Source organism: Hippocampus zosterae, chromosome 1 (genome assembly GCF_025434085.1).
Source record: "Hippocampus zosterae strain Florida chromosome 1, ASM2543408v3, whole genome shotgun sequence".
Taxonomy (NCBI): domain Eukaryota; kingdom Metazoa; phylum Chordata; class Actinopteri; order Syngnathiformes; family Syngnathidae; genus Hippocampus; species Hippocampus zosterae.
The window spans coordinates 40119975-40192063 of record NC_067451.1 but is presented as its reverse complement, the minus strand read 5'-3'; the positions used below and the strand labels follow the sequence as shown (position 1 = coordinate 40192063).

Here is a 72089-nt window from a genome sequence, read left to right as displayed (position 1 = left end):
AGGTCATAACATTTCACCGTATTTAATTTGATAAATAGTGGATTCCGCATATTTTGATCTATTAATAATTCAAATTGCTTTTTTTGTAGTTTTAGAATAGGGAGTGTGTTTGTTTTGCAGGCATTTCCCCATATTTCCACAAAGTAGGTCATATATGGTAATAATAATGAAGTGTATAATGTGTACAAAGATCTCTTAGTTTTGAGTCTATTACTTATCCGAGAAACTTGGTTGCATACGCTCTTTCTATCTCAATTGAGTTTACCATAATTTTAGATTGGTGTATGATTGGTCTTGTGCCAAAAACAATTAACTTCGATTTTTTTCAGGTTAAGTGACAATTTATTTCTGTCAAACCAGTTTTTTAATTTGTTTAATTCATTTTCTACGGTTGTCAGGTGCTGTTTCAGATTTATTCCAGAAAAGTAGAACGTGTATCATCAGCAAATACGACACTTTTAAATTGTTTTGAGACCTTGCAGATATCATTTATATGTAAGATGAATAGTTTTGGACCAAGCACTGACCCCTGAGTAACTCCGTGAGTGATTTTCAGTTGATTTGTTTTTTTTATTGTTGAGCTGCACGTACTGATATCTGTTTTCTAAATAACTTTTTATCCATTTATAAGCTACACATCTAATGCCATATCTTTCTAGTTTTTTCAGTAATATACTGTGATCTATTGTGTCAAAAGCTTTTTTTAGATCGAGGAAAACCCCAACAGTAAATTCTTTGTTGTCTTAGTGGCTATTGCTTCCACAAACTCCATAACTGCCATTGAGGTGGTCCATTTTTCCCTGAAGCCATATTGATTCTCACTCAACAGTGCATGCTTTTGTATAAAGCTATCAAGTCTTCGAGACTTTTCTAATATTTTTGAATATTGTGGGAGTAGTGATATTGGTCTATAATTTGTAAACAGATCAGAATCAGAATCAGAATCATTTTTATTGGCCAAGTATGTAGAACACACAAGGAATTTGTCTCCGGTATAACACACTGCATTAGTATCATCGTAAACAACAAAATCATTGAACCATTTTAGAGTAACCAGTAGTTTTGTAGTACCATTTTGTAGTCAACATAGGTCTGCACTACATCCTCGAGCACCTCAACAGCACAGGGACCTACGCATGGATACTGTGTGTGGATTTCAGCTCTGCGTTCAACACCATCATCCCGGAACTCCTCACCCCCAAACTCCTCCACCTCGGTGTGTTCCCTACGATCTGCCAGTGGATCCTCAGCTTCCTGACGGGACGGACACAATAGGTGAGACTGAGAGCAACAACATCATCAACACGCACCACTAGCACTGGAGCCCCACAGGGATGTGTCCTCTCTCCACTGCTCTTCTCCCTCTACACAAACGATTGCACCTCAACAGATCCAGCTGTCAAACTCATAAAGTTCGCAGACGACACCACGGTCATCGGTCTCATCAACGACGGCGACGAGTCTGCGTACCGCCAACAAGTGGAGCAGCTGGAGCTCTGGTGCAGCCGACACAACCTCGGGCTGAACACACTCAAGACTGTAGAGATGATCGTGGACTTCAGGAAACATTCTTCTCCACAGTTGCCCCTCACACTATCCAACTGCCCTGTGTCAACCGTCGAGACCTTCAAGTTCCTGGGAATCACAGTCTCCCAGGACATGAAGTGGGAAGTCAACACCATCTCCATCCTGAAAAGGGCCCGGCAGCGGATGTACTTCCTGAGGCTGCTGAGGAAGCATGGCCTGCCACAGAAGGTGCTACGTCAGTTCTACACTGCAGTCATCGAATCAATCCTGTGTTCTTCCATCACGGTTTGGTTTGGGGCCGCCACAAAAAAGGACAAAATCCGACTTCGACGCACAGTTAGGACGGCAGAAAAAATCATCGGCACCACCCTACCCACTCTTGAGGACTTGCACACCGCAAGAATCAAGACAAGGGCACGGAAAATCCTCCTGGATCCCCCGCACCCTGCCCACCACCTTTTCCAGCCACTTCCCTCAGGCAGACGCTACAGATCCATGCGCACCAAATCCAGTAGACACTTAAAAAGCTTCTTCCCTCAAGCCATTAACTCCTTAAACAGTCACTGACGTCGTCACTCTTCTTGTACAACAAATACTGCTACTGGTCACTCTAAAATGGTTCAATGATTTTCTGAACCAACTGTACAAACTGTCATCGTATTGTATTCTACCACTGATTACTTTAGCTCTGCCTGATACTTTGCACATTGTCTCACAGTTGTCACTGGGTGGTACCACCGCACTACTGTTCACTTACATTAGGAAATGTCCTTCCATACCTATTTGTCATGTCCTTGTTTACGATGATACTAATGCAGCGTGTTATACCGGAGACAAATTCCTTGTGTGTTCTACATTGAGTAAGCATTTGGGTTAAGTCATGCACATCCCAGTTGTCATTGAACGCATCACATGCTAAAAAGTGTGAGTTATTATGCATTGCCAAGCGGAAAGAAGGAGCAGCAACAGCAAAGTCAACATTTCTCTCGTGTGAAGCTTTCCCACATTTGAAAGTAAAGAACAGAGCGAAACTTGGTGGCAGCGCGTGTGTAGAAATTGGCGACGTGAAGAGGGGTGTTGGACGAAACGCTAGCTCGTTAGCACGTAAGCTAACCGCTGACGTTAGCACAGAAGCTAACTGCGAAAAGTCGCTACGCAGCTGGAACCCACCACCAGAGACCAACCAGCCGAACGCCAGCGAGCGCGAGGGAGCCGGCAAACCCTCTTGCCATGTTAGAAACACCCAGCAGCAAGCCCACTGGACACGTCACAAACTAGCATACAACTTGCTAGCAACGAGACCCGACAAAATGCCACCCAAACAGAAGCAAGACACAAAGCAGGATGAGGATTTCCTGACCCTCACTCAAGTAAACGAATTACTCCAGCAACAAAAGGAGCTTTTTACGGCGCTCTTGCAACAACAACAGGAAAATTCCAAAGGATTTGTCAAGATGATAATAGACTCAACAAACTCACAACTTGACACTTCTACCAGGGAAGTCCAAGAAATAAAAACCAGCATCAACTTTACCCAAAGAGAGGTAGACGACATTACAAAATCTAATCTGTCAAACTGGCCATTCCAAAGACACGCATACAGAATTCTACAAAATATGTGACCGCATGCTTGTATTAACAGACAAAATGGACTATTTGGAAGGACAGTCAAGAAGAAACAACTTGGTAATTGATGGAATTGAGGAAAAAATGGGAGCAACGTGGACTGAAACAGAGGAAAAAGTTTAAAAAATCCTCAAGGAGAAGCTGCAGATACAGGGACAAATTGAGGTGGAGAGAGCTGACCGCACAGGAAGACAAGAACCTGGAAGACCTCGACCGAGGCCAGTTGTGGTGAAATTTCTAAAATACAAGGACAGATCAAGGATCCTACAAAAAGCAAAAGGCTCCAACATCTACATCAACGAAGACTTTACAGATGCCGTATGACAAAAAAGAAAAGAGCTCCTCCCAAAATTAAAAGCTGCATGTGACAGAGGGGAAACTGCCTACTTAAGACATGACAAACTTATCGTCCACCCCCGCACCAGTACTCCAACACAACAGGCTCGAGTTCAACACCATCAAGCAGCATACTGAGAATTCTTCACCACCCGATGATAAAAACTCTGACCCTACTGAAGCAGGAAATTCACATACCAAAAAACATGGCCTTCGAACCCTTTGATGACCCTTCCAACCCTACTGACCACAAGACATTTGACCCTGAGAACAACTTGGACCCGGACAATAACTTTTTCAAGACCGACCGACCGCGAGGGATCCAGCGACGACCGACTCTGAGGGAGCCAGTGATGACCGCGAGGAAGCCAGCGACGACTGCAGGGAAGCCAGCGACCGCGAGGAAGCCGGGAGACAACCAGCAAGCGACCACCGCGAGGGAGCCAGCGACGACCGCAAGGGAGCCAGAGATGACCGAGAGTAAACCAGCGATGACTGCAGGGGAGCCAGTGACCGCGAGGGAGCCGGGAGACAGCAAGCCTGAGGGAGCCGGGAGACAACCAGCCAGCGCGCGTGAGAGCGCCGGGAGGCCGCCAGCGAGCGTGAGGGAGTCGGCGACGACCGCAAGGGAGCCAGCGACCACGAGGGACCCAGGAGACGTCCAGCCAGCAACCGCGAGGGAGCCAGTGATGATGGCAAGAGAGCGAGTGACGACAGCGAGGGACCCAACGACGACTGCGAGGGAGTCAGCGACGACCACGTGGGAGCGGGAAATTCACATTCCAAAAACATGGATTCCAACCCTTTGAAGATATTGACGATACGCCATTCAATCCCGAGAACAATTTGGACCCAGACAATAACTTCTTCAAGAACAAACAGGGTAACAAACTCTGTTACCTGGATGAACAATTGAACACTAATATAAAATAGGAAAATGCACTTTTCCGTAATACACTCTATAAAGTCTCTATAAAAACTTCACAAAAATCTAAGAATACCTGACTAAATTCAATAAATTTAAAATAATTGCCATATCAGAAACTTGGCTTGATGAAGATAAAACAACTGAAATGGAAATAGAAGGTTATGAAATGTTTGCAACTAATAGAGAAAACAAAAAAGGAGGGGGGGGTTGCAATATATGTATACAAAGCACTAAAATGCAGTAAAATCGAGAGATTGACAAACACAATAGAAAACCTAATGGAATGTCTAACCATTGAAATACATAATTAAAAAGGCATCAAATATCATAACTTTCATCTATAATATAATCCTAAAATGGCCGCTTGTGCCCCAGTGTGTTCGGCGATGCTCCTGCCATTTCGGGTTTTTTTACTTTTCGCAATGTTTGTTACCTCCCTAACAGTGTCTCAGTTGGTTTATGATCGCCGATCGTTGTTATTGATTCAACAACACGTCGGAGATTCGGCCGCATTTTGGCAAGGCAGTGGTGAAAAGACCCTACCTTCGTTCTTGGCTAACCTGCCGGCTGATCTCTTCCGCGTTCGCTCGCTCCCTTCACGGAAGCGCCGCCGCCGCAGCCGCGGCAAACGTAGCGGTCAGCTCGTGAAGCTGAAACGGGATCTGAGACACACTTTGATCGCTCCGGTGTGGTGTGCGCTCGACCCTGTCGCCTCGTGCTTGCTAACAGTCGTTGGCTCTCCCAACACGCCACGGCATTTCTACCCTCCACGCCTTTCTCGGGGAGGAATCCAGCGAAACCTTTTGAGGGAATTCCCCCGGGCTCGGCGATCGACAGAGGCAATCCCTCCCGTTGCTACTTCCACAAGGATCGCATTATTAAAGGCCCGGTCGCTGACGAACAAGACCCATATTCTGAGGGAGTATTTCCTTTCCAATGACTTGGATTTTCTGTGTCTGATGGAGACTTGGGCAGGTACTGGTGAGTACAACGCTTTGATTGAATTGTTACCACCTGACTGTGGTTTCCTCGATACCCCAGGACATCAGGCCGTGGTGGAGGTATGGTAAGCATCTTTAAGAACAATTTCAAATGTAAACGGTGCGCATTCACCACATCGGCCACCAACTTTGAAGCAACCTTCTTTGAAGTTGGTCGTGTTTTCCCGGTGCTTTGTGTTGTCATTTACCATCCTCCTAAATACAACAAAGACTTTTTAAGCGACTTTTCAACCTTTCTTGCGGAAATCAGGCTGAGATATGATCATATCCTCCTAATGGGGGATTTGAATATCCATGTGTGCTGTCCGGAAAAACCACTAGCAAAAGACTTCTTAAGACGTATCGACTCTTTCAATTTTGTGCAGTATGTGACCAGCCCGACACATGAACAAGGACATATTTTAGACCTTGTCCTTGCTCATGGTCGACCAGTGTCAAATCTGGAAGTCCTTGAAAATCGGATTTCTGATCGGCAGTTTTATTTGAAGTAGTCTTATCGCATGCTGCTGTGAAATCTGGCACTCCTAGTTGTAAATGAAGAATTTTTAACCCTCGCACTGCTAGTCGTTTCTCTGATGCCTTTAATAACCTTTGCGTACCCTCGTCTAACACAGAGGAACTCACCTCCTGGCTCGACTCGTCATGCCGTGCCATCCTGGAAAGCCTAAACCCGAGCCATGGTTTAACGACATTACTAGGCAGGGGTGTCGCAAAGCTGAACGCAAGTGGAAAAAAGACAAATTGCATGTCTCTTATCAAATTTGGAAAGACTGCTGGGGTAACTACCAGCTCACAGTAAAAGAGGCCAAAAGAGAATATCTTTTGGACCTTATTCTTATTGGACCTTTTTTTTTTTTTTTTTTTTTTTTGATGATGGCGCCCCCTGAGTGGCTGCCTCTCCAGCAGCTCATATCCCTGTTTGAGTTTCTTTTCGTCTTTTTACTTTATTTATTACTTCTTCCCATTTTGTTTTGGGTGGTTTTGTACCCCAAACCCATGGGGGGGAGAGGGGCAGCTTCATTTATGCTCATCTCCTTTATTTGCTTTAATCTTTTTACGTATCCTGTGAACGGAGATCCAGATAGCACACGCAACTCCATTGTTTACAGTAAGGACCAGCTGTTAGCATGGTGGGCTAACAGCAGGCTACTGGCCGGTGACAAACCGGATATCCCACGAGAGTTGAAGAGGAGGACACGAGGGTGTCGAGCCGGGAAGGACTGCCGCACAAGGCGGAGAAAGTACAGACATGTCCTCCCGTCCGTCATCATGGGGAATGTAAGATCGCTCCCTAACAAGATGGATGAGCTGGCGGCGCTAACGCGACATCAAAGGGAGTACCGCGAGGCTAGCCTAATGCTACTCACCGAGTCGTGGCTAACAGCGATCACTCCGGACACACATGTCGAGTTGGAAGGCTTCCAACTCATACGTGCGGACAGGAATGAAGGGAGTGGAAAGAGAAAAGGTGGGGGGCTTGCTGTTTTTGTGAACAACAAATGGTGCAATCCGGGGCATATCACGATCAAAGACAAACTCTGCAACCGGGACATTGAGCTGCTAGCCATTAGCCTCAGGCCCCATTATCTCCCGAGGGAATTCTCACACGTCATAGCCGTGACAGTGTACATCCCCCCGTCGGCTAATAGTGATGCAGCGTGTGATGCCCTGATGACTGTCGTGAGCAGGCTGCAAACACAGTCCCCCAACGTCCTGCTGATCATCTCTGGGGACTTCAACCATGTCTCTCTGTCGTCCTCCCTTTCAACTTTCAAGCAGTATGTAACCTGTGCCACTAGAGACAATAATATTTTGGACTTGTTTTATGCCAATACCAAGGAGGCATATAAACCCCTCTCCCTCCCCCCTCTTGGAAGAGCAGACCACAACTTGGTATTTCTCGAGCCTGTGTACAAACCCCTGGTGCACAGGCAACCAACTGTGACCAGAATGGTCAAGAAATGGTCATCGGAAGCTGAAGATGCTCTGTGAGACTGCTTCGCGACAACCAGGTGGGAACTCTTCAGCGAGGTTCATGGGGAGGACATTGATGCACTCACTGACACAATCACGGATTATATAAACTTCTGTGAGGAGAACACTGTACCCACCAGAACTCTGCGGTGTTTTTCCAATAACAAACCATGGATTAATCCGGACATAAAGACCCTGCTGAAGGAGAAGAAGAGAGCTTTTCGGTCGAGAAACAGAGAGGAGCTGAAGGCCGTGCAGATTCGGCTGAGAAGAAAGATCAGGGAGGGGAAGAAGTTATACAGGATGAAATTGGAGGACCAGTTACAGGCCAGCAATGTCACTGGTGTCTGGAGGGGCCTGAAAACCATCTCAGGCCATGACAACCCAAAGACAGTGGGCGAGAAGGACAAGGACTGGGCAGATGGACTGAACCATTTTTTCAACCGTTTCGACCAGTCGGTCCCTTCCCCCAACCACAAACTGCAACCTCTCTCACTGAGGACTTCTTCTCCTCCCCCTCCTCTTTCGACCAGCTCTCATCAACCCAGTATGTCACCTGGTTCCTGCCTGTCCGTCACAACAGAGCAGGTAAGGAACCAACTGAGGAAGATGAATGTGAGGAAGGCAGCAGGTCCGGACAAGATCAGTTCCCGGCTCCTCAGGACCTGCTCTGACCAGCTGTGTAACATTGTCCAGCACATCTTCAACCTGAGCCTGAAGCTGGGCAGAGCTCCACAGCTGTGGAAAACTTCGTGCCTGGTCCCAGTGCCCAAGACCCCCCACCCTAAGGAGCTGAACAGCTACAGACCGGTGGCGCTGACGTCTCACCTGATGAAGACGCTGGAGAGACTCATCCTCGCCCACCTTCGACCGCTGGTGAGCCCGTCACTGGACCCGCTGCAGTTTGCCTATCAGCCTGGCATCGGCGTGGAAGACGCCATTATCTACCTCCTCCACTCAGTGCTGTCACACTTGGAGAAGGATGGGAGCACTGTGAGAATCATGTTCTTTGATTTCTCCAGTGCCTTCAACACCATCCAGCCCAATTTGCTGGGAGGCAAACTGCAGAACGCCGGAGTGGACCACCATCTCACAGCATGGATCATAGATTACCTCACAAATCGGCCGCAGTACGTGAGATTGCAGAGCTGTGAGTCGGACCGGCTTCTCTGCAGCACTGGAGCGCCGCAGGGGACTGTTCTGGCTCCATTCCTGTTCATCCTCTACACCTCGGACTTCAGACATGACACTCCAAACTGCCACCTTCAGAAGTTCTCCGATGACTCTGCGATTGTTGGCCTCATTACAGAAGGGGATGATCGGGAGTACAGGGGACTGACAAAGGACTTTGTGGACTGGTGCCAGCAGAATCTCCTCCAGATCAACCCTTTTTCTGCAGGAAAAAGTCCTCACCAGCACCGATGAACATCCAGGGTATGGACATAGAGAGGGTGACCTCCTACAAGTACCTTGGTGTTCTTCTCAACGACAAACTGGACTGGTCCACAAACACGGACACCCTGATTAGGAAAGGACAGAGCCGACTCTTCCTACTCAGGAAACTGAGGTCTTTTGGGGTTCAGGAGTCACTCCTTAAGACGTTCTATAACTCGGTGGTGGCCTCGGCCATCTATTATGGCATTGTCTGCTGGTCAGGCAGCATCTCGGCCCGGGACAGAAAGAGACTGGAGCGACTGGTCAGGAAGGCCAGTTCTGTCCTGGGTTGCTCCCTTGACACTCTGGAGGAGGTAGGCAACAGAAGGATGCTAACTAAGCTAAAAGCTATGATGGCCAGTCCCTCCCACCCCCTCCAGCCCGCCCTGACAGCACTTGGTAGCTCCTTCAGCCAGAGACTGTTACACCCGCGCTGCAAGAAGGAGAGATACCGACGCTCGTTCCAACCGACTGCTGTCAGGCTGATGAATAAAAAATAACAATCATAATAATAATAATAATTAAATGATGTGAAGGTAAATTGTAAATAGTTCTGTGATTTATCCATTTGTGTTCATATTGTATTTAATTGAAAGATGTTTGTTGTTGTTTCTTTTTCTCTTCTTCTTTCTACATACATTCTTGCTGCTGGAGGCTGTAAATTTCCCCATTGTGGGACAAATAAAGGATATCTTATCTTATCTTATCTTAACCCACGCGCACTATTTAAAACAATAAATTCTGTACTCAAACCCCCTCTGCCTACTTGCTCGGATTCTTCACCCGAGATGTGCAACAGATTCCTTCAGTTTTTCATTGATAAGGTCTCTACAGCTAGGACTCCGGTCTCAAATACCGCATCTGACCCCTCTGTCCATGTTCCATGTTCAGCTGTACTAAATTCTTTTGAAACTGTGTCCTTGTCGCTTTTGGAGGATGTAGTTCGCCAGACGAAGCAATCAGGCTCCCCTTGCGACTCTCTTCCCCCATGCTTCTTTCAGGAGGTTCTCCCGAGTGTTGGCGCAACGGTCTTGGATATCATCAACAGCAGCCTTTCTTCTGGTGTAGTTCCCCAATAGTTTAAACATGCTGTGGTCTAACCCTTGATCAAGAAAAATGGTCTTGATCCAGATGTGCTATCAAGTTACAGGCCCATTTCTAAACATCCTTTCATTTCCAAAATTCTTGAAAAAGTGGTGCACATGCAGTTGAAACTTTTCTTGGATGAACATAACATCTTGGAGGTCTTCCAGTCAGGTTTCAAGACGATGCATAGCACGGAGTCAGCCCTGTTACTCGTTTCTAATGACATCCTCCTGGCAAATGACTCTGGAGACCACGTGTGTCTGGTTTTATTGGACTTAACTGCAGCATTTGATTCAGTGGATCACAGTACTCTGCTGACTCGTTTGCAGCACTTGGTGGGCATTGGCAGCAGTGCTCTTGAGTGGTTTAGGTCCTATCTAGCTGACAGGACCTATTGTGTCAGCCTTGGCTGCTCTGAGTCACGCACTGCTCCCCTGTCTTGTGGTGTTCCACAGGGATCAATTCTGGAGCCTCTGCTGTTGTCGCTGTATCTGCTCCCATTGGGTTCCATCTTAAGGAAACATGATATTCCCTTCCACTGCTATGCAGATGACTGCCAGATCTATGTCCCACTGAGCAAGAAAGACGCCTTCTCATTAAGGCCACTCCTATTCTGTCTGGAAGAAATCAAAACCTGGATGGCACAAAATTTCTTGAAATTCAAAGAAAAGAAGACAGAGGTGATATTGTTTGGTCCCAGTGGCCCTTGTACATTCCATCCTGTAGATTTGGGCCCCCTGTGTCCTTATCTGAAATCAACGTTCTCAAACTTGGGCCTTAAACTGGACAGTGATTTCAAACTCGATCGGCAAATTGGTGCCGTTGTTAAATCCAGCTTCTTTCACCTTAGACAGCTGGCCAAAATAAAACCTCTCCTCTCACATGAACACTTTGAGACAGTAATTCATGCCTTTGTCAGATCCCGGCTCGATTACTGCACTGCCCTTTACTTTGGAGTCAGCCAGTCCTCCATTAAGCGCCTTCAGCTGGTCCAAAATGCCGCTGCTCCCCTCTTGACTGGTACTCATAAGAGGGAGAATATAACTCCTGCTCTGGCATCCCTTCACTGGCTCCCCATTCATTTTAGAGTTATTTTCAAGATCCTCCTCTTTGTTTTCAAATCTCTGAATAATCTCGCGCCACCTTACCTCTCTGAGCTCATCCGCCCCTACACATCTGCCCGGCGCCTCAGGTCTGTGGACAAGTCTTTGTTAGAAGTACCAAGAACTAAACTGAGGCTCAGAGGGGATCAAGCCTTTTCTCTTGCTGGTCCCTCTCTCTGGAATGACCTCCCACTGAACATTCGGCAAGCCTCCTCGCTGCCCATGTTCAAAGCCCTCCTCAAAACTCACTTGTATTCTTTGGCATTCGACTCAGCATGACTTAGATTTGTTCTTGGTTTTACTGTTTGGTGCTTTCTACCGCCTTTATTACCGATTTGTCTTACTGTTTATTGTGCATGTTAAATCGCTCCATGTACAGCACTTTGTATGCAGCGATGGCTGTTTGAACGTCCTCTATAAATACTGTTGACTTGACTTGACTTGACTTGACTATAGGACACCAGGATCATGTATTGACACATTCAATAAAAACAGATATGCTCAGTTACTACAACGATAAGAAAAACACGAATAATATGTGGTGACTTTAACATTGACTTATTAAACCCAAATGGACACAAAAAAACAACTGACTTCATAAATATTATGTATATAATTATAATAATAATTAGCATAATTGCCATATCAGAAACTTGGCTTGATGAAGATAAAACAACTGAAATGGAAATAGAAGGTTATGAAATGTTTGCAACTAATAGAGAAAACAAAAAAAGGAGGGGGGAGTTGCAATATATGTAGACAAAGCACTTCAATGCAGTAAAATCGAGAGATTGACAAACACAATAGAAAACCTAATGGAATATCTAACCATTGAAATACACAATATAAAGGCATCAAATAGCATAAGTTGCATCTATAGGACACCAGGAATATGTATTGACACATTCAATAAAAAACTAACAGATATGCTCAGTTACTACAACGATAAGAAAACACGAATAATATGTGGTGACTTTAACATTGACTTATTAAACCCAAATCGACACAAAAACACAACTGACTTCATAAATACTATGTACAGCAACAGCTTTTTCCCAGTAATCTTGAAACCTAGCAGAATAACAGTTGACACGGCCACATTAATAGATAACATATTTATAAATAAGATTGATGATAAAATGGGAAGTGGACTTCTCATTAATGACATAAGTGACCACCTACTTGTTTTTGCAGTTTTTCATAATTATTTCGATAGAAAAGCTAGGTCAACAACTCACATAACAGAAATAAGACTAAGAACCCAACGCTCCATCGATGCCTTTAAGCAAGACCTAGAAAAACAAAACTGGACCGAGGTCTACTCAAACGAAGACCCAAATACAAGGTTTGAAGTATTTCAGTCTACCATAATCCCCTTATATGATAAACATTTTCCATTAACTAAAGTCTCCAAAAAGTATACAGACCCAAGTAAGCCATGGATAACGAAAGGCATAGAAATCGCACGTAAAAAGAAAAACAATTTATATAAATTGTTTTTAAACTTGAGAACTGAAGAAGCAGAAAAAAATATAAGACCTATAAAAATAAACTAGTAAATATTATAAGAACCAGTAAAAGAGATCATTATCGTGCACTGTTAGAGCAGAATAAAAGTAACACACAAGAAATATGGAAAATACTTAACCAAGTAATCAGAAATAGTCCTAATAAAATGGATTATCCAGAGTGTTATCAAAAGCAAAAATACTATTTTGGAAAAAACTGCAGATTATAGCAACTGAATTTAATGAGTATTGTGTCAACATCAGCAGTAACCTAGCAAAACAAATTCCAAATTCCAACCATCTTGTTTGAAATGGATAGATACGAAGAAAAAACTCCTCCACGATGTTCCTTACTGCTGTAAAACAAGAAGAAGTATCAAATATTATCTCATCTCATCTTTCGTACCGCTTGATCCTCACTAGGGTCGCGGGGGATCAAATATAAAAACGTTTAAAAATAAAAAGTCAACTGATTGCTTTAATATTGAACTGGGACACAGAGTCGATCAGGTACCTAGGCGTGAATATTCCAAAAGATTTAGATACAATTAGGCTTGAAAATTATTCCCCTCTCCTTGCCCAAATTAAGGCTGACTTGAACAGATGGAACCTGGTTCCATTCCTTGGATTACTGCAAAGAGTGGAAGCGATCAAAATGAACGTGCTGCCCAGACTACTATATCTATTCCAAACTCTAGCAATAGACTTACCCAAGGATATGTTCCAAGAGTTGGACAAAATAATATCGCAATTTATTTGGCAAGGGAAGAGGCCAAGAATTAGATTCAAGACTCTACAATTGGCAAGGAGCAAGGGAGGCCTCTCTCTACCGAATATGTCAAACTATTATAGGGCAACCCAAGTAAAGATTTTGGCCAATATCTGTAATCCATCCTATTGTGCGAAGTGGAAAGACATTGAATGTCAGACATCTAGCGATATTCCACTACAAGCAATTATCGGGGACCCTGGTTTGATTGATTGTATTAAGAGCGTTAACCCTTGGATAAGAACCTCAATTAAGGTGTGGCACGGAATATTAAAGCAAGACAAAGAAAATAGCCCATATTTGCTTCTAAGATGGATTGGATATGACTCAGATTTCTTACCAAACAGAATGGATACGGGATTTAAAAAATGGATTGGAAACGGGTTAAAGATATATAGGGACCTCCTCGAGGCGGGCGGGATGCGACAATTCCAAGATCTTAGAAACAATTTCGGATTGAGTAATCAAGATTTCTATCGATTCTTGCAGCTAAGACATTACCTAGAGAGATATCTACGCACAGGATGGGTCCAACAAAGTGGTTTCGGCTTAATCAAGATATTCCTACTAGCTTATGGGTCAGATCCTGGAAGGGGTAATATATCGAAAATTTACAAAGAGTTACAGGTACTAGAAGGTGGGGATACAATATATATAAAGAATAAATGGGCTAAGGAGGCTGGCATTTCAATTCAACTGGAAGCATGGGAGAGAATAATAGCACAGCAATGTAAATGTACATCGGCTCTCTTTTGGAGGGAATTCGGGTGGAAGAATGTCGTCAGGTTTTTTAGAGTTCCGGCCCAAGGGACTTCACAAGGAATGAATACAGCCTGTTGGAGATCCTGCGGTAATAGCAAAGCCTCACATTTTCATGTGTTTTGGGAATGCCCGGTCATCTCCAAATACTGGGAAGAGACAAAGTTGACTATGGGTAGGATTATGGGAACAGTGGTCCCTCCAACCTTTGAAGCCCTGTTCTTGGGACTGGATCCTGGATCCATTACCTTTGCACAGAAATACACCTACAACATCTTACTGTTAGCGAGCAAAAAGGCAATCACAAGAAGATGGCTGATGACACATCCCCCAGCAGTCAAAGACTGGACTAAGGTGGTTGGGGAAATTTTTGAAATGGAGAAACTGACATTTACTCTTCGAGGCGAACAAGAAAAATTTAAGACATTATGGGATAATGCCCTCTTTATCATCCAACCATCCATTTTCTAATCCTCGTATCCTCAGAAGGGTCACGGGTGTGCTGGAGCCTATCCCAGCCGACTTCAGGCAGTATGCAGTGTCCACCCTGAGCTGGTTGTCAGACAATGGCAGGGTGCCCTTTTTACCATAATCAGTTTATTAAAACAGATTATTCTGGAGAAATAATTAGATTTGGTTAAAACGAGAGTTTCTTTGTATGTCAGCAAGATATCGCACCATGCCTGACGGAAGGCCTGAAGCTCAGTTGCATGCCATTTGCATTCAAGCTTCCTGCATGATTGTTTAAGTGTATGGCTTTTACCTGTAACCCTCTGGTTGGTTATGATGAGTGGACAGCGCAAAGCCTGGACAATGCTGGATCTGCCCGTAGCGGTGGCTTTGGCGGACAGCAATATTTATGTGTGACAATAATTACATGGCACCACGTGTGCTCACCTTGCATTCCAGTCTCTTTGTTTTTGTCACATTTTTATTTTCCACTCCATCAACCAAATGTCCCAAATAAACTTTTCGAATGATTTACATGGGGAGAATATGAAAATACAAAATGCAAATACAAATCAGGTTGAATTGTATGTTGTTGTTTTTTTTTATATTGTGCACATTTTCTATGGTCTGAGAGGGTGAAATTGAAAGCATGCCCTGAGGTAATGATTGAAATGGCCTGGATAAAGTTGTTGTTTTTTATTTTTCTTCAGCCTCATTTTACTCCTCACTGGGTGGTCCGGAGGTGCCTGGGGAATGGGGGAGTGTGCCAGTGCCGATTTTTAAGAACAAAGGAGATGTGCAGAGTTGTACAGAGGAACAAAGTTAATGAGCCATACAATGAAACTATGCGAAAGAGAAGTTGAAGCTAGACTAAGAGCAGAAGTGAGCATTTGTGAACAGCAGTATGGTTTCATGCCCAAAAAAAGAGTACGACAGATACAGTATTTGTTTTAAGGATGTTGATAGAGAAGTAAAGAGAAGGTCAGAGGGAACTGCATTGTGTCTTTGTAGATCTGGAGAAAGCATGTGGCAGGGTGCCCAGAGAAGAAATGTGGTATTGTATGAGGACGTCTGGCATGACAGAGAAGTATGTTAGAGAGGTGCAGGACATGTATGATGACACGTAACCCCTGTAAGACAGTCTTACAGGGGTTATGTGTCATCATACATGTGTGCTATAAGGTGTGATGGAGGAATTCATTGTGGAGGTTGGGTATTTTAAGTACTCGGGGTCAACTGTCCAGAGCAATGGAGAGTGTGAAAAAGACGTGAAGAAGCATATGCTGCCAGGCTGGAACAGCTGGAGAAAAGTGTCAGGTGTGATGTGCAATAGAAGAATTTCAGCTAAGATGAAAGGAAAGGTGTATAAAACTGTGGTGAGACCAGCCATGCTGTTTGGACATGATACAGTGCCACTGAAGAAACGACAGAAGGCAGAACTGGAGATAGCAGAGCTGAAGATGTTGAGGTTCTCTTTGGGAGTTTGGATAGGATCAGGAATGAATACATCAGAGGGTCAACTCATATTAGAGGATTTGGAGAGAAAGTCAGAGAGGCCAAACTGCGATGGTTTGGAGGAGAAAGCATGAATATATTGGTCAAAGGATGCTGAGTCTTGAACTGCCAGGCAGGAGGCTGAGAGGAAGACCAAAGAGGAGGTTTATGGATGGAGTGAAAGAGGACATGAAGGTAGCTGGTGTGAGAGAAGAGGATGCACAAAACAGAGTTAGATGGACGTAACTGATTCGCTGTGGCGACCCCTGAGGGGAAAAGAAGAAGACTTGCAAGATGAAATAAAACTTCCCTCAGGGAGGCGAAAGCTGCACATGATGTTATTTGATAAATAAAAATAAAAATTGTTTCATAACTTAGTCTACATTTTGAGTTTTCTATTTCATATTGTTTAGAACCAATGGCATTCCATCAACGCCTCCAAGGCCTTCTCTGCTGACCTAAACATTATCAAAAGCACAGGTCTGCATTTAAAACATTTTTATAAATTTGCAAAATATTGTATGAATTGATTTCCAATAGTTCCGCTTTGTTTAAGTGTACTTAGCTATAAAAATATTACATCACTTATGTTGGTTGTGACATTTTTAAAGGTCGGAATTCCAAGATAACTCGCACATTTCACAGAATGTGCGAGTTATTCTGTGAAATGGCCTTTTGTCTAAGATCAAGTGTAGTATTAGTAGTAGGTAAAACAACACACACACCATAGGTAGCTTTGAAGGGAACAGCAACTTAATAATTTTGCGAACACCGAAGACCATACATGACATGACCAAAATAAAACATTTGGACCGACACCCCCAATTGCTCTGATGGTCTTTTTTGACCATTAACATTCCAGAAAAAAAGGTTCCTAATTTCTGTAGTTTATCCCATCTCACAGATTTTGTCAAAACAAATGTAACCATGTTTGTTGTTGGACAAAATTTAAATGTTATCCTCTTGTCGGTGAGTGCAGATTGAATGCAATGGTACTTACTGTTCATTTGTTTACATCTCTGACACTGAATTGGATTTGACTGCAGTTGTTGCCAAAAATTGTAAAAGGTGAATATTGATGTCCAATGCCCATCCCATTCAGCAGTTGTGAGGTACAAACTCTCCTCTGTAGTATCTCCCATCACCATGTATTCAGCCTCACATGTTGACAAAGTTACTGTTGCCTGCTTCCATGTTTTCCAATAAAGAGCAGGTCAATTCAAACAAAATCTGAAATAGTATCCAGTTGGACTTCTCCTATCACTTGAATCTAAAGTCCTGTAAGTGTCACTTAATGCTAAAAGACAATGCACTCTTCAAGTACCAAAGCCCACGCATTTTACTCCGGCACCACAAATCCTGCAGCCACCATTTGACTCAGCTCCAGCGGCACAAAACCCGCAGCTGTCCTCTGACCCTGCTCTGGCAGCGGAAGCCCTGTGGTCGCCCTCCATTCCTGTTTTGGTGCTGCGCGTCCCTTTGGATTTTCTCTGCGGCTGCCCTCCGATTTTATTCCGGTGGCGCAAGCCCTGCAGTCACCTTCTGATTCTGTTCTGCTGGCTCACATGTTGTGGTCGCCCTTTGAACCTGGTCCAGCGACACACACATTCTGGCCATCCCCCGATCCTACTCCGACAGCGCAAGCCCTGCAGCCGCCTTCCAAACCTGCTCCAGCGATGCAAGAAAAGATACTTTCTCAGTGAAGCTACTCTTGTCCTCTCTGGAGGAAATTAAGGTATGGATGGGACTGAATGTCTTGAATTTCAGTGAAAAGAAAACAGAAAGGATGGTGTTTGGTCTCAGTGGCCCTTGTCAATCCTCTTCTTTCTCAACCGCACTTTAAAACATTACTTAATGCCTCCGTCACATCTCGGCTGGATTACCAAAATGCACTTTATTTTGGAGTCAGACAATCTTAAATCAAGCCTCTCCAATCGGTCCAAAATGATACTGCTCGCCTCTTGACTGGATCACATAAGAGGGAGCACATCACTCCTACTCTGGCACCCCTTCAGTGGCTCCCTGTATATTTTAGAATTGTTATTTGTACTCTATTATTTGTTTTCAAATCTTCAAATGGTCTTGCCTTACCTTATCTCTCTGAGCTCAGTAATCGAGTCGCGAGGTGACGCGGGTGTGTACAAGTATAGCAGTGGACTGAGGAGTGAGAGAAGAGCGTAGCCGGTGGATGTTTCGAAGATGATAATATGCAGAACGAGTGATGTGGTTGATATGTGAGGTGAGGGAGAGGGTGCTATCAAGGATGACACCCAGACTCTTGACCTGAGGGGAGGGGGAGATGGAAGAGCTTTCGAAGGAAATGCAGAAATTGTTTGTTTTGTTTAGAGTGGATTTAGTGCCAATGAGGAGGAATTCAGTTTTATTGCTATTCAGTTTGAGGAAATTTGAGGTGAACCAAGATTTTAATTCCTGCAGGCAGTTGGTTAGGGAGGATGGCGGAAGTATGGTATTAGGTTTGGTAGAGATGTAGAGCTGGGTGTCATCCGCGTAGCAATGAAAGTGAATGTGATGTTTCCTGAAGATATTACCAAGGGGAAGAAGATAGATTAGAAACGGCAATGGGCCAAGGGCAGAACCCTGAGGAACACCTGAAGTGAGGGGAAAGGGGTGAGATCTAAAACGTTTGAGCTGGATAAACTGGGTGCGGTCAGAAAGATAGGAGCGGAACCAGGAGAGGGGGATGCTGGTGATGCCAATGGAGGAGAGTCTGTTGAGGAGGATGGAGTGAGAGATGGTGTCAAAGGCTGCACTGAGGTCAAGCAGGAGGAGGATGGCGAGTGAACCTGAGTCAGCAGAGAGAAGAAGGTCATTGCATATTTTGAGGAGGGCAGTTTCGGTACTATGGAGGGGACGGAAGCCAGATTTAAATTGTTCATAGAGGTTATTGGAGGAAAGATGGGTGTGAAGTTGAGCAGCTACTGTTTTTTCTAGATGTTTGGAGATTAACGGAAGGTTTGATATGGGACGAAAGTTGTTCAAGTCGGAGGGATCAGAGCCAGGTGTCTTCAGTATGGGAGTGACAGCAGCAGTTTTGAGATGGGATGGTACAATGCCAGTAGAGAGGGAAGTTTGAATAATGTTAGTGATGAGAGGGGAGAGGGCCGGGATAGAAGCTTTGACTAAAACAGTAGGGAGAGGGTCAAGATGACAAGTAGAGGATTTGGACTTCTGGATTAAGATGGAGATTTGGTGGACAGATGGGGATGTGAATGCAGAGAATAGGTGGGTAGGAACCGGAGAGAATGGAGAAGGAGGGTTAGGAGCAGCTGAAGGGGTGAGTTGCTGATGGATAAGTTGGATTTTGGATGTGATAAATGAGGCCAGAGTATTACAAAAATCAGTGGAATAGAGATGTGAGGGAAGAGTGTCAGCAGGTTTAGTGAGTTTAGAAATGAGTGAAAAGAGTGATCTTCATTGGAACTGATTAATCCAGAGTAGAAGATTGATTTGGCTTTGGATATTGAGTCCTTGTAATGGAGAAAGTGGGTAGTGTACATTTCTTTATGTATGGCGAGTCCAGTTTTTCTATATAATCTTTCGAGTTGACGGCCTTTTGATTTAAGTTGTCTGAGGGTAGGGGTAAACCAGGGTGCTGTTTGGTTGAAGGAGACAGTTCGGGTTTTGAGTGGGGCCAGGATATCGAGAATGTTATGGAGATTTGTGTTGTAGTGTGTCAAAAACTCATCTGTTGTAGAAAGACAATCAGTACTGGGGAGGTTGTTGCATTTTTCACAACCCCGATTTGTTCAGTGGCTATGTCAGCGCTGTTGGACAGTTGGCGTCGGTGCGGCTGGATGGATGGCCGCTGAAGTTGAGGATGAGGAGAGAGGAGCGTTGGCGAAGAGCACCGATGCGTATTTGGAACCGTGAGTCGCCGCTTGGAATTGAAGTGGATTTCCATGGGACAGGAGAAGTGAACCAATCTCTTTTTTCGTCAATGGATGCTACAGCTTCTTGTTGACTTTGAAACTTAGCTTGTAGCCGACGTGTGCTCATTTTGAGCATGACGTCTCTGATCCACTGGTTAAAGGACACTTTGATTCTCTCCTCTTTCATCTCAAACCGCTTCAAACAACAAAGCGTGTGACGGAAAAGTGGTTAGGACTGCACGACTGTTTTGTGTTTTATGTTATGTGTTGTGTTTATTATTTTACTTTATGTTAACTGTTTTGTAAAGCGCTTTGTTACAGCTGCCGCTGTTGTGAAAGCGCTATATAAATCAGAATGTATTGTATTGTATTGTATTGTAAGTGATTCTAAATTGTCCGGGTTAATGTCCTTGATTTTACGGAAATGTATAATGCGTTGTGGGTTGGATTTGCCCCTCCGTGAGTCGTCACCTTACCGTGGTGGAGGGGTTTGTGTGTCCCAATGATCCTAGAAGCTAAGTTGTCTGGGGCTTTATGCCCCTGGCAGGGTCACCCATGGCAAACAGGTTCTAGGTGAGGGGCCAGACAAAGCACGGCTCAAAGACCCCAATGATGATTACGATAAATGGATCTCGGTTTCCCTTGCCCGGACGCGGGTCACCGGGGCCCCCCTCTGGAGCCAGGCCTGGAGGTGGGGCTCGTTGGCAAGCGCCTGGTGGCCGGGCCTACACCCATGGGGCCCGGCCGGGCACAGCCCGAAGAGGCAACGTGGGTCCCCCCTCCCATGGGCTCACCACCCATGAGAGGGGCCAAAGGGGTCGGGTGCAATGTGAGCTGGGCGGCAGCCAAAGGCGGGGACCCTGGGCGGTCCGATCCTCGGCTGCAGAAGCTAGCTCTTGGGACATGGAATGTCACCTCTCTGGCAGGGAAGGAGCCCGAGCTTGTGTGTGAGGCAGAGAATTTCCGACTCGATATAGTCGGACTTGCCTCCACACACAGCCTGGGTTCTGGTACCAGTTCTCTCGAGAGGGGTTGGACTCTCTTCCACTCTGGAGTTGCTCACGGTGAGAGGCGCAGAGCAGGTGTGGGCATACTCATTGCCCCCCAGCTCAGTGCCTGTACATTGGGGTTCACACCGGTAGACGAGAGGGTTGCCTCCCTCCGCCTTCGGGTGGGTGGACGGGTCCTGACTGTTGTTTGTGCATATGCACCAAACAGCAGCTCAGCATACCCACCCTTTTTGGAGTCCCTGGAGGGTGTGCTGGACTTGGACTTGTGGACTTGGAGAAGGCGTTTGACCGTGTCCCTCGGGGAGTTCTGTGGGGGGTGCTTCGTGGGTATGGAGTACCGAACCCCCTGATACGGGCTATTCGGTCACTATACCACCGATGTCAGAGTTTGGTTCGCATTGCCGGCAGTAAGTCTGAATCGTTTCCAGTGAGGGTAGGACTCCGCCAAGGCTGCCCTTTGTCGCCGATTCTGTTCATAACCTTTATGGACAGAATTTCTAGGCGCAGCCGAAGCGTTGAGGGGGTCCGTTTTGGGGGCCTCAGTATTGCATCCTTGCTTTTTGCAGATGATGTGGTGCTGTTGGCTCCTTCAAACGGGGCTCTCCAACTCTCACTGGAGCGTTTCGCAGCCGAGTGTGAAGTGGTTGGGATGAAAATCAGCACCTCCAAATCTGAAACCATGGTCCTCAGTCGGAAAAGGGTGGAGTGCCCCCTCCGGGTCGGGGAGGAGATCTTACCCCAAGTGGAGGAGTTCAAGTATCTTGGGGTCTTGTTCACGAGTGGGGGTAGGAGGGAGCGGGAGATCGACAGGCGGATCGGTGCAGCGTCTGCTGTGATGCGGACGATGTATCGGTCTGTCGTGGTGAAGAAGGAGCTGAGCCAAAAGGCAAAGCTCTCAATTTACCGGTCGATCTATGTCCCAACCCTCACCTATGGTCACGAGCTATGGGTCGTGACCGAAAGAACGAGATCCGGGATACAAGCGGCTGAAATGAGTTTTCTCCGCAGGGTGTCCGGGCTCTCCCTTAGAGATAAGGTGAGAAGCTCAGTCATCCGGGAGGGGCTCAGAGTCGAGCCGCTTCTCCTCCACATCGAGAGGAGCCAGATGAGGTGGCTTGGGCATCTGATTCGGATGCCTCCTGAGCGCCTCCCCGGTGAGGTGTTCCGGTCATGTCCCACCGGGAGGAGACCCCGAGGAAGACCCAGGACACGCTGGAGAGACTATGTCACCCAGCTTGCCTGGGAACGACTCGGGATCCCCCGGGGAGAGCTGGAAGAAGTAGCTAGGGAGAGGGAAGGCTTCCCTGCTAAAGCTGTTGCCCCCGCGACCCGGCCCCGGATAAGCGGTAGATGATGGATGGATGGATGGTTGGATTTGAAAAATGACAGGTTAACGTTGAATGAAAGCAATAGATGATCTGTGTATGGGAGATCGGTTTTGCAGTTTGTTGGTGATAATCCAATACAGCAGATCAAGTCCAGAATATGTCCTTTACTGTGTGTGGGAAAGTTGACATACTGTTGAAAACCAAAACTGTCCAGACAGGAGGTAAAGTCTGAACCACTCGGACTCTTGGCCATTCACACGTACACAACTTTCTACACCTTGGTATATTTGTTAAAGAGTGTGGTGATCTTGGTTGGGACTCCGAGGGATTTTAAGATGTTCCAGAGGGACCTGTGGTCCACTGTGTCAAAGGCAGCCTTGGGGTCAATAAAAACAATGAATAAGTGCCGGTCCTTTCTGAACTCCTGAGACTTTTCAATCAGGAGTCGGAGAGCAGAGATGTGTTCGATGGTGGATGAATCCGGCTTGTTGTTGGCAGCATCTGCTTCTGGTTACAGGTAGAGCTCGAGTGAGTAGGATGCGGGTGAAAAGTTTAACGGGAATGGAGAGGAATATAATGCCCCTATGGTTGCTACAGGTCAGTTGGTCTCCCTTGTGCTTCCAGAAGGGAAGTAGGATGCCCCGCCTCCAGTCATCAGGCAATGACTCTGTGACCCACACATGGTTGATGAACTGTGTGAGCCACAGGATGATATGGTCTCCACCAGCCTTCAGCATCTCTGCTGTGATTGCACATAGACCTGGTGCTTTACAATATTTGAGCTTTGTCATGGCTGCTTTGACTTCAGCTGGCAATACGGGGGTGATTGGTGTTGAAGTGTATGGTGAGGGTTGTGTCTTTGGGGACAGGAGGATGATTTAGGAGCTCACGGAAGTGCTCCTTTCAGCGACTGATGCATTCAGTTTTGGTTGATAGAATATTGTCAGCCCTGTCCTTGACTAAGTAACAGCGCTGGTGGGGGCTGGCTTTCCCTTTGCGGAGAAGGTTGAAGAGCTGCCGCAGATTGTTGTTTTGGAAAGCGGCCTCCATGGCTGATGCCTGATTGCTCGAAGAAGGTTTTTCTGTCATGTTAAAGGGAGATGTTCCGTTGCGTGTTAAGGAGCTGCTACAGAGCCATGTCCACGCACAGCCGAGCCTCTCGTCTTTTATTTACGATGTCCAGCGTATCCTGGGATATCCAGGGCTTCTTCGGAGCAGGTCTTGTTCGCCCGATGGTCTCTATGGAAGCTTCGATTACATAAGCTTTAAATTGTGGCCAGTCAAAGGTCTGCACACTGCTCATCAGTGTGCTGAATTGATTGGTGATGGAGCATCTGTATAATTGCACGATGGCCGGGTCTTGTAGGCAAGAGGAGTCTAGCCTGGGGGAGGTAGTCTTTCGTGCCCCAGCCTTAAGCTTGAGTTGCATGTCTGCTATCAGCAGGCGGTGATCTGTATTGCCAAGTTGTGCACCTTTGCTGTTGATGATTGAATTTTTCCATCGTCGGGAAACAAGGATGTGGTCGATTGCTTTCTTCGTTTTTCCATCAGGGCTGGACCAGGTCCAGTGATGGATCCGCTTATGGGGAAACGATGTATCGGCAATGCAGAGGTTGGTGGCTCTGCATCGATTGTATAGTCGCTGGCCGTTATCGATGAAAAATGGACCTGTTACAGCCGGGAGGGTGTAGTCTTGGGTGGAGATTGTGGCGTTGGCATTAGTGAGGACAATGGCAATATCATGGGCGTAGGCTGCCTGGATGGCGTCTTATAACTTGTCATAAAAGTTGTCCTTTGTCTCATCTGGGATGATGTCTGTTGGGCTATAGGTGACAATAACTGTCATCTTCCCATGTTGGTGAAGGAGACGGGCGGAGAGCAGTCTGTCACTGACTGGCTTCCAGCTGATGATGGACTTCCGTTGGTATAGCGCAGGGGTGACCATTAGGTAGATCCTGATCTACCGGTAGATCTAAGACAGCTCACAAGTAGATCCGAGGAGTGTCGAGAAGAAAAAAAAACAAACAACCATTTGTGTGTCTTTGTACATATTAGTAATATATTTTTGTGTTAATATACACTGCACCCTAATCATCTTATCAGTTTCATTTTCACTAATTTTTTTTAAAATAAAATAAAGCAGGTAAATCTTAAATTTACGGTGGCGTGTGATTACGACACCGGAAGTTGTTAGCGCTCAGCAGTTTGCAATTGCAGGTTGTGATCAGAGCTGTTGCGCTAAATCTTTTATCGTTATGATTCTCATTCAGAGTTTGCTTCTTGTACAATTCACTAGGAGGGCCCAGGGAAGCACTTTAAAACAGTACGTGTGAGCTACGATAGTTAACAGGCTGCTAAAGTGTGTGGCATGCCTCTGTTTCAGGCTGTTTCTCATCATGGCGTGTGTGTGTGTGTGTGTGTGTGTGCGTGTGTGTGTGTGTGTGTGTGTGTGTGTGTGTGTGTGTGTGTGTGTGTGTGTGTGTGTGTGTGTGTGTTTGTGCGCGTGCGCGTGCCGGTAAGGGTAGATCCCGGGAGGTTAGTTGGTCGAAAAGTAGATCTTCGATCCAAAAAGTTTGGGCACCCCTGGTGTAGCGGAATAGCTCGGGCTACAACGTGGAGGCCTCTCCCATCATTCGGGCCGCTCCACAGAAAAAAGCTGGTCGCCGGCAGTGGTTTCTCCGGTTCCGCTCCAGCGTGACTCACAAAGGCCAGCAAGCATGATGTTAGACCGGGAAAGTTCATGGGAGAGTAGTGTGATCTAAGACTCCCATTTTGTAATTCTAGTGAAAAAAAATACTAAATAATCATCTTGTGTGTCTGTGTGAATGACAATTTGAAGTTGCAGAAATGCTCTGTGGACAGGAATATAAATGCAAACTTTCAGAATCCCCCAAGACACTGAAATAAGTCAAATTTCCGTCACACACACACAATCCTGAGCTCAATGACATACTCCTTGTCATGTTTGTCTGAGCTAATCACACAGCCATTGCCTCATCTCGCATTAACTTTGTTACAACAGAGACACCTTGTTAATGATGCTGCTAATTGAATGAAATGACCATACTAACAAGCATAAAACCTCCCACTCACATTATGGTAATTTGCAACACATTGGCTTAATTACAACAGTAGAAGCGTGTAGGGCTTCCTCGTTACTGATAATTGCCTGGGCGAACAGGAATTTATGATAATTGCCTGTTGAAGCACTGTCTGAAATGGTGACACAGACTGGAGGTGACCTGAGCTGTGCCACGGCTAATTAATAGTAGACAGGCTCGAGACAGCATATTTGTTTATTTGTTGTTGACAATGGAAGGTCCAAAGCCCAATGTAATACCATCCCGCAATTAGAACGTTGTTTAAAGATGCATTAATGATCAGATGATGCTGGTATTTATGAGGATGATTTCATATACAACATGACCTGTATGATATATCATAAGATGGGAATAATGATGGTGGGCTAAAATAGTTGAATAAGTGAGCCTTTTTATTCTTTTTGTTGGATGGCAGCTCTTTTATTGATCCTCAAACCCAATATGGCGGGCCACATCCAGCCCGCCACATCATTTTATGTGGCCCGCTGAAAGAAAATCACTTGTCAAATTGCATGATCCTTGCTAAAAAGGGTACCAAAAATGTCAAATTGTCACGTATCATAAATGACATTGAGATTTTGCAATAATTTTGTTACACTTACAAGTAATAAACGTGATAATGTGATTAAATCTGTACCGCCACATAATTTAATGTGGCCCCCTGAAAGAAAATCACGTGTGTCAACTTGCATGATCCTTGCTAAAAAATGTACCAAAAATGTCAAATTGTCATGTGTCATAAATGAGGTTGAGATTTTGCAATAATGTTGTTACTCTTTTAGTAATAATGTGATAATGCGATTAAACATTTTGTTTGATTTTGTTGTCATAACGGCCCTGTGGGGGAAGACGTAACTCAAAAGTGGCCCGCAACAAAAAATGAGTTTGACACCCCTGCTCTATCATGATATCTGTGTAAGGAATGTAAAGTAAGGAATGATACATTTTGAAGTTGTGTCAGACGACTGAATGATGAACTAAAAGAAAACAAAAGGAAATTGTTGCTTGATCATTGAGTAAAATCCAGACAAGATTTTTTGTGGATGAATAAATCTCAAGTGTGGAATTGGAGCATATTTACAGTAACTTGAGAACCAACCCTAAACACATAACAGCTAACCATGGATTCATATTTAAAGCAATGCCTGACTAATTTACTACGACCAAATACTCCCTCCTACAGGTGATTGGTATACTGCTTGCTCTCACTGGGGACAGGGTCCAATGCTTTAATGTGATCGAAGACAACTTTGTAAACATGTCAAAATTACAAAAACCCTCCAGAGCACAGTAAAAGGGAGGAGGAGAAGACAAACAACAGGAAGGAAAATGGGCAGAAAGGGAGGGCGAATTGTTTGTCCTTTTGATTTCGCCCATTTAATGTTGAAATAGGAAGTAACTAGCATGATTTGTTGAGCAGGAATGATACGATCATGAATGAAAGAAAATGTTACCGTGTGAATTTTAACTTGTATAACATTATAAATTAGAGACAATAATAAATGAGATGCCATTCTGGGTTTTTTTTTATCTCTGAAAATCGTCAATCGTGGAGGGCGGCATATACAATCTTGCCTGGTCAGAATACACAAATTAAGATTCCATACATCAGTTTCCTAGCAAACAGAAACTTTTGTCACCTGAATGAACCATAATCTACATGTAAGAGATATAATGCACATTCTTAGTTTGAGTTTTATTTGGGAAAATAATTTTTAAAAAATACATACTGTTACTGAAGAAATGCTGAAGCTCCAGAATGACAGCTTTACCCCGAGTCCTTAACACCCCCACCACTCCCCTCCCACACATGCAAGGGGGAAAGTTATTAGGTTATTATCTTTCCACCCCATAAAATGGGAATAACTTGAAGCATTTCCGCAATTAATAATCCGCTCATAAATCTAAATATTCACTATTAATAGGATTCTATATGCACACACATACACAGTGATTGTCAGGGTGTATGGGAGCAGGGAAAATGATAAAGCCATCAGAGAATGTTCTGGATGAACTGAGCCAAATGTGAATGTGTCTTTCAGAACGTGTCTATACGTGTGTGTATGCCCCATCATAGTGTGTTCTGCATGGTAGTTTTATGCATCAGCAGGCTGATTCTTTCTGCATTTTAATGTTGACGGTCCATATCCAGTTATGTGCCAGCTAAATCAATGCTGTATGCACTAACCTCTAACAGTCCAACACACATGACTGTCATCTTTTATGCCCTTGCTGCCTGGCAGAGAACAATGCACAGTTAGGAAACTCACAGTAATCCCTCATCTTTCTTTCTGTAGCCAGCTCTCATTTGGCCACATTTACAAACAGCACATAGGCACAATTTTGTACTAAAATTGTGCGGATGCACGTTTGATGCACCAATCTGTGATTTATTTTCAGACTTGAAACAGCACATCTACAAACAAACCTTCTCAGCCCGTAGGCACACACAATGAATAAAGGATCAGCTTTTAAAAAAATATATCAAACTCCGTGAGCCGTCACCTTACCGTGGTGGAGGGGTTTGTTGCCCCAATGATCCTCGCAGCTAAGTTGTCTGGGGCTTTTTGCCCCTGGTAGGGTCACCCATGGCAAACAGGTCCTAGGTGAGGACCAGACAAAGCACGACTCAAAAGACCCCTTATGGTGAACAAAACAAATGGACTTCAGTTTCCCTTGCCCGGACGCGAGTCACCGGGGCCTCCCTCTGGAGCCAGGCCTGGAGGTGGGGCTCGTTGGCGAGCGCCTGGTGGCCGGGCCTGCACCGATGGGGCCCGGCTGGGCTCAGCCCGAAGAGGCAACGTGGGTCCCACTTCTCATTGGCTCACCACCCATGGAAGGGGCCAAAGGGGACGGGTGCAGCGTGAGCTGGGTGGCAGCCAAAGCCGGGGACCCCGGTGGTCCGATCCTTGGCTACAGAAGCTAGCTTTAGGAACGTGGAATATCACCTCTCTTGCAGAGAAGAAGCCCGAGCTGGTGTGCGAGGTAAAGGAGTTCCGACTGGATATAGATGGACTTGCCTCCATACACAGCCTGGGTTCTGGTACCAGTTCTCTCGAGAGGTGTTGGACTCTCCTCCACTCTGGAGTTGCTCACGGTGAGAGGCGTAGAGCAGGTGTGGGCATACTCATTGCCCTCCGGCTCAGTGCCTGTACATTGGGGTCCACACCGATAGACGAGAGGGTTGCCTCCCGCCGCCTTCGGGTCAGGGGACGGGTCCTGGCCGTCGTTTGTGCATATGCACCAAACATCAGCTCAGCATACCCACCCTTTTTGGAGTCCTTGGAGGGTGTGCTGGAGAGTATTCTGGCTGGGGACTCCCTTGTTCTGATGGGGGACTTCAATGCTCACGTGGGCAATGACAGTGAGACATGGAAGGGCGAGATTGGGAGGAACGGCCCCCCCGGTCAGAATTCGAGTGGTGTTTTGTTATTGGACTTCGATGCTCGTCACGGATTGTCCAAAACGAACACCTTGTTCAAGCATAAGGGTTTCCATATGTGCACTTGGCACCAGGATACCCTAGGCCGCAATTCGTTGATCGACTTTGTAGTTGTATCATCGGATTTGCGGCCGCATGTTCTGGACACTCGGGTTAAGAGAGGGGCGGAGCTGTCAACTGATCACCACCTGGTGGTGAGTAGGCTCCGATGGTGGGGGAAGATGCCGGTCCGTCTTGGCAGACCCAAACGTATTGTGAGGGTTTGTTGGGAGCGTCTGGCGGAATCCCCTGTCAGAAGGAGTTTCAACTCCCACCTCCGACAGAGCTTTTCCCATGTTCCGGGGGAGGCGGGGTCATTGAGCCCGAGTGGACCATGTTCCGTGCTTCTATTGTTGAGGCGGCCAATCTGAGTTGTGGCCGTAAAGTGGTTGGTGCCTGTCGTGGCGGCAACCCCCGTACTCGCTGGTGGACACCAGCAGTAAGGGATACAGTCAAGCTGAAGAAGGAGTCCTATCGAGCCTTTATGGCCTGTGGGACCCCAGAGGCAGCTGACAGGTATCGACTGGCCAAGCGGACCTCGGCTTCGGTGGTCGCCGAGGCAAAAACCCGAGCTTGGGAAGAGTTCGGAGAGGCCATGGAAGCCGACTTCCGGACGGCTTCGAGGAAATTCTGGTCCACCATCCGACGTCTCAGGAGGGGGAAGCAGTGCACCACTAACACTGTGTACAGTGGGGATGGGGCACTGCTGACTTCGACTCGGGACGTTGTGAACCGGTGGGCAGAGTACTTCGAAGACCTCCTCAACTCCAGCAACACGCTTTCCTTGGAGGAAGGAGAGTCTGAGGACCCTGAGGTGGGTTCTCCTATCTCTGTGGCTGAAGTCACTGATGTGGTTAAAAAGCTCCTCGGTGGGAAGGCCCCAGGGGTGGATGAGATCCGCCCGGAGTTCTTCAAGACTCTAGATGCTGTGGGGCTGTGCAGGTTGACACGCCTCTGCAGCATTGCGTGGTCATCGGGAAGAGTGCCTCTGGATTGGCAGACCGGGGTGGTGGTCCCTCTTTTTGAAAAGAGGGACCGGAGGGTGTGTTCCAACGATAGAGGGATCACACTCCTCAGCCTCCCTGGTAAGGTCTATTCAGGGGTGCTGGAGAGGAGGGTACGTCAGGAAGTCGAGCCTCAGATTGAGGAGGAGCAGTGTGGTTTTCGTCCCGGCCGTGGAACTGTGGACCAGCTCTACACCCTTGGCAGGGTCTTTGAGGGTCCGTGGGAACTTGCCCAACCAGTCTACATGTGTTTTGTGGACTTGGAGAAGGCGTTTGACCGTGTCCCTTGGGGAGTTCTGTGGGGGGTGCTTCGGGAGTATGGTGATGGGTACAGAGTCCCCTGATACGGGCTGTTCGGTTCCTATACTGCCGATGTCAGAGTTTGGTTCGCATTGCCGGCAATAAGTCAGAATCGTTTCCAGTGAGGGTAGGACTCCGCCAAGGCTGCTTCTTTGTCACCAATTTTATTCATCACCTGTATGGACAGAATTTCTAGGCGTAGTCGAAGTGTTGAGGGGATCAGTTATGGTGGCCTCAGTATTGTATCTCTGCTTTTTGCAGATGGTGTGGTACTGTTGGCTCCTTCAAGCAGGGCTGTCCAACTCTCACTGCAGCGTTTTGCAGCTGAGTGTGAAGCGGTTGGTATGAAAATTAACACCTCCAAATCTGAAACAATGGTCCTCAGTCGGAAAAGGGTGGAGTGCCCCCTACGGGTCGGGGAGAAGATCTTGCCCCAAGTCGAGGAGTTTCAGTATCTTGGGGTCTTGTTCACGAGTGAGGGCAGAAGGGAGCGAGAGATCGACAGGCGGATAATTGCAGCATCTGCTGTGATGTGGACTTTGTACCAGTCTGTCGTGGTAAAGAAGTGGCTGAGCCAAAGGGTGAAGCTCTCAATTTACCGGTCAATCTACAGTACGTTCAAACCCTGATCTATAGTCACGAGCTATGGGTCGTGACTGAAAGAACGAGATCCCAGATACAAGCGGCCGAAATGAGCTTTCTCCGCAGGGTGTCTGAGCTCTCACTTAGAGATAAGGTGAGAAGCTCGGTCACCCGCGAGGGGCCGCTTCTCCTCCACATCGAGAGGACTCAGATGAGGTGATTCAGATGCCTGCTGAACGCCTCCCTGGTGAGGTGTTCCGGGAATGTCCCACCGGCAGTAGACCCCGCGGACGACCCAGGACACACTGGAGAGACTATGTCACCCAGCTAGCCTGGGAATGACTCGGGATCCCCCGGAAGAGCTAGAAGAAGTGGCTGGGGAGAGGGAAGTCTGGGCTTCCCTCCTAAAGCTGCTGCCCCCACGACCCGATCCCGGATAAGCGGTGGAAAATGGATGGATGAATGAATGGATATATATCAAACTGAGGCTGTCACAAACAAATCTTTTCAGAATTGATTATCCTATCGATTATTCTTTCGATTTCTCAAGTAATAAACCTCTTCGCACCCCATGCATGCACACACACACAAACACACACACACACACACACATATTAGCTGTCCATCATGTTTGATGATGACGCTTGCTACAAGGGAGGGGAGGAGGGGTCAGGTGGGGGGTTGGCGACTGTCGTTGGTGCCTCGGTGGCGGTTCCGGGTCGCTGCGCTGTGGTTCACCGGTCTACGTCCGGAGCGTTTTACTACTTACTTTTCTTCCACATATCTCACCTACACTGCCTGCTTTTTCCTGGCTCCACAGGACCGCGTGACCTCAGCGCGACTGTTCGAGCTATTAATTCTGCACTTTCCCCCTTCGATTATCTTTTTTCATTCCTTCATTAGCCCCGGTGCTAACAGCTAGCGCTTCCAGCTCGCCTGGTGCAAACGGCGAGCGCTCCAAGCCAGTGCTAACGACAACAACACTGCACCTCCACATTAATATTGGCTCACCACAACTTGAGACTCACACCAAATATGACCATCAACACAAGGGAACAGCTGCTGCTTCGCAGAGATGTCTCGCTGACCCCCCCCCCCCCCCCCCCCTTGCGCTCCTCGTCAGGCTCCCCGACACGATGTGCGTCCGCGGTGCGCAACTCATCTCAGTGGCCATGAGGAGTCGGAAGAAATAAAGAAGAAGAAGAAGAAGAAATAAGAAAGAACGGAGGACTCCGGGCAAGGCTGCAGCGCGAGGGCTGGGAACAGCGAGCAGTACCAGCGATCATTCGCTAATGTCCGCTCGCTACGGAATAAGACCGACGAGCTCCAGCTTAAGGTAAACAGCTGCTACCAATACAGGCTTGCATTCTGGCATTCACTGAGACCTGGCTCAGCAAGGATGACACCAACAGAGCCAAGCACATCAATGGATTCGGGTCTCCCATCAGGCTGGACCGTGACGGAGATGCCACCGGTAAACAACAAGGCGGAGGCGTGCACCTCTATTTCAACACTTGCTGGTCCTCCATTGTCCATGTGAGGGAGAAACTGTGCACCCCAGACATTGAGCTCCTGGCTGTGTCCTGCCGTCCTTTCTACCTGCCCAGAGAATTTCCGCAACTCTTCTTCATCACCGTTTACATCCACCCCAGAGCCAAGCCCACCACGGCGACCGACCACATTAGAAGCACCCTCAATAGACTGGAGCACCTTTCCCCCGACTCTCCCAAATTCTTCATGGGAGATTTCAACCACTGCAACCCAGAGAAATCCCTCAAAGGCTTCAACTAGTACATTACATGCACCACCCGCCAGGTGAAGACACTGGACAAATGGTACGGCTCCATCCCTGATGCATACAAGCCCGCCATCACTCCCCTAACCCCTCCCTCGGCTCTGCTGATTACCACACTATCCGGCTCCTCCTTGCCTAGAGCCCGGCCATCAGGAGAGTAGAGAAGGTAACCAAAACCATGAAACCGTGGAAGCAGGAGAGTATCACCGCCCTCCAGGGATGCCTAGATTCCACGGATTGGTGCAACCTTCTCTACCCCTCCGACAGCATCAATGTCCGAGTGGATGTGGTCTCCTCATTCATCCGTTTCTGTGAGGAAACCATCATCCCCACCAAGACTGTCACCATCTTCGCCAACAACAAACCCTGGATCACCAAGGAGCTGAAGGAGATCATCAATAGGAAGGAGCGCATCTTCTTCTCGAACATCGAGGTGGAGAAAAAGGAGATCAACAGGGAGGTCAAGAGAGTCATCAAGATCGCCAGGCTGCAATGCAAGTGCAAGGTGGACGAGAAACTTAATGGCGGTAACCTCCGTGCAGCCAGGAAATTGTTGCTTGATCATTAAGTAAAATCTAGACAATATTTTTTTGTGGATGAATAAACCTCAAGTGGTGAAGTGGAGCCTATTTACAGTAACTTGAGAACCAACCCTAAACACATAACATCTAACCATGGATTCATATTTAAAGCAATGCCCGACTAATATTACGACGACCAAATACTCCCTCCTACAGGTGATTGGTATCCTGCTCGCTCTCACTGGGGAGAGGGTCCAATGTATGAATGTGATCGAAGAGAACTTTATAAACATGTCAACATTATGAAAACCCTCCAGAGCATAGTAAAAGGGAGGAGGAGAAGACAAAAAACAGGAAGGAAAATGGGCAGAAAGGGAGGGTGAATTGTTTGTCCTTTTGATTTTGCCCATTTCCATTTGTAGAGCAGGAATGATAAGATCATGAATGAAAAAAAATATTACAGTGTGGTTTTTAACTTGTATGACCTTATAAATTAGAGGCAATGTTAAATGAGATGTCATTTTGGGTTTTTTTTTGTCACTGTAAATCGTCAATAGTGGAGGGTGGCATATAAAATCTTGCCTTTGGTGCCACACTGGCAGGGCCTGAAGAAAATGGCAGCTGCGAACACCACCACCAGCATCTCCCCTTTCTGCTTATAAATAACAACGATGTTAGCATCCTTCCAATCCTGCGGGACGGTCCCATGTTCCCAGATGTTTTGAATCAGAAGGTGCAGTCGGCGCGTGAGGAGAGAGCCTCCGTGTTTGAACACCTCTGCAGGAATGCCATCAGGTCCAGCGCTTTTTGTTATTCTTTAGGCCCGCAATGGCTTGCTGGGTTTCAGAATAAGATGGTAGGGTGTCGAGGCTCATGATTGGTGGCAGTTCTGGAAGATTATCCAGAATGTGTGGGTTGACAGGGTTGGTGTGGTTGAGAAGATTTTCACAGTGTTTTTTTTTTTCCCAAGATGGTGCCCGAGTAGGCAACCTTCGGCAAGTGCTCTTCAAGAGCCTTGCTTTTTTGATCTTTTTTTGTGTTTTTGTCTTTTGTCACATGTTGTTTGTTGTTTCATCGTGCGGACCTGATATGGACTGTTTTCAGCGTTTTTTGGCCACAACATTCGTCAAAGGAGAAGTATCTGTGCTTGGTGGTTGCGCCTTCTCGGCAGCACGCCTGTACCAGCACAGATTTTGATTGGGAGGAATGTCGGCGCCATTGACTGTCGGTGCTGGGCAGACCTGGGGCGCTTGTGTTTTTTGCGCCTGTAATGGGCAGCATTTTTCACAACCCCGTTTTGTTCAGTGGCTATGTCGGCGCTGTTGGACAGTCGGCGTTGGTGAGGCTGGATGGATGGCTGCTGAAGTTGAGGATGAGGAGAGAGGAGCATTGGCGCAGAGCGCCGATGCGTATTTGGAACCGTGAGTCGCCGCTTGGAATTGAAATGGATTTCCATGGGACAGGAGAAGTGAACCAATCTCTTTTTTCGTCAATGGATGCTACAGCTTCTTGTTGACTTTGAAACTTAGCTTGTAGCTGACGTGTGCACATTTTGAGCATGACGTTCTCTGATCCACTGATTAAAGGAAACTTTGATTCTCTCCTCTTTCATCTCAAACTGCTTCAAACAACAAAGCGTGTGATGGAAAAGTGGTGAGAACTGCCCGACTGTCCGTGTTTTATGTTATGTGTTGTGTTTATTATTTTACTTAATGTTAACTGTTTTGTTAAGCGCTTTGTTACAGCTGCCGCTGTTGTGAAAGCGCTATATAAATCAGCATGTATTGTATTGTATTGTATTGCCCAAGAGGCAAGGATCTCATGGTGGTCCTTGAGGAGTGCAGAGCCATCAGCTGATCGGACTGGAGCAATTGCCCGCCTCTTGGGACCATACAGTGCTTTGATGGCATTGTAGAAGCCATGGGTGTTGTTACAGTCTGCCAGGTTTTGGATCTCGTGTGCCTTCTGCACCCACCAGGTATCCTCCATGATACGGAGTGCTCGCTGGGTCACTGTTATAACTGCAGTAAAGGTGGCTTTCCGGGTGAGAGATGTAGGGCAGGACAGGGGAGCTTTATGGGCCTCATGCTTTGCTTTCAGAAGTGTATGTATCTCGGTTGAGTTGTAGTCAAGCCAATCCTGGTGGCATCTCCTTGACTGGCCAAGCACCTCCAAGGCTGAGCTATGGATAGGCTGGCGCAGAGCTGGCCAGTCACCTGATTCCTCTGGGATCTTGTCAAGGTTTTCAGCAAGGAGTCGCCGAAGGTTGTGTAACCCGGATTATGGCATGAGGCAATGGGGAGTGGACATAACCAAAATCTATATTGACTAAAAGAGTAGCGTCGTTAAAAAATGCTTAATTAAACAGAATTGAATATTGCCGTGGCCCAAGCGAATCAGGGCACAAAATACTAGGGGGGTGTCAGCGAATGAGAGGTGCAGTTTTTCACCTTCGTGACGTCACGAACGTGCGGCGCAACCTATCTCGGTCTCTTTTTCTGACGGGACCTGAACGCGAGCGGACGTATTCTTCGCCGTTGTGAGGAAGTGTTTCGGGAGAAGGAGTCATTCTACAGAGTGAGTGTGCTCAGAGGCTTGAACGTGTAATGCGCATTTCGTTTAAAATCACTTGTTGCTAAAACAGTCACTTTCTTTAGACCTCGAGTACTGTACCTGGCTAACGTAGCTGTTAGCATTACGTACCGCCGGGATTTCCCCGACCGTATAACATCGTCGGAGTATCGTTCAACATTCTTCTGGTGAGTGTACATAAATGTTAATAACGTCTCATAGTACTTGGAATTAAGTAGTTAATATTAATTACTGTAGTTATTTTATTGTCTGCGCTCGTGTGCTCTCGGCCCTATTAGGCCGGGTGTTTTGTGGAGTTCTAATTGAGGACAGCGCTGGGATTAGCGCGCCTTCAGTGGAGTGGATTCCATTACGGTGCCCTGACGCCCAAGAGTGCTGGAAAAGGGGGTACAGTGGTGGTGGCGAGCCAACCAAAGAACATACAATATATTACATTTGATAAATTTTAATTTATTTTATTTGTGTTGGTGATGTTTAGAAGAATTTATTTTGTACGACAGGAGTTGACAAGAACATTTTGTGTTTAGTTATTTCATTCAGATTGAAAGAAAAAAAAAGGGAACTCACACCGGTGTTGAGAAAAGTAATCACCAATTAGTTTGCTTGAGGGAAAGGTCAACTAAGAGGTTGAGACTAAATTGGATTTATTTACTTTCTTTTTTTTCACTGTGGTTGTTGTGATAATAATTTTGGTGTCCTGTGTCTATGTTTGATATAAAAGTTAATTGATTTTACAACTGTTGTCTTGTTTCTTTGCCCATGCCACCCCCCAATAGTGACATCATTGGCTCCAGTGAATAGAACCTAGTGTCCCCTTACTGGTCCAAGTAGAAACCCGTTGTCTGCCCATAGTGTTTTATCATCTCCAGCAATTATAAAACACACGTAGCCCTTGTTACAGTTGGCTTTGGTGGTGGGGTTATTCAGTGCTTCACAGTTGAGCCTTTTGTTGGGAGCTGTCCTTGAACGACGGGGTTGAATGCTCATGAGGAGTTTGGATCTAACCATGACGTGGTCAGTCCAACACTCAGCTCCGCGCATGACACGGGTGATGAGGACATCCCGTATGTTCTTTTGATGGACAATTACAGTGTTTGGAATGGGGGTGCTGCCAGGTGGTCTTAAACCTACTCTTCATTTGGAAAATGGTGTTAGTGATGACCAACTGATGTTCTGCACAGAGGGAGAGAAGCCGAAGGCCGTTGTTGTTCATGTTTCCTACTCCATGCTGGCCAACAACTTTACTCCATACCAGGTGTTCCGTGCCCACCCTAGCATTGAAATCTCCCATGACTATGAGCTTGTCCGTAGCCGGTGTTTTCTGCAGGATGCTGTCCAGAGCTCTATAAAAATCCTCCTTAATATTGTGATTGGCATTCAGAGTTGGTCAGTAAGCACTGATGACTGTGGAGACGCGTCCCTTTGCCAGGGGAATGCGCAATGTCATCAGCCTTTCATTGATGCCGGTAGGGGATTCTGGGATGAGCTTCAGCAGTTGGGACTTCACAGCAAAGCTAACTCCATGGTTTCAACTAGTGCCTTCAGGGACCCCTTTCCAGAAGAAGGTACAGTATACCCTGCACCTCGTTGAGAGCTGCGATATCGATGTTATACCAGCGAGCTCTGTGGCCACAAGTGTTGTCCTCCGTTGGGGCCTGTCAGGAGTTTCAGCCAGGTCCAGCAGTGTGTGGACGTTCCATGAAGCTATGCGTAGATTTGTTCTATTTCGTTTATTGTCATTTCGACCGCACGGGGGATGCTCCGATGATTGTGGTTTACCGTCCGGAGTGTGGAGAGCAGACAATTTTTTGACCACTTTTTCTAGGTCCCTCGCCATCACAGGGGTGAACAGTGTGGAGCTGCTCAGTCGCAATGGAAGCTGCAGAAGAGGTGCGCTGCTCCATTCCGCAGTGTCAACGACAATCACTTCATTGCCGCCTGTGTGCATGGTTTGGCTAGGCACTCCCACCCACATCCTTGGCTTGTGCCCACCGCCATTCTACATCGCCACAGGACTTTGGGGATTAGTGGGATGCAGGGTGGGGGATTGGGTGTGGAGTTGGGGCAAAACGGTTGCGCAAAGGTTGGAATTAAGGTGAGGGTGTGGGTGCACAGTCCTCACTCCCACCATCTTCACCCTACCAGGTCTCTTCCGGTGGCATGAGGGTACCCATGACGACCTTCTTCTGGCAGGAGGCTGCCGGTTGTCAGGTCTGTTGAACTCCGCCTGTGCCTGCGCCCAGGTGCCGGTTTTGGATCACTCTTTGTCTGGCCTCTACCCTTCGACCTGTTCAGCTTGGGTGACCCTGCCAGGAGTACGGGACTCCTGCCGACATAGCTCTAGGGGTCATGGAGACCCGCAAAGTGCCTCACCATGATGAGGTGGTGATCCCATTGAGGCACGACACACACACACACACTCTCTCTCTCTCTCTCTCTCTCTCTCTCTCTCTCTCTCTCTCTCTCTCTCTCTCTCTCTCTCTCTCTCTCTCTCTCTCTCTCTCTCTCTCTCTCTCTCTCTCTCTCTCTCTCTCTCTCTCTCTCTCTCTCTCTCTCTCTCTCTCTCTCTCTCTCTCTCTCTCTCTCTCTCTCTCTCTCTCTCTCTCTCTCTCTCTCTCCAGTTGAATTTGATTTTTTTGGTAAATTGTTTGACAGTGATAAGCACGCATCAATAAATAACGCATGTTTGCCAAGGATGATGGAGGAGTACATGAAAACACTGTTCTCATTCCTGTAAAACCAATATTTTTATATTAATTTTTGTAAAAGCCATTGTCTAATGTTGTGTTTTCTCTCTTTCGCCGGGTCAAGTACCTCTTGTGGCTGTTTAGGCTCCTCTAATGGTCCAGTGGACACGAGAACTCGTTAAAAAATTCACCAAATATAAAAAAAATTAAAATATTAGTTTAAGTAAATTCTTTGTTGTCTATTAGTGGCTATTGCTTCCACAAACTCCATAACTGCCATTGAGGTGGTCCGTTTTTCCCTGAAGCCATATTGATTCTCACTTAACAGCGCATGCTTTTGTATAAAACTATCAAGTCTGCGAGAAAATAGTTTTTCTAATATTTTTGAAAATTGTGGTAGTAGTGATATTGGTCAATAATTTGTAAACAGATGTTTTTCTCCACTTTTATAGATTGGAATAACTTTAGCAATTTTCATTTTTGATGGAAAGATACCAGCTTTGAATGACAGGTTGCATATGTGCGTGAAAGGTCGCACTACATATTCTATAATCTGCTTGATTATTGTCAATATAAAAGCAATCAGTTGACTTTTTATTTTTAAAAGTTATAATATTTGATACTTCTTGTTTTACTGCAGTAAGGAACATCGTGGAGGAGTTTTTTTTCTACGTATCTATCTATTTCAAACAGGTTTGTTGGATCAGGAATTTGTTTTGCTAGGTTACTGCCGATGTTGACAAAATACTCATTAAATTCAGTTGCTATTTCTGCAGTTTTTTCCCAAATAGTATTTTTGCCTTTGATAAAATACTCTGGATAATCCATTTTTTTAGGACTATTTCTGATTACTTGGTTAAGTATTTTCCATATTTCTTGTGCGTTACCTTTATTCTGCTCTAATAGTGCATGATAATGATCTCTTTTACTGGTTCATAATTATTTAGATAGAAAAGCTAAATCAACAACTCGTATAACAGAAATAAGACTAAGAACCCAACGTTCCATCGATGCCTTTAAGCAAGACCTAGAAAAACAAAACTGGACCGAGGTCTACTCAAACGAAGACCCAAATACAGCGTTTGAAGTATTTCAGTCTACCATAATCTCCTTATATGATAAACATTTTCCATTAACTAAAGTCTCCAAAAAGTATAAAGACCCAAGTAAGCCATGGATAACGAAAGGCATAGAAAACGCATGTAAAAAGAAAAACAATTTATATAAATTGTTTTTAAAATTCAGAACTGAAGAAGCAGAAAAAAAATATAAGACCTATAAAAATAAACTAGTAAAAATTATAAGAACCAGTAAAAGAGATCATTATCATGCACTATTAGAGCAGAATAAAGGTAACGCACAAGAAATATGGAAAATACTTAACCAAGTAATCAGAAATAGTCCTAAAGAAATTGGTTATCCAGAGTATTTTATCAAAGGCAAAAATACTATTTGGGGAAAAAACTGCGGAAATAGCAACTGAATTTAATGAGTATTTTGTCAACATCGGCAGTAACCTAGCAAAACAAATTCCTGATCCAACAGACCTGTTTGAAGTGGATAGATACGTAGAAAAACAACTCCTCCACGATGTTCCTTACTGCAGTAAAACAAGAAGTATCAAATATTATAACAACTTTTAAAAATAAAAAGTCAACTGATTGCTTTAATATTGATATGACAATAATCAAGCAGATTATAGAATATGTAGTGCGACCTTTCACACACATATGCAACCTGTCATTCAAAGCTGGTATCTTTCCATCAAAAATAAAAATTGCTAAAGTTATTCCAATCTATAAAAGTGGAGAAAAACATCTGTTCACAAATTATAGACCAATATCACTACTACCACAATTTTCAAAAATATTAAAACTATTTTCTCGCAGACTTGATAGCTTTATACAAATCATGCGCTGTTAAGTGAGAATCAATATGGCTTTAGGGGAAAACGGACCACCTCAATGGCAGTTATGGAGTTTGTGGAAGCAATAGCCACTAATATAGACAACAAAGAATTTACTGTTGGGGTTTTCCTAGATCTAAAAAAAGCTTTTGACACAATAGATCACAGTATATTATTGAAAAAACTAGAAAGATATGGCATTAGAGGTGTAGCTTATAAATGGATAAAAAGTTATTTAGAAAACGGATATCAGTACGTGCAACTCAACAATAAAAAAACGAATCAACTGAAAATCACTCACGGAGTTCCTCAGGGGTCAGTGCTTGGTCCAAAACTATTCATCTTATATATAAATGATATCTGCAAGGTCTCAAAACTATTTAAATGTGTCCTATTTGCTGATGATACAACTTTCTACTGTTCTGGAATAAATCTGAAACAGCTCCTGACAACCGTAGAAAACGAATTAAACAAATTAAAAAACTGGTTCGACAGAAATAAATTGTCACTTAACCTGAAAAAATCAAAGTCAATTGTTTTTGGCACAAGACCAATCAAACACCAAGCTAAAATTATGGTAAACTCAATTGAAATAGAAAGAGAGTATGAAACCAAGTTTCTCGGATTAGTAATAGACTCAAAACTATGTTGGAAACTACATATCGATAACTTAAAAAGAAAAATAGCCAAGACCGTAGGCATCCTCTACAAAACCAAGGAAGTGCTAAATAAGAGATCTTTGTTCACATTATACACTTCATTATTATTACCATATATGACCTACTGTGTGGAAATATGGGGAAATGCCTGCAAAACAAACACACTCCCTATTCTCAAACTACAAAAAAAGCAATTTGAATTATTAATAGATCAAAATATACAGAACGCACAAATCCACTATTTATCAAATTAAATACGATGAAATTTTATGACCTGGTTGACTTTAAAATCGCCCAATTAATGTACAAAACACACAATACCCTGCTCTGCCACAACATTCAGAAGTTTTTCGAAATTCGAGAAAGCAACTATGAATTAAGAGGTACCAATTTATTCAAAAAACTCAAAACAAGAACAAACATCAAGCAAAGAAGTGTATCTAGCAAAGGTGTTAATCTGTGGAATAATCTCGAAACCGACCTAAAACTGAGTAAATCGCTTGCTGAGTTCAAAAACAAATTCAAAAAAATAGTACAAACAACCTACATTAATCAGAGTTAAAATGATAAATTCTAAACATTAAATATAATGATAAACCAGAACTAAGTTAATAAATAGAGAAAGGTATTGAAATATCCATTATGAATACAAGAGAAAATTGACACAAGAGTGCCAGGGTGACGATGTACAGTATATAATCCCGATACAAACCAAAAGTTGTAAAAATATCACGGTTAAGGGTAAAGTATGAGCCTTAATGGAGACTTCTTCTTACTTTTTCTTTTCTGATTGATATAAAAATGATTTAGTAGATATAAACACATAACGGGGTAGGACTAGATAAGTTTTTTACTTCATCCTACTCCCTTGAACATAACTGTGTTGAATGAAGACTGATTTCTTTCTTTTTACTTTTTTATCTACCTTATTTTCTGTCAAATTATTACTGTATATGTTTTATGTTCAATAAACAAACAAACAAGGTACTTGAAGGTTTTGAGTGTCAAGTTTGATCCCATTGATTTTGATTTCTGTCATGATGCCTTGAGGGTTGTTTGTCATGAGTTTGGTCTTTTCATCGCTGATCTCCATGACAAATGCAAAGGATGCTTTGTCCAAATATACCACCAAGCTTGCCAGTTCTTCTTCGTTTCCTGCGAGGCCATCGATGTCATCGGCAAATCGGATGTTTGTGATGTATCTTCAAATCGGACCTTCCTCCGATAGAAACTGTCCCTTCATGATCTTCTAGGGCTTCATTCATAATTCATAATTCTTTCTAAGAAAATATTAAAGAGGGTATAGGAGAGGATGCATCCCTGGCGCACTCCAACAGCAGTGTGGAACCAGTCGCCTCTATTGCCGTTCAGGAGGACCGCACTTGGTCCTTATTGTACAGCTCTTCAATCACCCTGACAAGGTTGGGGTTGATATTATATTTCCGCATGGTGGACCACAAAGACAGCATGCCAAACCCTGTCGAAAGCCTTCTTGAAATCGACGAATATGTGTTAGAGGTGTTGTTGGTGCTGAAGATATTTCTCGCAGATTATCCTCGGGTTGAAGATCTGTTCTGTGGTGCTTCTCTTCGCTCTGAAACCAGCCTGGTCTTCCGCAATGATGTGTCTTCAGCATAACTTTTCTTGGATGGCTCACCAAGCTGATGGTGCGGTAGTTGTTACATTGCTGAAGATTCCCTTTCTTGGGCAGAGTGATGATCAATGACTGTGTCCAAGAGGATGGCCATATCCCAGTGTTCCAGATGTTGTTGCAAATGATGGTAAGAGCGGTGATGATTGCCTCTCCTTCTGCCTGCACTAATTCTGCAGGTATGTTGTCACTACCTGATTTGCCTTGTTTCAGTGATTTTACTGCTGCTTCGACTTCTTCTCTAAGGATGGATTGTGAGCCCCCTTCTCTTGTTGGCACAGGGCAATTAGGAACCTTTGGGTCTGCGTTGAGCTGGTGGCTATAAAGTTCAAAACAGTATTCGGTCCACCTATCTAAAATCTCTTTGTCTTCAGTGATTTACCTGCGTTGTCCTAGACACTCGTAGGTTTTCCTTGCTTCTCAGCGGTAAGGTCTTTTATGATAAGATAAGATGTCCTTTATTTGTTAATTTCACTGGGGAAATTTACAGCCTCCAGCAGCAAGAATGTGGGTAGAAAGAAGAAAAAACAAACACCATTCAATTAAGTGCAATATAAATACAAAATGGATAAATCGCAGTGCTATTTACAATTGTTTTTCACATTTAATTATTATTATTATTATTGTTGTTATTTTTATTCAGCATCCTGACAGCAGTCGGTAGGAATGAGCGTCAGTATCTCTCCTTCTTGCAGCGTGGGTGTAACAGCCTCTTGCTGAAGGAACTACCTAGTGCTGTCAGGGCAGGCTGGAAAGGGTGGGAGGGACTGTCCATCATAGCTTTTAGCTTAGTTAGCATCCTTCTGTTGCCCACCTCCTCCAGAGTGTCAAGGGAGCAGCCCAGGACAGAACTGGCCTTCCTGACCAGTCGCTCCAGTCTCTTTCTGTCCCGGGCTGAGATGCTGTCTGACCAGCAGACAATGCCATAATGGATGGCCGAGGCCACCACCGAGTTATAGAAAGTCTTAAGGAGCGACCCCTGAACCCCAAAAGACCTCACCTTCCTGAGTAGGAAGGTGAGGTGAGACTTCCAGGAATTTCAATTTCGGCTCTGTCCTTTCCTAATCAGGGTGTCCGTGTTTGTAGACCAGTCCACTTTTATCACCTTATCGCCTTTTTAGTGTTGTTCCTTTCTAGGCCCTCCTCTATTTCCGTGCATTGTTGTTCAATCCAGGACTCCTTTGCTTTCTTCATCTCTCTTGACTTTGTTTGCTTCCCTGTATTTCTTGGCTCCCTCTGGGTCTTTCTTCTCCCTCTTCAGTTCTCTTCATTTGTCACACAATGCCAGGATCTCTGTTGTGACCCAGGGTTTCTTGGGGTGCTGGTGTTTTCCTAAGATTTTGCTTGCAGTTTTAACTACTATTGAGTTTAATGCCTCCACAGTTGCTTCTAGGTCGAGATCGTTCTCATTAAGGATTGTCAGTGGTGCGAACTTCCCTCCAATCATTGCCTGGAACTCCTCCTTTACTGTTGGGTCCTTCAGTTTCTCTAGGTTGAAGCACAGCCTTGTGAATTTGGGATTGTTGTTTTTATTTCAAGCGCACTTTACATGTCATCATCACCAGATCGTGGTCGCTTCCAATATCAGCACCAGGGAAAGTACGAGTGAGAGCGATGTTCACTCGAGCTCAAAAGTGTTTGGAGACCAGGATGTAGTCGATCTGGTGATGATATTGGCAACCCGGGTTGTGCCGGGTCCACCTTCTAGAAATCTTGTGCTTACCAAGTGTGTTTGTTATGACCAGTTTTTTGGCAGCCGCAAACTCTAGGAGTCGGAGACCTCTGTCATTCGTCAGCTGGTTGCATGAGGGTCCGCATGTGCCCCTCCAGTTTATGTGTGTGTCTTCTCCAATTTTGGCATTTCAGTCACCTTGTACCACTGGGATGTCCTTTTTGGGTGTCTTATCAATGATTTCCTGTTGCTGGTTGTAGAAGTTTTCAACAACTTCATCACTGTAGTCTGTAGTAGGTGCGTAGGCTTCAATAACCATGATATTAAAGGGGCATGCCTTTAGCCGGATGGTGATCAGTCTGCTTGAAACTGGGCAGCAACCCAAACCAGTGTTGACAATGTCTTTGTGAACAAGGAAGCCGACACCTTCTTTGTGTTTGTCTTGTTTTCCACTGTAGTACAGCTTGTTACCTTCCATTATAGTTGTTTCGCCTATGCCTGTCCATCGTGTTTCGCAGATGCCCAGAAGGTTCTAGCGGTATAAGCTCATCTCATGAGTGAGTTCTTCAAGTTTGCCAGAGTGTTCTGGTGTTCCATGTGCCAATGACAACGTTCTTTCGGGCACGAAGCTTTGTTTTCATAGCACCAATAGCATATTTTTCACCTCTGCCCTGTTGTACAGCAGCTGGCGCGGTCCTTGTTGACCCGGGCGACGACATAATTAGTGTCACACAAAATACAACACAATAGGATTTGTGGCCGCATATTGTTGGACACGAGTATATTTAACAGAAGAGCATTGAAATCATTCATGAGATTATCAATCCATCCATCCATTTTCTGATCCACTTATCCGCACAAGAGTTGCGGGCGTGTTGGAGCCTAAACCAGCTGTCATAGTGAAGGAGGCGGGGTACACCCTAAACTAGTTGCCAGACAATCGCAGGGCACAAATAGATGAACACCCCTCCGTGCACACACTCACACCTAGGGACAAATTAGAGTGTTTCATACTTCATACATCAATGAATTACAGTCCTTTAATGGCCCACATCTGGCATCTAATTTGTGGGCCACATAAGGCCCATATCTGAGCCAAATTGTACTACCATATCTGGCCCTACTCCGGCCCGACGCTGTGCCAGAACAGGTTCCTGATATCAGCCTTAATTCAACCTTAACTAAGCCTCTTCATTCATGAGCCACATTTGACCAACATAAAAAAGTGGTCTCCTAACGTCAAGAAGAACCATTTTCTGTGCACTAACCCACTACAAAAACTCACTTATCCCACATGATATCAGCCTAATTAACAAGCAATCAGATAGGCACAGACAGACAAAATGGAGGACATGAGGGCAGTGTGAGGTATGTATATGCCTGGAAGTTGTGATGCATTTTGGATGAGTGTGGTGCTCGTCTGCATTGCACTTTGGCATCAACATGGCAGACACCATCCAGGAGGGGGAGGCCCCTCACTGTGCCACGCAAACGGCGGAATAATCCAGGATCCGCCCTGTTTTGCAAGGTATCCTGTACCCAGATCACATTCAGGGATCCAGAGACAGCAGCTTTGCAAGTAGCCTACGCAGTTCAATAAGAGGATCGGAGCCTGTTGCAGTAGTGGCAGAGAAGCTGGAGGGGAAGCAATCGGACCAGCTGGCTGAATTTGGAGCAGTGGTAAGAGAGCTTGAACTCGCAGAAGGCAAGCTTTTTTACAGATCTGGCTTCTTGATTGCAACATGGACCCCTATTATTCCTACGAGAAGCTCAGGCATATGTGGATGCCATCAATGTACGAGTGAGCGTGTAAAGAGCACAGCACAGGGAACAATATGGTCAAACAGGCAAAAGAGGCTGTCGAAAACTGCTTGGATGGCTGGTAAAGCTGACTAGGATCCCACAGGCTTGTGGCGTCATCCAGATGGACGCCCTATTCCGTCAGTCGGCACGCTTCGTGTCCTGGTAGAGGAAGCCCGTGGGGTGGCCCACGTAGGTACAGATGACACACTCATTCATACGTTGATGGCATTTACAGATGCGCGACATGATCGAGAGTTTTATTGACGAATGCGATGTGTGTCAACTGTCCACTGTTTAGCCAACAATGAAATCTCTCCATGGAACTTTTCCAATGCCCGACAACATAGAGAGGAAATTCAGATTATAATGCCATGATCGATTGAGTTTGAGATCTGAGATACCTGTTGTTAATAGTGGATGGATATAGCAGACAGCCCGAAGCCTACCCTTGCAAAAAGGAAGATGTGGTCCCCAGCATTATGTGTTGGTCAACCATTCCATTCCAACACATGGCTTTCTTGGTTGCATTCGTTCTGACAAAAAAATGAACATCTAGAAAAGGAAGATGCAGTACTGGGTTTGAAAACACTCAGCATTGTGTATTATCCCTAGTCTCAGGGCATGAACGAAACTGTATAGTCCAAAATTGCTAATATTATGGTCGGAACCAAACTGACATGGGTGGATGCCGTTCAGCGCACCTTAACGGCTGTTTGGAGCTCTGTAAACTCGCAGAAACATTAAGGAACAAACTTCAACTCCTGGTGGAAATCCATAATTCCTGTCAAAAACAGAATTCAAAAGAAACAAATGACAAATGAGAAATACAGAGGTCCAAAACAAGAATCAAAGTAACTCAACAAACACCGGGTAACCATCTTAAAATGTGTACTGCGACAGCAAACAAAGAGCAGTTGTATGTGGCAAAGAGAATGAACAAACAAAGATGAAAGAAGTAAAGAAACTAAACACAAACAAACTGATGAGAGGAACACCTGGAAGAGGGGGCTGACTGGACAACAAGGAAACAATAACCGAACGAGACAGACACAAACGAAAGAACGAGATGAAAACATGCAACTGAATCCTAAATGAAAACTGAAATGGTGGTGGGACCGATCCAGTGGGTGTCCCACCGGCCAGACAAGAAGTTCTCGACAGGATCAATCCGATGGCCATCCTGCCTCCCAGACCAATACGGTGGGCGTTCCAGAGGGCAGACAAGAGATTCTGGACGGGGGCAGTCTGGTGGTCGTCGCAAGGTCCACACAGGTGGTGAGTGCAGCCTCAGGGCTTGCACCACTGAAACAGTATCAGAGGGCAGCTACTGCCAGAACAGGATGAGAGGGCGGCCGGAGGGCTTGTACCCCCGGAGCAAAACAAAAACTGACAAGGCCTTGGTAAGGAACCAAGAAAACCAAAATAAGTGTCAAAATCCGAATCAGAAAGGAGGTTACCGAAATGCAAAGCCATCAACACAATCAAAAATTCGGAGTCTAAAAATAAAAAATGGGGAATGAAAGTAGAAGAAGAATGAAAAAACTATGACAAGTAGACGGTCCAGGATGTGGACGAAAAGAAAGGGTCCAAACCTTGATCAAGAAACCTGGTCTTGATCCAGATGAGCTGTCAAGTTACAGACCCATTTCCAAACTGCCTTTCATTTCCAAAATTCTGGAAAAAGTGGTGCACATGCAGTTGAAACTTTTCTTGGATGAACATAACATCTTGGAGGTCTTCCAGTCAGGTTTCAAGACGATGCATAGCACGGAGTCAGCCCTGTTACGCGTTTCTAATGACATCCTCCTGGCAAATGACTCTGGAGACCACGTGTGTCTGGTTTTATTGGACTTAACTGCAGCATTTGATACAGTGGATCACAGTATTCTGCTGACTCGTTTGCAGCACTTGGTGGGCATTGGCGGGAGTGTTCTTGATTGGTTTAGGTCCTATCTAGCTGACAGGACCTTTTGTGTCAGCCTTGGCTGCTCTGAATCACGCACTGCTCCCCTGTCATGTGGTGTTCCACAGGGCTCAATTCTGGGGCCTCTGCTGTTCTCGCTGTATCTGCTCCCATTGGGTTCCATCTTAAGGAAACATGGTATTCCTTTCCACTGCTATGCAGATGACTGCCAGATCTATGTCCCACTGAGCAAGAAAGACACCTTCTCATTAAGGCCACTCCTATCCTGTCTGGAAGAAATCAAAACCTGGATGGCACAAAATTTCTTGAAGTTCAACGAAAAGAAGACAGAGGTGATATTGTTTGGCCCCAGTGGACCTTGTACATTCCATCCTGTAGACTTGGGCCCCCTATCTCCTTATCTGAAATCAACGGTCTCAAACTTGGGACTTAAACTGGACAGTGATTTCAAACTCGATCGGCAAATTGGTGCCGTTGTTAAATCCAGCTTCTTTCACCTTAGACAGCTGGCCAAAATAAAACCTTTCCTCTCACATGAACACTTTGAGACAGTAATTCATGCCTTTGTCACATCCCGGCTCGATTACTGCAACGCCCTGTACTTTGGAGTCAGCCAGTCCTCCATCAAGCGCCTTCAGCTGGTACAGAATGCCGCTGCTCGCCTCTTGACTGGTACTCGTAAGAGGGAGCATATAACTCCTACTTTGGCATCCCTTCACTGGCTCCCCATTCATTTTAGAATTATTTTTAAGATCCTCCTCTTTGTTTTCAAATCTCTGAATAATCTCGCGCCACCTTACCTCTCTGAGCTCATACGCCCCTACACCCCTGCCCGGCGCCTCAGGTCTGTGGACCAGTCTTTGCTAGACGTACCAAGAACTAAACTGAGGCTCAGAGGGGATCGAGCCTTTTCTGTTGCTGGTCCATCTCTCTGGAATGACCTCCCACTGAACATTCGGCAAGCCTCCTCGCTGCCCATCTTTAAATCCCTCCTCAAAACTCACTTGTATTCTTTGGCGTTTGACTCAGCATGACTTAGATTTGCTATTGGTTTTACTGCTTGGTGCTTTCTACCGCCTTATTACTTATTACTTATTACTGATTCGTCTTACTGTTTATTGTATATGTTAAATCGCTCCATGTACAGCACTTTGTATGCAGCGATGGCTGTTTGAAAGTGCTCTATAAATACTGTTGACTTGACTTGACTTGACTTGACAAAGGGTGTTGAGGTGGTCAGCAGGCTCACAATGGTAGGGGCATGTGACGGCCTGGATGATCGAAGAGTGACACGATTGGTTGCCAGTGAAAAGGTGAAACATCTCTCACAAATGGCACATTCCAGAATAAAACACCTCAAGGGTGGCTATGGTATATTATTTTAATTGGAAAACCACATTTCTGGAAATGGATCTCAAACAATCTCGTTCGCTGATTTTTCTAAATACTTTTCTAATTCAGGAAATGCACATATCCATTTGCAGTGTATCATATCCTAGTGCTCCAGAGCATCACCTCTGCTCCTTTAATCCTCTCAGACTATCTCCTGCTTTGTCTTTCTCCATTTATCAGTCCACTAATCAGTTCATCTCTCAGTCGGTCACAAGCTCTGTGTTTAAAAATTATCACTGCTGATCAGCTGATAATGTGTCCTTCACAAACATACATTCCAAGTTTGAAGGACCCGAATGCAATCTTTTAATTAAAGCTACAATCACGTTTACTGATGCTAAATTATCACATGTAAGACAACCAATTAGACATTCCATCTGAAATGAGGCTACAATTATGATGACAAGAATATTATCTGACAATCAAATGTGTGTCTGTCATCCTCCAGTATTTTTTCAGTCTTTATCTCTGTTGTTGTCATTTCTGTCCTGATAAGATCATTTTATCTCCTCGCCAAATGACCACACCATCTTTGTGACCTTCAATGACACACAGTGGCGGTATGACTGTGCTGTTGATTAATGGCGGTCACACTTTTTTTAAACAATTATTTGTAACTCATGAAAGCATGAACCAACTTTTCAAATGTATTCGGCCCCTTATCAATTCAAAACATTCAGCTCAGTTTGAAACGGCATTTAATATCTAATTCCTTAGCTTTTTGGTTTTAACTCAGTTTTATCATAAAAATGAAAGAGGCATTTTTACATTATCATTTGTGCTGTGTGCACAATACATCTTGATAACCGGAGCGCACAAATACATCCAGACAGCCACAGTGCAGCTTGAAGTGCAGCATTGTCCGACTTGACAATTTGCTCTGTTTTTGATGTCATGTACTGTATTTCCCGCACGAAAAGACGCACTGGATTACGAGGCGCACCTTCAATGAATGGCTATTTTGTCAACTTTTTTCATATATTGGACGCTTCACATTGTAAGGCGCAATCTACAATACCTCCACCAGATGGTGCTGCGCTCCTTCCATTCAACTCGAGAGTCGTCCGTTCAACTTGAGAGGCATTCATGACCACCTTTGAAAAATGTAAATTAACTATTACTGTACTTAAATGAAACAACGAAAATTTAAAATAATGCATCAAAACAGAAAATCAAGCAAGGAAATCACAAAATAAATTCTATATCCCCCCTACAGAATTTATTTTGTGATTTCCTCGCTTGATTTTCTTTGTGGTAAGAATTAATTAACCTTTTTCGGAGGCGGCCATGAACATCTCTCGAGTTTAACGGAAGAAGGCACGGAGATGGACAAAGACGTACAGTACCTGTATTTGTTGAGACTGTGAAAATCATTTATAAATCAGAATCAGAATCATCTTTATTGGCCAAGTATGTAGAACACACAAGGAATTTGTCTCCGGTATAACACGCTGCATTCGTATCATCGTAAACAAGGACATGACAAATAGGTATGGAAGGACATTTCGTAATGTAAGTGACCACACCGTAGTGCGGTGGTACCACCCAGTGACAACTGTGAGACAATGTGCAAAGTATCAAGCAGAGCGAAAGTGATCAGTGGTAGAATACAATATTATGATAGTTTGTACAGTTGGTGCAGAAAATCATTGAACCATTTTAGAGTGACGAGCAGCAGTATTTGTTGTACAAGAAGAGTGACTACATCAGTAACTGTTTAGGGCAGGGGTGCCCATTACGTCGATTCTGATCTACCGGTAGATCGAAAACATCTCCCAAGTAGATCCAAAGAGTGTCGAGGAGAAAAAAAAACAATCATTTGTGTCTCTTTGTACATGTTAGTAATATATATTTTTTGTGTTAATGTATGCTGCACCATAATCATTCTATCAGTCTCCTTTTCACAAAATAAATATTTAAGAAATAAAATAAAGCAAGTAAATCTTGAATTCATGGTGGCGCGTGATGACGTCAAGTTGTTTGCGCTCAGCAGTCTGAAATTGCAACTTGTGATCAGAGCTGTTGCGCTCTATCTTTTATCGACATTATTCTCATTCAGAGTTTGCTTCGTGTACAATTCACCGAGAGCACGGGCAAAGAATAGGAACCTCGGAGGGCCCAGGGAAGCACTTTAAAACGGTACGTGTGAGCTACAACAGTTAACAGGCTGCAAAAGTGCATCGCCTGCCTCAGTTTCAGGCTGTTTCTCATCGTGTGTGTGTGTGTGTGTGCGTGTGTGTGTGTGTGTGTGTGTGTGTGTGTGTGTGTGTGTGTGCGTTTGTGTTCATGACATATCGGGACAATTTTATGATAACACACCTTCACAATGAGGACCTGTGGAAAAATGAGGACATTTTTCGCGTCCTCATATTTCCACGCAGTCTACACTGCTCTAGAGCTCACGAGGATACTCCCACACCAAAAATAAGTGATGTCCTGAAAGAGGACAATTTTCAGAAATTGTGTGTTTAAGTGTGTTTAAATTTCGACTCACTTTTCATTTGGAAAACTAGTGGCCAACTTCGGTACTTAACACACTTTTAACACACTTTCAGTGACGTCATTGTGCAGGACCTCAAATGTCATCTTTTTCGGACTGACTCACACATTTTCCCCGCCCTCGTCCTGATAAGTCACATCAATTAGCAGTCACACAAAATCCAACATGTGAAGCAGCCAGACAATCCTACTCTCAAACACGACCACGCGTGGATGACCATCGGGTAAGCAATTCCTTTTCGTTTATCTTACCGTAACATAGAAGTTGTTCAATATAACCGTGTTTAATAGTGCCCACCAAAGGTAATATCATTCAATACGACAGCTAGCTAGCTAGCTCGATCGTTAGCATGCTAATAAGCTTCCAGTAAAAGTAATGTGGACATGTCCTGCAGGCAAGGTTCTGGAAAACTTTTCTAAATCTTTAACAGCACAGTCTGTGGAACTTGGTTTTGGTGCCATATGTTTATTTCAGTGCAGTATTTGTTTTATTCGATTGCAGTTAATTTAAATTAGTTAGTACAGGTAGCCTAATGAAAGTGGGCCAGGCACTTCCAGCATTTACGCTAAGCCCGGTGTATTTACACTGTTTATTCTTGTGCTGATTCAATTGTACACCGTTTCAATGAAAAAACAAACAAACGTTTGCAATGAAATTATAGCAGAATTCAGCTTTGTTGGTACATTTGGTCAAGACAATATTGTGTTACTCTATTTTAATTTTACATTGTTATCTGCCTGACAAATGGTTTGCCCGAATCTATTAGTCTGACCAGCAAATGTTTGATGAAATGAATTTTTGTATTTTTGAGGAAGAAAATAATATTCCTTTGGCTCAGTACTTTTTGAGCCAAAATAAGTGCTGCCATAATATTGTGCTTACTTGTCTGGCTGACTTCTTCTCACTTTCCATTGTAGATGTTTACTGGTGGTGATAATGTCACAAAGAAGAACCAGACTGAGCCCTGAATCTGAGGCTGCTCCTTTTATCTGGAGTCAACAAGCCTTGTTTGAAAGCCCAGTGGATCAATGATTATAAAGGTATGCTATCAATCTACCTGCTATCTAATTCTTATGGCTACCGCAAGCACATGACAAGAGCTGCAACCAAAGCCTGTCACAGTGACAGATTTTATTCGTACATTGTATTTACCCCAAAAATGTCACAAGAAACAATAGCATGTTTTTTTATGCCATTGATCATATTGGAGCAAAAATAATTATTGAGAATATTGTATTGCCATGTAGAACTAGGAATATCTTGGAATGAAAAAATAGAAATAGAAATTATTCGGCTTCTGTTAAAATATTGTGCTTCACCAAATATCACAATTCATAAAAACGCATACTATCCGTAATAGTCGAGGAAAATTAGATGCCTTTAAACTTCCTTCATAATGCTTATTTCACCTGATTGAAGAAGGCTGTGGTAGCTGTTTGACAAATCCACATTTTTATCAGCAATTTGTACTGCCCATCAAAAGTCTCTACTTAGTTGAAAACAACGAATGGTCACCGGAATTATTTTTCAGTCATTACATTGTTTTAGTCTGAAAGAGTATGTTTCGGGTGTTGTCTTTATTATTTGAACTCAGTCATGTCTGTTGTCCTGAAATTGTTAGCTATAAGAGCTGTACAGTGGTAACTACCATAAAGAGCCGGCTTGTGCTGTGTATGAAGTTTAATTTATTCAAAAGTCATGTAACTATGGCATATTTCTGACACTCTATGGTTGCTATAATGTTGATTTTCATGATTTCAGTCATGCCCTCATACTTCTTCAGTTACTGTAGAATACTTTTTAGAATATTTCTGATACTGTAATGTTGCTGAAAAACCAGAGTGTGATCAGGTGAAATGACTTTTGTCTGGACCTAACACTGGAGAGCCTGTGTTCGAATGTCCCCATATTGATGTTCCACAGAGCCGAACAGTGTTAACTTTCTATAGTGTGGTATATTAATCCCAAACCCTCCTGTGAGAGATGTTCAATGAGAAATAATGTTTATTGATTTCTTAACTGGTCAGAATGAAGAACGCTGAATATTTTGACACCGTAATGGTGTTATGTTGCAGACACCAAGTGACGGGATCTTGACTGAACCTTCTGGAGACCAAGAAGGGAGTGAGAGAGCCACTTCATCCTTACAACAGGTTACTACTTCTTATCATGATATACTAGGTTTGAGTTTTCAGCTTTCTTTGACAAACACAGGAGAAGTTATAAATCAGAAACATGGACTCTCCATGATTTCAGTCGTCATGTCCTCATATTTCTTTAGACCTGAAAAACCGGAGTGTGTTTCAGGTGACATGATTTTTGTCTGGACCTAATTCTGGAGAGCCTGTTTTCGAATGTCCCCATATTGCTGTTACACAGAGCTGAACAGTGTTAACTTTCTATAGTGTCTTATATTAATCCCAAACCCTCCTGTGAGCGATGTTCAATGAAAAACAATGTTTATTCATTTATTAACTAATCAGGATGAATAAATTTGAATATTTCTGACACTGCACTGTTGCTATGTTGCAGACATTAAGTGTTCCGATCCTGATGAAACCTTCTGAAGATCAAGAAAGGAGTGGAAGATCCACTTCTTCCTTAAACAGGTTACTACGTCTTATCATTATGTATTAGGTTTCAGTTTTCAGCTTTCTTTGACAAACACAGGAGAAGTTATAAATCAGAAACATAGACTCTCCATGATTTCAGTCGTCATGTCCTCATATTTCTTTAGACCTGAAAAACCTGAGTGTGTTTCAGGTGTCATGACTTTTGTCTTAACCTAACTCTGGAGATGCTGTGGCTGAATGTCCCCATATTGCTCTTCCACAGAGCTGAACAGTGTTAACTTTCTATAGTGTGGTACATTATTCCCAAACTCTCCTGTGAGCAATGTTCAATGAGAAATAATGTGTATTCATTTCTTAACTGGTTAGAATGAAGAATGCTGAGTATGTTGACACCGTAATGTTGTTATGTTGCAGACACCAAATGACAGGTACCTGACTGAACCCTCTGGAGACCAAGAATGGAGTGAGAGATCCACTACATCCTTACAACAGGTTATTACTTCTTATCATGATATACTAGGTTTGAGTATTCAGCTTTCTTTGACAAACACAGGAGAAGTTATAAATCACAAACATAGACTCTCCATGATTTCAGTCGTCATGTCCTCATATTTCTTCAGACCTGAAAAAACCTGAGTGTGTTTCAGGTGACATGACTTTTGTCTTAACCTAACTCTGGAGAGCCTGTGTTCGAATGTCCCCATATTGCTGTTCCACAGAACTGAACAGTGTTAACTTTCTATCGTGTGGTATATTCATCCCAAACCCTCCCGTGAGCAATGTTCAATGATAATTAATATTTATTCCTTTCTTAACTGGTCAGAATGAAGAATGCTGAAACTTTTGACACCGTAATGTTGTTATGTTGCAGACATCAAGTGACAGGTACCTGACTGAACCCTCTGGAAACCAAGAATGGAGTGAGAGATCCACTTCATCCTTACAACAGGTTACTACTTCTTATCATGATAGACTAGGTTTGAATTTTCAATGTTCTTTGACAAACACAGGAGAAGTTATAAATCAGAAACATGGACTCTCCATGATTTCAGTCGTCATGTCCTCATATTTCTTTAGACCTGAAAAACCCGAGTGTGTTTCAGGTGACATGACTTTTGCCTTAACCTAACTCTGGAGAGCCTGTGTTCGAATGTCCCCATATTGCTGTTCCACAGAACTGAACAGTGTTAACTTTCTATCGTGTGGTATATTCATCCCAAACTCTCCCGTGAGCAATGTTCAATGATAATTAATATTTATTCATTTCTTAACTAGTCAAAATGAAGAATGCTGAAACTTTTGACACCGTAATGTTGTTATGTTGCAGACATCAAGTGACAGGTACCTGACTGAACCCTCTGGAAACCAAGAATGGAGTGAGAGATCCACTTCATCCTTACAACAGGTTACTATTTCTTATCATGATATACTAGGTTTGAATTTTCAATGTTCTTTGACAAACACAGGAGAAGTTATAAGTCAGAAACATGGACTCTCCATGATTTCAGTCGTCATGTCCTCATATTTCTTTAGACCTGAAAAACCCGAGTGTGTTTCAGGTGACATGACTTTTGCCTTAACCTAACTCTGGAGAGCCTGTGTTCGAATGTCCCCATATTGCTGTTACTCAGAGCTGAACAGTGTTAACTTACTATAGTGTGGTACATTATTCCCGAACTCTCCTGTGAGCAATGTTCAATGAGAAATAATGTTTATTCATTTCTTAACTGGTCAGAATGAAGAATGCTGAAACTTTTGACACCGTAATGTTGTTATGTTGCAGACATCAAGTGACAGGTACCTGACTGAACCCTCTGGAAACCAAGAATGGAGTGAGAGATCCACTTCATCCTTACAACAGGTTACTACTTCTTATCATGATATACTAGGTTTGAATTTTCAATGTTCTTTGACAAACACAGGAGAAGTTATAAATCAGAAACATGGACTCTCCATGATTTCAGTCGTCATGTCCTCATATTTCTTTAGACCTGAAAAACCCGAGTGTGTTTCAGGTGACATGACTTTTGCCTTAACCTAACTCTGGAGAGCCTGTGTTCGAATGTCCCCATATCGCTGTTCCACAGAACTGAACAGTGTTAACTTTCTATAGTGTGGTATATTCATCCCAAACTCTCCCGTGAGCAATGTTCAATGATAATTAATGTTTATTCATTTCTTAACTGGTCAGAATGAAGAATGCTAAATATGTTGACACCGTAATGTTATGTTGCAGACACCAACTGACCTGACTGAACCCTCTGGAGACCATGAATGGAGTGAGAGATCCACTTCATTCTTACAACAGGTTATTACTTCTTATCATGATATACTAGGTTTGAGTATTCAGCTTTCTTTGACAAACACAGGAGAAGTTATAAATCAGAAACATGGACTCTCCATGATTTCAGTCGTCATGTCCTCATATTTCTTTAGACCTGAAAAACCCGAGTGTGTTTCAGGTGACATGACTTTTGCCTTAACCTAACTCTGGAGAGCCTGTGTTCGAATGTCCCCATATTGCTGTTACTCAGAGCTGAACAGTGTTAACTTACTATAGTGTGGTACATTATTCCCGAACTCTCCTGTGAGCAATGTTCAATGAGAAATAATGTTTATTCATTTCTTAACTGGTCAGAATGAAGAATGCTGAAACTTTTGACACCGTAATGTTGTTATTTTGCAGACATCAAGTGACAGGTACCTGACTGAACCCTCTGGAAACCAAGAATGGAGTGAGAGATCCACTTCATCCTTACAACAGGTTACTACTTCTTATCATGATATACTAGGTTTGAATTTTCAATGTTCTTTGACAAACACAGGAGAAGTTATAAATCAGAAACATGGACTCTCCATGATTTCAGTCGTCATGTCCTCATATTTCTTTAGACCTGAAAAACCCGAGTGTGTTTCAGGTGACATGACTTTTGCCTTAACCTAACTCTGGAGAGCCTGTGTTCGAATGTCCCCATATCGCTGTTCCACAGAACTGAACAGTGTTAACTTTCTATAGTGTGGTATATTCATCCCAAACTCTCCCGTGAGCAATGTTCAATGATAATTAATGTTTATTCATTTCTTAACTGGTCAGAATGAAGAATGCTGAATATGTTGACACCGTAATGTTATGTTGCAGACACCAACTGACCTGACTGAACCCTCTGGAGACCATGAATGGAGTGAGAGATCCACTTCATTCTTACAACAGGTTATTACTTCTTATCATGATATACTAGGTTTGAGTATTCAGCTTTCTTTGACAAACACAGGAGAAGTTATAAATCAGAAACATGGACTCTCCATGATTTCAGTCGTCATGTCCTCATATTTCTTTAGACCTGAAAAACCCGAGTGTGTTTCAGGTGACATGACTTTTGCCTTAACCTAACTCTGGAGAGCCTGTGTTCGAATGTCCCCATATTGCTGTTCCACAGAACTGAACAGTGTTAACTTTCTATCGTTTGGTATATTCATCCCAAACTCTCCCGTGAGCAATGTTCAATGATAATTAATATTTATTCATTTCTTAACTAGTCAAAATGAAGAATGCTGAAACTTTTGACACCGTAATGTTGTTATGTTGCAGACATCAAGTGACAGGTACCTGACTGAACCCTCTGGAAACCAAGAATGGAGTGAGAGATCCACTTCATCCTTACAACAGGTTACTATTTCTTATCATGATATACTAGGTTTGAATTTTCAATGTTCTTTGACAAACACAGGAGAAGTTATAAGTCAGAAACATGGACTCTCCATGATTTCAGTCGTCATGTCCTCATATTTCTTTAGACCTGAAAAACCCGAGTGTGTTTCAGGTGACATGACTTTTGCCTTAACCTAACTCTGGAGAGCCTGTGTTCGAATGTCCCCATATTGCTGTTACTCAGAGCTGAACAGTGTTAACTTACTATAGTGTGGTACATTATTCCCGAACTCTCCTGTGAGCAATGTTCAATGAGAAATAATGTTTATTCATTTCTTAACTGGTCAGAATGAAGAATGCTGAAACTTTTGACACCGTAATGTTGTTATTTTGCAGACATCAAGTGACAGGTACCTGACTGAACCCTCTGGAAACCAAGAATGGAGTGAGAGATCCACTTCATCCTTACAACAGGTTACTACTTCTTATCATGATATACTAGGTTTGAATTTTCAATGTTCTTTGACAAACACAGGAGAAGTTATAAATCAGAAACATGGACTCTCCATGATTTCAGTCGTCATGTCCTCATATTTCTTTAGACCTGAAAAACCCGAGTGTGTTTCAGGTGACATGACTTTTGCCTTAACCTAACTCTGGAGAGCCTGTGTTCGAATGTCCCCATATCGCTGTTCCACAGAACTGAACAGTGTTAACTTTCTATAGTGTGGTATATTCATCCCAAACTCTCCCGTGAGCAATGTTCAATGATAATTAATGTTTATTCATTTCTTAACTGGTCAGAATGAAGAATGCTGAATATGTTGACACCGTAATGTTATGTTGCAGACACCAACTGACCTGACTGAACCCTCTGGAGACCATGAATGGAGTGAGAGATCCACTTCATTCTTACAACAGGTTATTACTTCTTATCATGTATTACTAGGTTTGAGTATTCAGCTTTCTTTGACAAACACAGGAGAAGTTATAAATCAGAAACATGGACTCTCCATGATTTCAGTCGTCATGTCCTCATATTTCTTTAGACCTGAAAAACCCGAGTGTGTTTCAGGTGACATGACTTTTGCCTTAACCTAACTCTGGAGAGCCTGTGTTCGAATGTCCCCATATTGCTGTTCCACAGAACTGAACAGTGTTAACTTTCTATAGTGTGGTATATTCATCCCAAACTCTCCCGTGAGCAATGTTCAATGATAATTAATATTTATTCATTTCTTAACTGGTCAGAATGAAGAATGCTGAATATTTTGACACCGTAATGTTATGTTGCAGACACCAAGTGACCTGACTGAACCCTCTGGAAACCAAGAATGGAGTGAGAGATCCACTTCATCCTTACAACAGGTTACTATTTCTTATCATGATATACTAGGTTTGAATTTTCAATGTTCTTTGACAAACACAGGAGAAGTTATAAGTCAGAAACATGGACTCTCCATGATTTCAGTCGTCATGTCCTCATATTTCTTTAGACCTGAAAAACCCGAGTGTGTTTCAGGTGACATGACTTTTGCCTTAACCTAACTCTGGAGAGCCTGTGTTCGAATGTCCCCATATTGCTGTTACTCAGAGCTGAACAGTGTTAACTTACTATAGTGTGGTACATTATTCCCGAACTCTCCTGTGAGCAATGTTCAATGAGAAATAATGTTTATTCATTTCTTAACTGGTCAGAATGAAGAATGCTGAAACTTTTGACACCGTAATGTTGTTATGTTGCAGACATCAAGTGACAGGTACCTGACTGAACCCTCTGGAAACCAAGAATGGAGTGAGAGATCCACTTCATCCTTACAACAGGTTACTACTTCTTATCATGATATACTAGGTTTGAATTTTCAATGTTCTTTGACAAACACAGGAGAAGTTATAAATCAGAAACATGGACTCTCCATGATTTCAGTCGTCATGTCCTCATATTTCTTTAGACCTGAAAAACCCGAGTGTGTTTCAGGTGACATGACTTTTGCCTTAACCTAACTCTGGAGAGCCTGTGTTCGAATGTCCCCATATCGCTGTTCCACAGAACTGAACAGTGTTAACTTTCTATAGTGTGGTATATTCATCCCAAACTCTCCCGTGAGCAATGTTCAATGATAATTAATGTTTATTCATTTCTTAACTGGTCAGAATGAAGAATGCTAAATATGTTGACACCGTAATGTTATGTTGCAGACACCAACTGACCTGACTGAACCCTCTGGAGACCATGAATGGAGTGAGAGATCCACTTCATTCTTACAACAGGTTATTACTTCTTATCATGATATACTAGGTTTGAGTATTCAGCTTTCTTTGACAAACACAGGAGAAGTTATAAATCAGAAACATGGACTCTCCATGATTTCAGTCGTCATGTCCTCATATTTCTTTAGACCTGAAAAACCCGAGTGTGTTTCAGGTGACATGACTTTTGCCTTAACCTAACTCTGGAGAGCCTGTGTTCGAATGTCCCCATATTGCTGTTACTCAGAGCTGAACAGTGTTAACTTACTATAGTGTGGTACATTATTCCCGAACTCTCCTGTGAGCAATGTTCAATGAGAAATAATGTTTATTCATTTCTTAACTGGTCAGAATGAAGAATGCTGAAACTTTTGACACCGTAATGTTGTTATTTTGCAGACATCAAGTGACAGGTACCTGACTGAACCCTCTGGAAACCAAGAATGGAGTGAGAGATCCACTTCATCCTTACAACAGGTTACTACTTCTTATCATGATATACTAGGTTTGAATTTTCAATGTTCTTTGACAAACACAGGAGAAGTTATAAATCAGAAACATGGACTCTCCATGATTTCAGTCGTCATGTCCTCATATTTCTTTAGACCTGAAAAACCCGAGTGTGTTTCAGGTGACATGACTTTTGCCTTAACCTAACTCTGGAGAGCCTGTGTTCGAATGTCCCCATATCGCTGTTCCACAGAACTGAACAGTGTTAACTTTCTATAGTGTGGTATATTCATCCCAAACTCTCCCGTGAGCAATGTTCAATGATAATTAATGTTTATTCATTTCTTAACTGGTCAGAATGAAGAATGCTGAATATGTTGACACCGTAATGTTATGTTGCAGACACCAACTGACCTGACTGAACCCTCTGGAGACCATGAATGGAGTGAGAGATCCACTTCATTCTTACAACAGGTTATTACTTCTTATCATGATATACTAGGTTTGAGTATTCAGCTTTCTTTGACAAACACAGGAGAAGTTATAAATCAGAAACATGGACTCTCCATGATTTCAGTCGTCATGTCCTCATATTTCTTTAGACCTGAAAAACCCGAGTGTGTTTCAGGTGACATGACTTTTGCCTTAACCTAACTCTGGAGAGCCTGTGTTCGAATGTCCCCATATTGCTGTTCCACAGAACTGAACAGTGTTAACTTTCTATCGTTTGGTATATTCATCCCAAACTCTCCCGTGAGCAATGTTCAATGATAATTAATATTTATTCATTTCTTAACTAGTCAAAATGAAGAATGCTGAAACTTTTGACACCGTAATGTTGTTATGTTGCAGACATCAAGTGACAGGTACCTGACTGAACCCTCTGGAAACCAAGAATGGAGTGAGAGATCCACTTCATCCTTACAACAGGTTACTATTTCTTATCATGATATACTAGGTTTGAATTTTCAATGTTCTTTGACAAACACAGGAGAAGTTATAAGTCAGAAACATGGACTCTCCATGATTTCAGTCGTCATGTCCTCATATTTCTTTAGACCTGAAAAACCCGAGTGTGTTTCAGGTGACATGACTTTTGCCTTAACCTAACTCTGGAGAGCCTGTGTTCGAATGTCCCCATATTGCTGTTACTCAGAGCTGAACAGTGTTAACTTACTATAGTGTGGTACATTATTCCCGAACTCTCCTGTGAGCAATGTTCAATGAGAAATAATGTTTATTCATTTCTTAACTGGTCAGAATGAAGAATGCTGAAACTTTTGACACCGTAATGTTGTTATTTTGCAGACATCAAGTGACAGGTACCTGACTGAACCCTCTGGAAACCAAGAATGGAGTGAGAGATCCACTTCATCCTTACAACAGGTTACTACTTCTTATCATGATATACTAGGTTTGAATTTTCAATGTTCTTTGACAAACACAGGAGAAGTTATAAATCAGAAACATGGACTCTCCATGATTTCAGTCGTCATGTCCTCATATTTCTTTAGACCTGAAAAACCCGAGTGTGTTTCAGGTGACATGACTTTTGCCTTAACCTAACTCTGGAGAGCCTGTGTTCGAATGTCCCCATATCGCTGTTCCACAGAACTGAACAGTGTTAACTTTCTATAGTGTGGTATATTCATCCCAAACTCTCCCGTGAGCAATGTTCAATGATAATTAATGTTTATTCATTTCTTAACTGGTCAGAATGAAGAATGCTGAATATGTTGACACCGTAATGTTATGTTGCAGACACCAACTGACCTGACTGAACCCTCTGGAGACCATGAATGGAGTGAGAGATCCACTTCATTCTTACAACAGGTTATTACTTCTTATCATGTATTACTAGGTTTGAGTATTCAGCTTTCTTTGACAAACACAGGAGAAGTTATAAATCAGAAACATGGACTCTCCATGATTTCAGTCGTCATGTCCTCATATTTCTTTAGACCTGAAAAACCCGAGTGTGTTTCAGGTGACATGACTTTTGCCTTAACCTAACTCTGGAGAGCCTGTGTTCGAATGTCCCCATATTGCTGTTCCACAGAACTGAACAGTGTTAACTTTCTATAGTGTGGTATATTCATCCCAAACTCTCCCGTGAGCAATGTTCAATGATAATTAATATTTATTCATTTCTTAACTGGTCAGAATGAAGAATGCTGAATATTTTGACACCGTAATGTTATGTTGCAGACACCAAGTGACCTGACTGAACCCTCTGGAGACCATGAATGGAGTGAGAGATCCACTTCATTCTTACAACAGGTTACTACTTCTTGTCATGATATACTAGGTTTGAATTTTCAGCTTTCTTTGAAAAACACAGGAGAAGTTATAAATCAGAAACATGGACTCTCCATGATTTCAGTCGTCATGTCCTCATATTTCTTTAGACCTGAAAAACCTGAGTGTGTTTCAGGTGTCATGACTTTTGTCTTAACCTAACTCTGGAGAGCCTGTGTTCGAATGTCCCCATATTGCTGTTACTCAGAGCTGAACAGTGTTAACTTACTATAGTGTGGTACATTATTCCCGAACTCTCCTGTGAGCAATGTTCAATGAGAAATAATGTTTATTCATTTCTTAACTGGTCAGAATGAAGAATGCTGAAACTTTTGACACCGTAATGTTGTTATGTTGCAGACATCAAGTGACAGGTACCTGACTGAACCCTCTGGAAACTAAGAATGGAGTGAGAGATCCACTTCATCCTTACAACAGGTTACTACTTCTTATCATGATATACTAGGTTTGAGTTTTCAGCTTTCTTTGACAAACACAGGAGAAGTTATAAATCAGAAACATGGACTCTCCATGATTTCAGTCGTCATGTCCTCATATTTCTTCAGACCTGAAAAACCTGAGTGTGTTTCAGGTGTCATGACGTTTGTCTTAACCTAACTCTGGAGAGCCTGTGTTCGATTGTCCCCATATTGCTGTTACTCAGAGCTGAACAGTGTTAACTTACTATAGTGTGGTACATTATTCCCAAACTCTCCTGTGAGCAATGTTCAATGAGAAATAATGTTTATTCATTTCTTAACTGGTCAGAATGAAGAATGCTGAAACTTTTGACACCGTAATGTTGTTATGTTGCAGACATCAAGTGACAGGTACCTGACTGAACCCTCTGGAAACCAAGAATGGAGTGAGAGATCCACTTCATCTTTACAACAGGTTACTACTTCTTATCATGATATACTAGGTTTGAGTTTTCAGCTTTCTTTGACAAACACAGGAGAAGTTATAAATCAGAAACATGGACTCTCCATGATTTCAGTCGTCATGTCCTCATATTTCTTCAGACCTGAAAAACCTGAGTGTGTTTCAGGTGACATGACTTTTGTCTTAACCTAACTCTGGAGAGCCTGTGTTCGAATGTCCCCATATTGCTGTTCCACAAAACTGAACAGTGTTAACTTTCTATAGTGTGGTATATTCAACCCAAACTCTCCCGTGAGCAATGTTCAATGATAATTAATGTTTATTAATTTCTTAACTGGTCAGAATGAAGAATGCTGAATATTTTGACACCGTAATGTTATGTTCCAGACACCAAGTGACCTGACTGAACCCTCTGGAGACCATGAATGGAATGAGAGATAAATTCTCAGAATTCTCAAATTTTCAGAATTCTCATTATTTCCTGGAATATCTTGATTATTTTATTTTTCCATTTTTAATAAATAATGCCTTCTTTTACAGGTGGGAATAAGAGACACACGTGGACAGATGATGAAGTGAAGGCTGTTGAGCGACATATGTTTGATTTCATAACAAGCCATAAAGTTTCAGGTAAAACGAGCTGTGAGTCCTGTCTCCACGCAGAGCCAGCAGCTCTGAAAGACAGAGGCTGGGTGTCCATCAAAAACTACATCCACAACAGGATATAACTGCATTAAAAAGGGAAATGAATGGCTAGTCCATTGAAATGCGAGCACGTCTGGGTACATTTCAGTTCAAGTTAACTAAAGCAATAGCAATGGTGCATTTAGGGTGGGATGGTCAATTATGGATTTCATATTTGTTGTTTAATACTGTGTTTCACGTTTGTTGTTTCATGATCTTCAAGAGCAATTTGGAAAATCCTTGAAGATGTATGAACATGTAAATTATACTGTATATCAGGCATGTCCCGATCTGGGCCCGGAGGGCCACTGTCGTGCCTGTTTTCCAGCTCTCCCGGCTGCATCACACCTGTTTCAGATGATCAGTTCATCAGTCAGCTCTGATGCAGCATTAGAACATCCTGGGAGAGCTGGAAAACAAAAAGACAGCGGCCCTTGAGGACCGACCTTGGACACCCCTGCTGTATATAAACGTACGTACGATATACAAACTTCTCACAAAAGATAGGCTTATTAGGTTTGAGGTGATATTTCGGAAAAACCCTGAAACATTTGAATTCATCCTATTTCAAGAATTTCAATACTTTTATAAAAGTTGCTTTTGTCTAACGGTAGCTAAAGAAGTTGCTACACACATGGCACAATATATGGCCAGATTCATTAAAAATTCTTCATCGCAGTATTCACATTTTGACATAATCTTCTTCAGTTCAAACAACCCTCATCTATTGCAGTGCTTTGTGTCATGGAGAGGAGGTGGCATGTTTTCTGTGTTCATAATTTCATATTTGTCAGCAATTAAAAAATAAGAAAGTGGACTGACCGCATATTTAACCGTCTCTTCTTCTTCACAGCTTATTTTACTATCTTGTATTGTTAATGTGAATATTTGAGGGATGACGGGTGTAACGACTGTTTGGCACATTCGCCTCACAGTTCAGCAATTGATATTTGAATGTTTGAATCTGGGCTTCCTTCCTTTGTAGAGTTCTCCCCATGCCCGAGCATGACAATTGGACACATGTGCCTAACATATACTGTTGGTATGTAACATGAGTCAATTTAAAAATACACACTTTACTCTTAGCTGGTCTTCATAAGTCATATATACTTGAAAATGATGTGTATCTAGGGGGCTCAAAATTCACAAAAACATGAAATGGTAGTGTGTTTGAGGTGACTGTCTCCATAATACACAAAAACCTGTCAATGTCCTCATATGTAGTAGTTTTGTCATAAATCAAAAAAAAATTACGTCCTAGCCAAAATCTGAGTAGATGGCTGTCTTCCTGATTTTTTTTCATGGTTACCATATTTTTTTGGAGCCTGTAGGACCACGGGAAAGGCATGTACCCATATGTCGGGTGAACAAACGGACGTCCTGAAAATGCACCAAAACACGTATGTGTGTGTGTGTGTGTGTGTGTGTGCGCGTGTGTGCGCGTGCGTGCGCGCGTTTGCGTGCGCGCGTTTGCGTGCGTGTGCGCGCGCGTGCGCCGGTAAGGGTAGATGCCGTGAGGTTAGTTGATCGAAAAGTAGATCTTCGGTCCAAAAAGTTTGGGCACCCCTGGTTTAGGGAGTTAATGGCTCGAGGGAAGAAGCTGTTTAAGTGTCTGCTGGATTTGGTGCCCATGGATCTGTAGCGCCTGCCTGAGGGGAGTAGCTGAAAAAGGTGGTGGGCAGGGTGCGGGGGTATCAGTCGGATTTTCCGTGCCCTTTTCTTAGTTCTTGCGGTGTGCAACTCCTCAAGAATGGGTAGGGTGGTGCCAATGATTTTTTCCAACGTCCTAACTGACCGTTGCAGTCGGATTTTGTCCTTTTTTTGTGGTGGCCCCAAACCAAACCGTGATGGAAGAACACGGGATTGATTCGATGACTGCCGTGTCGACCTGACGTAGCACCTCCTGTGGCAGGCCATGCTTCCTCAGCAGCCTCAGGAAATACATCCTCTACTGGGCCCTTTTCGGGATGGAGATGGTGTTGACTTCCCACTTCATGTCCTGGGAGACTGTGATTCCCAGGAACTTGAAGGTCTCGACGGTTGACACAGTTGGATAGTGTGAGGGGCAACTGTGGAGAAGAATGTTTCCTGAAGTCCACGATCATCTCTACAGTCTTGAGCGTGTTCAGCCCGAGGTTGTGTCGGCTGCACCAGAGCTCCAGCTGCTCCACTTGTTGTCGGTACGCAGATTCTCCGCCGTCTTTGATGAGACCGATGACCGTGGTGTCGTCTGTGAACTTTATGAGTTTGACAGCTGGACTTGTTGAGGTGCAATCGTTTGTGTAGAGGTAGAAGAGCAGTGGAGAGAGGACACATCCCTGTGGGGCTCCAGTGCTCGTGGTGCGTTTAAAGTTTGCTTTTAAAAAAAAAATAAAACCACAGCGCTCCTTTTTATCAACAAATACAAGCAAGTCTTTGTCCATCACCGTGCCTTCTCTTATTCTGTTCAACTCGAGAGGCGTTCATGACCGCCTCCGAAAAACGCATTGGCATTTCCTTGATCATCGTGCCACGACTACTACGATCAGATATCAGTCGAAGTTATTTATTCCTTTGTTGCGTACAGTAATCCATTGTTTATCGCGGTTAATGGATACCAAAACCACCTGCGATAAACGAAAATCTGCGAAATAGCGACCAATTAACATATTAATTACATATTAAACAAAAATTGCCCCACGTGGGCCTTTGCCTTGAGCGGAGCGCACTCTCACACACACACACACACACACACACACACACACACACACACACACACACACACACACACACACACATAAACACTAGGGATGTGAATCTCAGCACTGAGGACGATTCGATACACATCACGATCCACTGCCAGCGATGCGATACTTAAACGATACAGGGAATTTTCCGGCGATACGATGTGATACGTTTCACCGTCGTCGCGATGCGATACGATTCGATACACATTAAGTTCAAATCAATCCGATCCGATACGATACAATGCAATTTGTTGCGATATTGTGCAATTAAACATGATGCAAATAAGCAAAGAAAAAAAGCTTTTAAAAAGATGGAATTCAGTATGGTATTACAAAAAGGATACCACTTTATTCCTTATAAACAGTAGAACTTGTAAAACAACTTATTTAAGCCCTTTCACAATTGGGTTTTGTGCAAAGAAAATGTAAACAATTTGGAACCTGAGACTCACAGCTGTTGCTATAGTGTAAACACAAACAGACTATTCTCACTGAGTGTCTTATATGAAATATAATAATAATATATATATGTATATGAATCTATAGCGCAAGATGTCCACCCATCCACTGTAAGTTAGGGATGTGAATCTCAGCACTGAGGACGATTCGATACACATCTCGATGCACTGCCAGCGATGCGATACTTAAACGATACATGGAATTTTCTGGCGATACGATGCGATACGTTTCACAGTCGTCACGATGCGATACGATGCGATACACATTAAGTTCAAATCAATGCGATCCGATACGATACAATGCAATTTGTTGCGATATTGTGCAATTAAACATGATGCAAATAAGCAAAGAAAAAAAGCTTTTAAAAAGATGGAATTCAGTATGGTATTACAAAACGGATACCACTTTATTCCTTATAAACAGTAGAACTTGTAAAACAACTTATTTAAGCCCTTTCACAATTGGGTTTTGTGCAAAGAAAATGTAAACAATTTGGCACCTGAGACTCACAGCTGTTGCTATAGTGTAAACACAAACAGACTATTCTCACCGAGTATCTTATATGAAATATAATAATAATATATATACATGAATCTATAGCGCAAGATGTCCACCCATCCACTGTAAGTGCAACTCTTTGTGCACTGTTCAGCGACACAGTAATCTCACTTCTTACTTTGTTGTACACATCGGGAATATGTAAGTGAACACAGACCTGTCTGGTATTTTATACCAGGGTTCCAAAACGTGCACGAGCTGTCTGAAACCCTCGTTGTCCACCACGCTAAGGCTGGAGGTCTTTGCTTATGAAATAAGCAGTGACCTTAGTTATAGCCATTGCGCGGTCACAGTGAGTTGCAAGGGGACTCCCAAAATAAGAGGCAAGTTTTTTCTGATCCTGACCTGGTTTACCAAGAGTTTCTCCGGTGTCCGACGAGGAACTGGGCGTGGAAGCGGGAGACAAGGGGAGGGAAACTTGTCGGTGATCTGGTGCCATCATTTTAAGTGGGTCTGCATATTTAGATTTGAATGTTGCGGCTGCATTAAATATAGTAGTTTCCTCGCCTCCCCTTGCGCTAACTTCCATAATGTTTCGCTAGTTGTGTACTGGACTGTATGTGACACACGGCTACCGTCCGTATTCAACACAAAACGCAAAGCAATGATGGTGCATTCATTGCGCCTAGGAAAGGGCAGATAGGTGACGTTTAACATGAATAAAACGGCGCTTGAATCGGATTTTACCAATACCCATCAATGCATCGTGATGAATCGCGATTTCACCCGTCAATCGCGTCGTACCCAGTGAATGAGCCGATGCACTCGGATCGCGCACGTGCGCATCGATGTATCGATTAATATCGATTATTTTCCACACCCTTAATAAACACAGGCCAGCGATCCCGAGGGCGTGCAGCAGTGTTTATGAAGAGTCAATTATGGTTGTTTAGACAATTAAGGATGGAGAGACCTGCTTTTGTTCTTATCAGTTTCTCTCTGTCTCTCTCTCTCTTTCAGCAACACACATACGTCATTCTTGCTTGGCTCTCGACGAAGGCGGATGCTTTTTGCTTTCTGCAATGTCCCCCACCCCACCCCACCCATTCCTGCTCGCGACTCAGTCCTTGTGCTGTCTTATGTCTGACTTTTCCTAGCCTCCTGTCGTATTTTCATCCTAAAAACAAACATGGAATTGGTTGGCTGGTCTCTCGATGCCATTGACAACATTTTCTCGATGAGAAGAGCAGGCAGTGGGGAGCCTACTTGCCCCTCTGGGACTTTTGCTGCTGGGTACACCCTAGATCCTTGGAGGAAGCGGAGAATGGTGTGCCTGTCAACACTGTCCGTTGAGGATTTGGACGACATCTTCATTTTGGGCCTTCCGATAACCGGTATGCTGCTGTTTGGTGTGAGCAGTTTCCTGATCTATCGAAAATTCAACCGACGGGAGCGGCTCTATTGGACGAGGCTGCCGGTCTAAGGATGGCAAAACGCGGATGTCCAACACTCAGACTCAGACTGTGCTCAACCACAAACTGTTGCGGGTTTCACAGCAGGATGGTCATCAACTTGGAGAAAACTGGAATTCCTGGGTAAATACTGACTGAAATCATGGATTTGGCTGATCGACGCCACTAAAGAGACATAAGCCACCGACTCAAGGCTGTCTTAAATTCTTGGGCAGCCTGCTACCAAAACAACGTCTGCTATCTCGACCTTCCCCTGATGAAAATATGCACAGAAGCTCGTCCCCCACCATTACCCCCTCCCTCATACATTCCCTTGATTCACCGTCTTCATTGTTTATGTCTTGTGACCTGTTGTAACTGTCATATGCTTATGCTGGAGTTTTTTTGCCTCACTCAAATTATCCTCAAAATGAGGGTAGCTCGAGTGTGTTTTTTTTCTCCCTCTCTCCCTCCCCTGTGGTTTCTTTCTAACCTTCGGGTTGAGTGAAAGCTGGCGCGTTTTGGCTGCCGCTGCTCAACCCGTATTGTTTTGTGTTTTTTGTTATTGTAAAGTGTCCTTGGGTGTCTAGAAAGGCGCTTATAAATAAAATGTATTATTATTATTATACGGGCGGCCCGGTAGTCCAGTGGTTAGCACGTTGGCTTCACAGTGCAGAGGTACCGGGTTCGATTCCAGCTCCGGCCTCCCTGTGTGGAGTTTGCATGTTCTGCCCGGGCCTGCGTGGGTTTTCTCCGGGTGCTCCGGTTTCCTCCCACATTCCAAAAACATACGTGGCAGGCTGATAGAACACTCTAAATTGTCCCTAGGTGTGAGTGTGAGTGCGAATGGTTGTTTGTTTCTGTGTTCCCTGCGATTGGCTGGCAACCGATTCAGGGTGTCCCCCGCCTACTGCCCGGAGACGGCTGGGATAGGGTCCAGCACCCCCGCGACCCTAGTGAGGATCAAGCGGCTCGGAAGATGAATGAAATGAAAATTATTATTATACACTCACCTGCAAGCACACACACGCTTGTCCCACGTGTACCTTCTGCGCTTGAGCAGAGTGCGCACACACTAGCACGCATAGTAAACAACACTTAGACACTGATTTTTGCGGACCTCAAAAAATAATAATAAATCTTTTTTTATTTTATTTTTTTTTAATTTTTATGAATGTTTGAAAAAAATCCGCGATGCACCAAAGCCGTGATAAACGAATTGCGAAATAGCGAGGGATCACTGTATTCACAAATCACAATATAAATTCTGTAGGGGTGGCTATAGAATTTATTTTGTGATATCCTGGCTGGCTTTTCAGTTTTGATGTATTATTTTCAATTTTCGTATTTTCATTGAAGTAATCATTAGTTTACGTTTTTCGGAGGCGGTCTTCAACGCCTCTTCAGTGGAACGGAAGAAGGCTTCTTAGACAGACAAAGACGTACCTGTATTTGTTGAAACGTTTTTTTTAAAAATGAACACCACGGCGCTCCTTTTTTCGGAGCTGCAACAAACACCTATTTAATAAAGCAGCGACACAGTTCACTGAAAGAACCAACAGCAAGTTATAACATTGGAAGCATGTCTCCAGGAAGGAGTCATCTTGGACTCGACATCTTACCGTAATGACCATACAAAAGACACACCGGATTTTAAGGCGCTCAGTGAGCTTTTAAGAAAATGGAAGACTTTTTGGTGCGCCCTATAGTGCGGAAAATACGGTACTTGTATGCACCATTGTCATGCATGGTTAAAAAACAATGGTGGAAGCAGAGAGATTTGTGTTTTCAAGAAGTCTCAATTTTGAGTTTATCATCCCATAGAAATATCAAGTTACAGTGCATGTTCTGTTCTGTTCAAAAACACTAGCAGGACGTCAAATTACCAAAATAAATAAACATCACAAATAAAAAGTATCAATTGCAGCAGATTCAAGAAAAAGAAAGACCCACTCGTAGGCGTGTCCCAATAATTACTGTATCAACGTATCGCTCGATGAAAAGAAATGGGCATAATAGTTTTGCTGGACTCGATATACACTGCTTCAAACAACGTGTATGCAGAAAAAGTGGTTAAGATTGCACGACTGTCTGTGTCTTATGTGTTGTGATGTATTATTTTGACAATTTATGTTAACTGTGTCATGTTATCAAGTGAGGCACACGTGAGTCCAGCTGCCGTGTTAACGTGGATAACTTTTATTTAGCTTTCCCGAAGCGTGTATACTCTCTCTAGTCACTCTCTCGTCTCCCGCTGTCGACGCCCACCATGACGTAGTCGCACCGCGACTCTATCGTCATGCTGTACACGATTACACCACATCTCCCTTTTCTAGAATCATTGGGTATACTGCCAATGATTCAACTTGAGGATTA

At 43.8% G+C, this 72089-nt stretch overlaps 2 long non-coding RNA genes across 6 annotated transcripts; both read left to right on the top strand.

Moving 5' to 3' along the window:
• The first annotated feature begins 52622 nt into the window (after positions 1 to 52622).
• On the top strand, positions 52623 to 59594 carry LOC127608652 (uncharacterized). 2 transcript variants are annotated; one of them, XR_007964299.1, is made up of 6 exons: positions 52623 to 52833; positions 53869 to 53946; positions 54326 to 54402; positions 54781 to 54858; positions 55238 to 55315; positions 59384 to 59594. It is a non-coding gene; the product is annotated as an uncharacterized LOC127608652 (long non-coding RNA). The 2 variants fall into 2 exon arrangements; XR_007964300.1 differs by lacking the exons at positions 55238 to 55315; positions 59384 to 59594 and adding an exon at positions 55694 to 55982.
• Positions 59595 to 60110: 516 nt separating this feature from the next.
• Positions 60111 to 64295, top strand: LOC127608665 (uncharacterized). Of its 4 annotated transcripts, none has more exons than XR_007964304.1 (4): positions 60111 to 60286; positions 63374 to 63451; positions 63830 to 63907; positions 64283 to 64295. It is a non-coding gene; the product is annotated as an uncharacterized LOC127608665 (long non-coding RNA). The 4 variants fall into 4 exon arrangements; XR_007964306.1 differs by lacking the exon at positions 60111 to 60286 and adding an exon at positions 60996 to 61189; XR_007964305.1 differs by lacking the exon at positions 60111 to 60286 and adding an exon at positions 62355 to 62548.
• The last annotated feature ends 7794 nt before the right edge of the window (positions 64296 to 72089 follow it).